A 72,089-nucleotide genomic window follows, 5' to 3' on the forward strand; every position below is an offset into this window, starting at 1 on the left:
AATCTAGCGGATTAAAATCCCTAGAACTTAATCTCAAATCGCATTTAGCATTTGATCTTTTAATTACAAAAATAGAAAAAGTTCATGTCGAATTTATTCTAGATTTGTAATAATTGATTTGAGATTAATCCCTTGTAACCGATACCGTAGTTGTAACACCTTTCAAGTTTAATAAAAGTTTTATTTAACTTGAATTTTGTTTCACAATTTTATTCCGCATTTTATTCGACTAAACGGTATTGTTTGCATTCAACCCCCCCTTCTACAAACAAATTGGGACCTAACAATTGGTATCAGAGCCTTCTGATTAACGTACAAATCTAGATCCTAGACTTTTGTGTTTCTTTCACTTCTTGAATTTTTTATTCACTCAAAAAAATTCATAATGACTACACAAAAAGTTGGAACCGTTAAAATTCCACTTTTCGATAAAGAAAATTATGTTATGTGGAAGAAGAAGATGCTACTGTTTTTACAGGTTGCTAATCCCAAATATTTGCAAGTGTTGAAGAAGGGTCCAAAAATTCCTATGGTTATGGAACCAGAGGTAATAGAAAATGATTGTGGTGATCACCAAAGCGAGAACTTATGTGAAGGATCCTGAGGACTTCTCTCCTGCTGAAATAGAAGAAGCTTCCCTGGATGCTAGCCTTCAATTAATCTTAGTAGATTCCCTTAATCCCCTGAATGAATAGACATGTGATGAATTGTAAAGATTCCAAACATATCTGGGAAACTATTGAGATTATTAATGAAGGCACAGAGGAAGTTAGGGAGAACAAACTAGAAATCCTAACCTCTGAATATGAATATTTCAAATCAAATCCAGGAGAAGGAATCACTGAAGTGTTTGAGAGGTACAATGCATTGATCAACAACCTGAATATTAATGGTAAATACTATTCCATCAGGGAGGTCAACAAAAAGTTCCTTTTAACACTGCCAACTCATCTCGAACATAGAATCACTGCCATAAGAGAAGCAAGAGATATGAGTGAGATTTCTTTGGAAAGGCTCTATGGTGTGTTAAAGACTTATGAGCTGGAGCAGATTCAGCAGAAGGAAGTTTACGGGAAAGGAAGAGTGGTCAGCACGTCTACTGCTCTAGTAGCTGATGAACAACAACAACAACCACAATATCAACAACAATCTCAACAGTCAGATAGAATGGTACAGTCTTCCAAGGTTGAAGATAATGTGATAGTAGCAGAATTTGATTCTCCTACTACAAATCAATCAGGAGATGATTATTATTCCTTGGAAGAACTGGAGCAATTGGAGGATGAGTCAATGGCCCTGATTGTCAAGAGATTCTCAAATGTCAGATTCAAAAGGAATCCCAAGTTCAAGTACAAGTCCAACTACAACAGATTCCAGAAAGGTGGATCTTCATCCTCTAACACCAGCAGTGGTGGGTATAAAACAGGGATGGTTGATCGAAGCACCATTCGATGCTTCAACTGTAATGAGTTGGGACACTTTGCCACAGAATGCAGGAAGCCAAAACAAGCTAGGAAGAACTCTTACGATTCTAATCAGAAGAGTAAATCTGAAAGGGCGTACCTGGCAAAGGGAAGAAGCTGGGATGATACTGACAGTGAAGATGAAGAAGTTGGGAATCTTGCTCTCATGGCTAGTAATGCAAGCACCTCATCGTCAAGAAAAGAGGTAAAACTTTCTGATGCTGAAATGGTTTATCATCTAAGAGGTAACTTAGATTGTGCTCGTCGTGATAATGAATTGTTAAATCAACAAATCAAAGACCTTGAGAAAGAGGTCAATGAATTAAGACTTGTGCACATTAATCAAGATAAACTAAAAGAACAAGTATCTTTTCTAGAGAATAGAGTTGACTGTTATAGACAACTCGAAACTATTCTCAAAGACAAGATCACCGGTCTTGAGGCTAAGGTTAAAGCTTACTTTAATTCTTGTTCGAAGTCCAAAGAGTTTTACAATAAGCAAGCTGTTAATCAAACACATGGAATAGGTTATGATTACAATGCTGCTATTGGAAAATTAGGCATAAACTCCCCTCCTCATGTATGTGCTAAAGGCAGGGAAGTACCACATGTGCTTAAGGGTGTTGATGAACCCCTCTATAAAGAATCAATTGCTGAACCATTTGATGAGACCTCTTTTATTATTCAAGAAGAAATCCGTGCTGAAGATAATGCTAATGGGAAAGCTGTCTCCAAGTCAAGTGTGTCAAAAGTTCCAGTCAAGGTTGTGAAAGCAACTGAGACTAACTCAGACACACATGAGTTGGATAACACAAATGCCATGTCTACCATGCATAAGTTGCCTATTGTTAATCCTTCTCATAAAGCATGTGGTGTTCCTGATTGTATGTCTTGTGCTTTTAATCTGTTGTTTGCTTATTTTAATGGTAAGCATGTTTCTAATGATAAGACTACTCCTCGTCAGCATGTGAATAATAGAAAGCATGATAGGTCTAAGACTGCTAGTCCTCCTAAAGCTAGAAAGGAGACATTTGTGCCTAAGCCTAAACAGAAATTTGATAAGGCTGTTTTAAAGGTCAAATGTTCAGTCATTGAGAATGTTGAGAATAGTGAAATTAAGAATGTTGTTTTGCCTGATAAAGGCCAATTTTACAAGTATGCCGGACCCAGCCAAGCTTGGGTTCCGAAGAAGTTCTAATCCATTTGTATTGCAGGGCATTAAACAGGTACAACCGGTAGTGTGGATTCTTGACAGCGGATCGTCAAGACATATGACCGGAGATAGAGCCCTGCTATCAAATGTGGTTGAGAAAGCTGGCCCAGTGGTTACCTTTGGAGATAACAGCAAAGGTTTAACGGAGGGATATGGCTGTTTGCAAGCTGGAAATGTTATCATTGAAAATGTATATGTTGTGCAAGGACTTGAACACAATCTGCTTAGCATTAGTCAGTTCTGTGACAACGGCTACAATGTTTTATTCGACAAGCTGAAGTGTCAGATTCTGCACAAGAAAAGTGAAAAACCCTCCTTAATGGGAATCCGGAAAGGAAATCTGTTCGTAGCTGACATGAACTCTGGAAGCAATCTTGAAGTCAATTGTTTCTATGCAAAGGCATCGTCAGATGAGAGTTGGCTATGGCACAAGAGACTTTCCCATCTCAATTTTCAAAACAATGAATTCTCTTGTCAAAAGAGAATTGGTAAGAGGTCTGCCTCAGCTGGAATTCTCTCCAGAAGGACTATGTGAGGCTTGCCAGAAAGGAAAGTCAAAGAAAGCAAGTCACAAAGGCACTGACACATCTTCCATAACTGGTGTTATGCAATTATTGCACATGGATTTATTTGGTCCAGTTAATATCCTTTCTATGTCAAAGAAGTGTTACTGTCTTGTGATAGTTGATGACTATTCCAAGTATACGTGGGTTTTATTTCTTCACTCTAAGGATGAAACACCACAAGTTGTGATTGATCATATCAAGATGATTGAGTTAGATTCTAACGTCCCTGTTAGAGCAATAAGGTCAGATAATGGGACAGAATTCAAGAATACACTTCTTAATGGATTCTGTACAGACAAAGGGATTACCAGACAATTTTCAGCTCCTAGAACCCCTCAGCAAAATGGAGTGGTAGAAAGGAAGAATCGTACATTGATTGAAGCTGCAAGAACGATGTTAAATGAATCAGGTCTTCCAATGTACTTTTAGGCTGAAGCTGTCAATACTGCATGTTATACTCAGAATCGAACTCTAATCAACAAAGACTTCATGAAAACTCCTTATGAGATTTTGAATGAACGGAAACCTTTATCAAATACTTTCATGTATTTGGTGCCAGATGCTTCGTGCTCAAGGATGGAGATGATCGTCGTGGTAAGTTCGAGGCAAAGGCATATGAGGGTATTTTTGTTGGATATGGAAGAAGATCATATAGAGTGTATATCATTGATCAACATAAAGTAACTGAAAGTGTCAATGTTACATTTGATGACACTAAACTCCCTAGTATCCAAACTGAAGATCCTTCTGAGAAACTGAAGTTTGATGATACGTCAGATTCAGAATCAGAACATGGTCAAGAACCTGAGGTTGTTGCTGGTGAAGAACCTGTTAATCCTGATGATACTCAAGGTAATAGTGATGGAAACTTTGGCAACAATGGAGATACCACTGCTACTGACGGAGAATCTTCAAGTCAACATGGCAACAACTCAGGGGGAGATGCTGAAGGATCATCTAGTAGGACACAACATCACAATGAATTTCAAGGCGAATCATCAAGATCAAATCTTCCAAGACAGATTGTCTGGAATAAAGCTCACCCTTTTGAGTTGATTATTGGTGATCCAGATGTTGGAGTCAGAACTAGACGTGCTACTCAAAATGAGTGTCTGTTCTCAGGATTTCTTTCTGAGATGGAACCTAAGAAAATTGAAGAAGCACTGTCTGATCCAGATTGGGTGATTGCTATGCAAGATGAACTCAATCAGTTTGAAAGTCAACAAGTCTGGAAACTGGTACTCTAGGCCTGTACACAAGAAAGCTGTTGGTACTAGGTGGGTATTCAGGAATAAACTAGATGAAGATGGTGTGGTTACAAGAAACAAGGCAAGACTGGTAGCTAAAGGGTATTCTCAAGCTGAAGGCATTGATTATGATGAAACCTATGCTCCAGTGGCTAGACTTGAGGCCATCAGGAATATTTCTGGCATTCGCAGCATTTTCAAACTTTAAAGTTTATCAAATGGATGTCAAGAGCGCCTTTCTGAATGGAAAGCTGGATGAAGAGGTATATGTAGAGCAACCTCCTGGTTTTGAAGATCCAGATCATTTGGATTTTGTCTTCTTTCTTTTCAAGGCTATCTATGGGCTAAAACAGTCTCCAAGAAAATGGTATGACACTCTCTCTGAATTTCTTATTGAAAATAGCTTTATTAGAGGTGTCATAGACAAAACTCTCTTTTCTAAAAAACATAAGAATGATACTATATTAGTCCAAGTCTATGTGGATGATATAATATTTGGGTCTACTAATGATAATCTCTGTAAGAGATTTGCTAAGTTAATGCACAGCAAGTTTGAAATGAGCATGATGGGAGAGCTGAAGTTCTTTCTTGGATTACAAGTAAATCAAAGGTTAGATGGAACATTTATTTGTCAATCCAAGTATCTCAAGGAACTCCTCAAAAAGTACAATCTAGAGGATTCTGCATCAGCAAGGACTCCATCAACTACAGCTGTCAAGCTTGGACCATGTGAAAACTCCATTAAGGTAGATGTCACAAGCTACAGAGGTATGATTGGCTCGTTACTCTATCTTACTGCAAGTAGACCAGATATTATGTATGCTACATGTTTATGTGCAAGGTTCCAAGCGGATCCTAGAGATATTCATCTCGTTGCTGTTAAACGAATCTTAAGATATCTTAAGGGAACACCAAATCTAGGTATTTGGTACCCTAAAGAATCTGGTTTTAACCTTGTCGGATATACAGATTCAGATTATGCAGGAAGTGTTGTTGATAGGAAAAGCACCTCAGGAAGTTGTCAATTCCTAGGAAGCAGGCTAGTCTCATGGTACAGCAAGAAACAGCAAACAGTTTCCAACTCAACGGCCGAGGCTGAATATATTGCTGCTGGAAGCTGCTGTGCTCAGATCTTGTGGATTAGGAACCAACTACGAGACTATGGCTCTGTATTGAACAAGATTCCTATTTTATGTGACAACACAAGTGCAATAGCCATCACCAACAACCCTGTGCAGCACTCGAGGACAAAGCACATTGACATCAGGTATCATTTTATTAGAGAGCACGTCATGAATGGTACTGTTGAACTATTTTTTGTTCCAACAGAAGAACAAATAGCAGATATTTTCACTAAACCACTTGACGAATCCACATTTACCAGATTAGTTGGTAAATTGGGCATGTTGAATAGTTTTAGTGATTAATTTAGTTAATATCTGGGATCTGTTCTTGAATGAATTTACAAATGAATTTTTCATAAATGAAAAATTCATTTGCAAATTTATTTTATCATTTTATCATATTTCTTGCTTATTTCTATGTAATATATATTATCTTATCTATTTTTATTTTCCCTTCTTGTTAATTTAAAATACCTCAGAATATTCTATTTCCTCTAAAAATATTTTTCTATGAATTTTATTTGCTAAAATTCAATAGAAATCTATTTTTGGAATAAAAATAATAAATTCTGATATATTGTCTTTGTTTCTGTAAATATTATAAGTTTTTATTTCAGTTTTACTATTTTGTTAATATAGTTTCTGTACATATTTGAGTGTCTTTCTACTGAAATGACAATCGGCAAGACAATTGAAATTGTCTTGCTGAAAATCATTTCAGTACTTATATATATATATACTTATTTTCATATTAATTCTGTGTGAAATCCTTTTATTTCCAGAATGACAATCGGCAAGACAATTGAAATTGTCTTGCTGAAAGTCATTTGCGAATATAATTGTCATTTCAGTGTTTTTCAGTATAGTTTTATACTGGCAAGACAATCGGTATGACTATTGATTGTCTTGCCAGTTATAAACATTATATATATCTATTTTATTTTATTTTGCCTGGTATGACAATCGGTATGACTATCAGATTGTCATACCAGTTATAATTTTAGTATTTATTCTTTTATTTGTTTTCTTTCTTTTTGCCTGGTATGACAATCGGTATGACAATCCCGGATTGTCATACCAGCTGTAATATAAAGCGTGTGTGTGTATTGTATTAAAACCATTTCAACAGTTAATCACTTCTTAAAAAAAATTCGAACAGTTTTTTTCTCTCTTAACTTTCTCTCTTCTCTCTCTTCGAACCAAATCAATAGAACTGCTCTTTCCTTGCTCGAGTTTTTACTCAGCAAACTGATTCATCACTTTGTGATATATACATACAAGTATATATATACAGAGGTGCTGTTGAATTTTTATTAAATTATTATAAAAACTCAAAATCAAATAAAAATCAGTTTGCCCCTTCAAATTCAATTTGTGTTTGTTGATTTTGAACTTTCTTATTTTTAATTTTCAATTTCTGATTTGTGTCTTTTGGTTTGTCAAAACTGTGTTTGTGAGTTAGGAATTTTAACGAGATACATTTCTGTCTAAATTTTTCGATTATAATTAATTTAATTCGAATTATTAAATTAGTTTAATTAATTCGAATTTTCTTAATATTATTCTTAAAATTCTGAAAAGCGTGTGTCTTATTATTATTTTAAATGGCTCTCAATTTCCAAATTGTCGCGCATAATCAGGTTGGTTATTTTAATCCGGAAAAATGTGATGTTGAAAAATTTAAGCCATGGATTAGATTTTTAAATCACCATTCGATTGTTAGCTCTGCTATTAAATCAAATGTGATTTTAAACGTCGATCTACTTAGACTGATTTGCACAACTTCTACTGTGGCCGATGATTCAAAATCTCTTTCATTCACCGTCGCAAACACACAGTATGTAGTTGATGAAACAGTCGTCAATCGTGCGTTAAATTTTCCACTAGACAATTTCTGTAATTTACCCTCTGAAAATGATATCACAAATTTTTTCAATGCTATTCACTATCAGGGGGTGATCAATTTAACCAAACTTTCTAAATCAAATTTGGTGTCTGAATGGGATATTTTCTTCGATACACTTTCCAAAGTGTTTGCCAACTGCACAAAATCCAATTTTCATAACATCACTTCCACTCTGCAGTATATTGGTCTTGCGGTTGTTTTCAATCAAAGGATCAATTTTGGCAAACTACTTTTTCCCATTCTCTTGAGACGTCTAACTTCTGCTTTACGTGATCATTCTACAAATCGTAGGGTATCATGTTACTATGCTCGTTTTCTCATGCTTATAGCAGATCATCTACTCACCCCTGAACACAAAGCACTTTTTGCTAACTCTGCGGTAACCGAACCCCCTCCAGTTAGCAAAAAGATTTATACTCGCCAAGACACAACCTTCAAATTCATGCAAGTTCCAGTACTTGTATCTGCTTTCATGGCCACTTATATTCCTTTACCTATTTTCAATCTTCCTGGCCATGAACAGTAACCTCAACCTCCAGTGGTTCAAGCCACCCAGGCTCTTCCATTACAGGTAGTAATTCCTCACTCTCACTCTCTTCCTACTTCTGTTGAAAGACCCCCAGTGGTTGATAGGGCTGACCATGAAGTTGTAGAACCACAGCTTCAATCCCAGGTCATAGAGCCAAACACAGAGTCTCATTCTATCTCAACCTCTCCCCCACTGTCTAAAATGTTACCCAGAAGATTACTAGGAAGTAGTACATTGTTAAATATGAGTGAACCCTCAGCTCTGCCTCCTCCTAAGAAAAGAAGAACATATTCTGAGGCATCTGAAAGCCCATCCTTGTCCTCCCAACAGGACATGGACTTTAAAATGGCCAATGAACAGTTACTAGAGGCATTCTCTCAACAGGATGCATCTATTGAAATTCGCCATAGGGCCATGACATCTTGTACTGAGTCAAGCACAATTCCATTACTCACAATGGAACCATACACTTCCCCAGATCATACTCAGGACACACAGCGAGGAGTGCACGTAGAGTCGGTTACAGTGCCTGCCATAGTTACGGCAGAAGAGCAGACACATGCTTCAGAGGGAAAATCTGACTCTCCACCATCTTTAATAGAGTCATTTTCTCCCCTCCCAGATCCAACACCTCTGGCTCCCTTATGGGATTCTCCACTCGCAGATTTATCTGGAGAAAGTGGAGGGCAACTCGGTCAATCTATCCCTGAAGCAATTCAGACATCTATTCCAAAAGATTTGATAGGTTTGACTGAGGATCGGGACTCGCGAATTCCCATTGCACCACCACTGACCTCTCTTGAAGAGGCTAGGGTGATTTTTAATGCAGGTACACAAGAACAGCAACTGGAAGACTCCTCACGAGCAATTATATTGAGAGAAACACATGCACGTGAGATGAGTGAACCAAACACGAGTGAAATTCAGGTGAGAGCACACACAGACACTGATACTGTAAACCTGTTAGCTCAGATTGCTGCCCTAAAAGAAGAACTTGCTAAAAGCCAAGCTGAAGCTCAAGCATTCAAAGCACAAGTGGTTGAACGGTCTTCTTCTTCCACCTCTGTCAACAATCAGCTTGCAATCATAAGGAATGACATCTCAGATCTAAAGACCACTGTAATACCAAAGCTCAATTCTATTCAGGACACTCCAAATTTATCAGCTGATGACATATCCAACTTCTGCTCTCTACATACAAGAATGACTTCTCTTGAAGACCTCGTTGAGATGAATCATTCACTGGACTCCTCAAGATTTCTAAAGATAGAGACGGGCATGGAACATCTCAATGAAGGGATGAAGCACCTATATTACATGATCAAGAATTCTCATTGCCCTAATGAAGAACAAAGAGCTTATTTTGAAGGACCGTCTGGTGGAGGATCAGGCTCTGGAGGTGATGGAAGTTTCAAAGGAAAGTCAGTAGAGGATCCCTCAACTAAGGGGGAGAAGAAAGGGAGTAGTGCCAAAGGGAAAGAAAAAGATACCTCTGCTGGAAACACAGGAAAGGCTGATGATGTCTACTACAGTGGAGAACAGGATGACTTTGATATTTTTGACATTCCCACTGAACCAGTTCAGGAAGATAAAGATGGGTTATTTGAAGCTGAAGAGGAAAGTGATTTTGAAGATTGGGAAGAAGAAGATACAGTGGATCCTATGTTTGAGAAAGAATTTCAGAAAGAGCAGTCAGAGATGCTAAGAAAAGAAGCTGAACTTAAGAAGGTCTCTCAGATCATTGACAGGAGGAAAGACATACAAAGAACAGAAACTCTTCAAAAGCAACGTCTTCATGACATTAAGGCTCAAGAAAGGAGAAGAGATGTCAGACTAAAGATTGGTGAAAAATGGGATGAAGCTAGGAGAGTACTCGATATGCCTCAGCTAAGCACTAACAATGATAGGCAGTTCTTACATCTTCTTGACAAGCTGGAAATCTCAAATCCTAACAATGACATGTACATGAATGCTATCAAGACTGAAGTCTCAAGGATCACAGCTGCTTTTGATAGATCCCTAAATGAGATGAGCATTTTTGTATATTGTCAGAGTGAAGGATCATTCAAGGTGTCACTTCATCTATTTGAGAATCGTTCTTTGTCAGAGATTTGGGTTTTTTTAAACAAAGTCAAAAGAAGCTCAGAATTGAATGAAGTTCTTCGAGAAAGGCTTAAAGAGTTTGCCAGCAGGGCTAGTCCTCAAGTGGTCAACAATCCTCATCAGGTGAGATTCTTTAAGTCTGATTGTCTTCAAATCTGTCAGCTAGATGTACAATCTCTTAAAGACTACTCAGCTAAGCATCTGGTCTGGATGGAACATCATTTGAGAACTGCTGGATATTCATCCATGTTGAAGACTCAAGCTGCTGACTTGATTCAAGCTTATTGTGAAAAGAATGTTAAAAGGTACAATCAACTCAAGAATAAGCTGAAGTCAGTTGGAGTTCAACCAGTCAGACCAGCAAGCTTCACTTCAGAAAAGGATCGAATCTTTGACAAGGAATTGCTTCAAGATTTAGAAGAAGGTGAAGTCAGAAGAGAAGACAACTGAAGTCAATTAGCTCAAAACTCAATGTAATATGATTAGAGCTTTATGAATCAAGATAGTCTAATGTAGTTATATGTTCAGGCTAGAGGAACATCTATCTTGTATTCACTTGTAAATTTCATTTGGAATCTGGAAAATGTTAAATATAATCCAGAACTTTTCTGCTATTTACTTTACATTACTGTTTATATCTTTTTCTTATTTGTTAGTTGAGTTATCCTCTAGATATTTGTTGTTATTGTCTAACAAGCAAATAGGGGGAGATTGAAAGGCATATGTCATAGCCTACTCGTTTATTCGAGTATTTAACTCAACTCAAATAAGAATGTAATAAGTAAATAGTGGATCTATCATCAGAGAGATCTCACAAAGTAACATCTGTCAAAGAATAAAGAAACATTGTTCATCTGCAGACTTGAAGATTCACTGGAAGAAGTTCAAGAATTTGATCATGCCTCAGTGATATAAATCAAGATCGTGGATTTAATCAAGTGACAGAGATCTCGTCAGGGTATCATTTATTACAAGGATTCAATCAGAACAACAAAGTCAAGACATGAAGAAACGTCACGAAAGTTAGTCACTCATGAACCAGACAGTACATCGAGTGTCAGCATTGAAGTGGCGGAATTGATTCATAAGTCTCAGTGACTTTCAGAAGATTGTCAGAAGAATGGATGCTGCTCAGGGTTAGTATTAATTCTCTATTAATTAATTAAGTCATATAATTTAATTATGAAAATAAATTATATCTGCAAAGATTAATTTATTTGATTAATTAAATTAATTGATTAATTAATTCTGAATTAATATTAAGGTTTTTCAGAATTTTAATTGGTTAAAATCTGTTTTAATTCTAAAAAGACAACTGATTGTACTAGTATGACAATCGGTATGACAATTGATAGTCATACCGAATGTCATGCTAATTCAGTTGATTGTCTTGATAGAATTATTATTTAGATTAAAATCACTTATTAATTCAGTAAAACAATTTCATTTGAACTAATATGACAATCGGTATGACAATCAATAGTCATACCGAAAGTCTTGCTAGTTCATTTTAATTGTCTTGCTAGCTCTAAAAGATTGTCACACCGAAAGTATTATTGGACAAAGGATTGTCTTACCAGTTCATTGATCTCGGCTGTGTTGATTAAAAAGAAGCAGAAGCATCCAATTTACTTACTTACACAGAAAAGCAATCAAACAGAAGCCAAGAACAAAACAGAGAACAAGCAGCCAAATATTTCATCTTATCTGCTAATTCAAGATTACAATTTCTAGCTTGTAAAGTTAAATCCAATCAACTAGAAATCACTCTCTTGTTCTTGTGTATCAATCTAGCGGATTAAAATCCCTAGAACTTAATCTCAAATCGCATTTAGCATTTGATCTTTTAATTACAAAAATAGAAAAAGTTCATGTCAAATTTATTCTAGATTTGTAATAATTGATTTGAGATTAATCCCTTGTAACCGATACCGTAGTTGTAACACCTTTCAAGTTTAATAAAAGTTTTATTTAACTTGAATTTTGTTTCACAATTTTATTCCGCATTTTATTCGACTAAACGGTATTGTTTGCATTCAACCCCCCCTTTTACAAACAAATTGGGACCTAACAGGTTTTCAAAATCAAATATGAATAGTGTTGTCCCTTGTGTTGAGATGTTTTTTAACACTTTGGATGAAACCGAAAAGTCCTATAGAGATTATGGTAGAAGTGTTGGATTTGAGATTATTATTAGGAGTAATGGTGTATTTTCGCACTTGTATATTTGTCGTAAGGGTGGAAGATTAGGTTCTACAAAAAAGGATGTTGAAGATGCGAGAATGGAAAAGGGAGGATTAGAGATATAATTTCAAGAACAAATTATAATGCCCGAATATATGTCACTCATAGGGTTAAAAATGATAAATGAGAAGTAACTTACAAATATTTGTGCTCTATCATCTTTCTTGGTTCAACTGAAGCATGATCATGACATGGCAGTTCCGGATAAAGTACAATTCATGCAAAGGTCAAAAATATAGATTCAGCGATCCGGGCATTGATTGAGTTATTTAATAAATCGGGGATTGAAATCGCTCAAGTGATGAGATTTCCTGGTGAAACGTGGGGTGGTGTGGAAAAACTTGGTTTTTCAAATCAAGATGTTCGTAATGGCATTCTAATATAAGAACACCGGTGTTTGATTCCGGTGATACGGATAGTAGGATGACCTTGCTATGACAATTGCAAGAAACAAGTTTTGGAAATTTTTTCTATCGAGTTGATTTGGATGAAGAAAATATATTTAGAGGTTTGGTTTGGGTTGATGATCGATCATTGAATGCGTACTCGAATTTTGGAGATGTTATTTCATTTGACTCAACCTATATGACCAATAGGTATTTTATGCCGTTTATACCAATTACGGGGTTCAACCACCACTACCCAAATATATTGTTCGATTTTGCACTAATGAGGGATAAAAAAGAGACTTCCTACAAATGGGTTTTAAAAACACTATTGAAAGCCGTTGAGAACAAACCTCCTCAAACAATCATTACAGATCAAGATATAATGTTGGAAAATGCTATTGCCAAGATTTTGCCACATACCAAACATACATTATATTCGTGGCACATAAGTAGTAAGTTTTTCGAGAAATTGTCGGTTTTGTACACACAATATCTGTATTTTTAGGCAGATTTCAATGATTGTTCATACAAGGTGTTATCACCCACGAAATTCGTTGGCAAGTGAGATATTTTAGTTGAGAAGTATGGACTCAAGGATCATGTCTAGCTAAACGAGATGTATTTTATAAAAGATCAATGGATTCGCTCTTACACAAAATAACATTTCGCCGCCGATATGACCACCAACTCACGAAACGAATCCATGAATTCATTTTTTGACAAGTATGTGAAATCTTCTACCAGGTTAAAAGAATTCATTAAGAATTTACAAAGGGTTTTGGAAACTCAATACCTTAACGAGGTTAAAGCCGATTACGAGACCGAATACAAGCAAAATAGATTATTATTTAATTCCTGGTTAAAAAATCATGCTTCGTCTATTTACACAAAAGAAATATTTCGGCAATTTCAAGAAAAGTTTAGAAAAAGCGCATCTTATGTTGTAAGGAGTTGTAAAGAAGGTTGCAATTACATGTGGGAGTTGTATTTAATGGAGAAGTATAATATTCCGGAGAATTGTATAATAATTTATCGGGCGAGGGTTAACCGTATGGATGGAAATATTGATTGTGCTTGTAAAAAATTTGAACACTCCGGAATTATTTGCAAACATATCCTCTGCTATTTTGACAAGAAACAAAAAATTACAATACAAACAAATTTTGTCAAATTGAGATGGACAAAGAACGCAAATAAAAATGAGGGGTTTTCACGTTATTACCCTCCCGTTCATGTTGAGGTTGGTGATTCAACAACGGCAAGGTACAATTCTTTGTGTAAATTTTTCCAAAGTTTGAGTGTCATTGGAAGTTGTTCGAAACCACGATAAAATTATGTCATGGATTTGATTGAGAAAGGAAGATCTTATGTGATTGAAAAATTTCGGGAAGAGGAAAATAATTCAAGAACGAAGTTGTTCGAAACCACGATACAATTATGTCATGGATTTGATTGAGAAAGGAAGATCTTATGTGATTGAAAATTTTCGGGAAGAGGAAAATAATTCAAGAACGGAGGTGTCATTCCATAATTACGGCGAACAAGATCTGATATTCAATCCTCCAATGTCACAAACTAAGGGAAGACCGAAGACGAAAATGTATAAAAGCGGTGGTGAGACGTCAACTTCAAAAATTAATTTGCGCCAAGTGCGATGTTTGTGGTTTATTTGGTCATGATATGAGAAAAAGCCCAAAAAATGCCAAATATTTAGAAAATTTGAATTAGGAATGTAATATTTGAACATATTTTGCTAATGTTAATTGGTTTATATTTAAGTTTTGATTTTGTTTTAATTTTCAATATTAGATAAATACATGTTTTAAACAAAATTGAAGCTGAAAAAAATAGGGGAGAAGTAAATAAAGCAAGCAAACCGCTAAAAACTAACTAATTTTAGCACTAAAAAATTCATAAAAAATTAAAATTTAAGTAATTTAGTAAAATAAAATGTAGATTATTTTCTCAAAATTTTCTGATTTTTAACAATCCTGGAATTTTTAAAAATTACAAATTATTTTTTCATTTTTTAATTATTTAATTCGGATTCCGCAATGAATCATTGCAAAAGGTCCCCTGTTTCTGCACAGCTTCGATTTTTTCAAAATTTTAACACTAAAAAAATTGTAAAAATTGAAAATTTATGTAATTTGGTAAAAAATCATTAATTATTTTCTTAAAATTTTTGTTTTTTAACATTTTTTTATTTTTTTTAAAATTATAAATTATTTTTTCTTTTTTAATTATTTAAATCAGTTTCCACAACGAATCATTGTAGAAGGTCCCTCTTTCTCCCTGTTTTTGCCCAGCTTCGAATTTTACAAAATTTTAACATTAAAAAATTTAAAAAATTGAAAATTTAAGTAATTTAGTAAAAAAAATTACATTAATTTCTCAAAATTTCTAATTTTTAACATTTTTTCTGGAATTTTCAAATATTATAAATTATTTTTCTTTTTTAATTATTTAATTCAGTTTCCGTAATAAAACATAGCAGAAGGTCCATGTTTCTTCCCTCTTTCTCCCCAGCTTCAAATTTTTCAAAATTTTAGCACTAAAAAAATTGAAAATTTGAGTAATTTAGTAAAAAAAAATTACAGTAATTATTTTCTCAAACTTTCTGATTTTTAACATTTTTTCTAGATTTTTTATAAATTAAAAATTATTTTTTCTTTTTTAATTATTTAATTCGACTTCCACAAGTTTCTCCCCTATTTTTGCACAGCTTCGAATTTTTCAAAATTTTAACACTAAAAAAATTCAAAAAATAAAATAAAAATCTAAGTAATTTGGCAAAAAAAAAAGTAAAGTAATTATTTTCTTAAAATTTCTGATTTTTAACATTTTTTCTGAAATTTTTAAAAATTATAAGTTATTTTTTCTTTTTGTAGGTGGTGGACATACAAGTGATGCGGTGACAAGAAAAAATTTACAGATCCGTTTTGCAGTTTCGTATAAAAATCCACAGGTCACCTGACATGTGACAACAGGTCACCTGACATGTGACAAGTTGAGGTGCGGTTTGGCTTGGCACGATTATGAATCGACTCGCCAAAAACTCGTATAACTCGGCCCGTGACGTGCCGGTTCAGAATTCGGCACAACCCGTATATTCAAACGAGCCGAGCACGGATTCAGTTTCTGTGAACCGGAACCGGCCTGGAACTAGCACGTCAACTCGCCAACGGCACGAACCGGCCCGTGAACCGCCTGGCCCGTGTTAATTATCAACTAACTAAATTAAATCATCACTACTTAAATATCAGCAAGACAGCAACAGTCTAAAGCATCACATGATTCATTGTGCTTTTTGATTAAAATAATTAATTGTAAATATTATTATATTGAAGTGGTGGCTGATGGACTGAATTGTGTGGACAGAAAATGGAAATTGGTAAATATAAAATAATGATGCAGCTCGCCTCGGCTCGCCAACTCGGCACGGCCCGGGCTGCTGCTTAAAAGCATGCAACTAGTACAATTCTATAACTCGTTTGACTCGTCTAAACCGCGAGCCATTCACGAGCTCTCATTTCTTGAATCGGCCCGAGCCCGACACGGTTCGTCCAGTTAAGCGTGCCGTTCACGAGTCCTGCATTAGCTGAATCGGCCCGCCTAAAATTCGGCACGGCTCGTTCGGACCACTCGTCTGGCCACCTCACTGACAAGTGATATAAAAACTTGGAACTTCCACTCTGATCAAAGCCCAAACTCAAAAGCAAGACACCAGAGGGATGCTCGGCACCATATTTGCCAATTTACCAGAAAAGAAACAAAAGAAACATACATGTACCTGTAGGAAACAACATTTGGCCACCAAGGCAATTAGTTGTGTTGGCATAGCAAATGATATATTTGAAAAAATCACATCTAAAACATAACATGTATGTATGCTAGAAGATATTATGCATGTGTGATCTCTAACATTTGGTCTTGAGCCTTCTCCAAGATTTTGCATAATTTGAATTATCATACATAAATATGGATTACGGCCCACAATGCAAATAGGAAAACTTAATCTTCTATCAGATATATATAGCCTATAGGTTCCAAGAAAGGGATGGATGGATTCTGAAGGTGGCATCTAACAGCTAGATACCAAAAAAAAATTTCGCAAGCGTGATACTAAATTTAAAATTCAACATTAGTGTTATTTTTTCATGATATTAGCTTAGTGCCAAAACATGCATCAGCAGGACGACACTACCACCATTTAAGTATATATTAAATGATTAATGTTCTATATGATATAAAAGATGGCAGATCACCACCAAATATATATCAAAAACTAATGGACCAATTAGTCATGTAGCTACACAAATTGGTAGTTCATATTGTACAAACAGATAATAGCACATAATCAAGCTGCATTATCTGAGGGAAGGTCTGATTGAGTAACCCATATAAATCCAGATACGAGATCACAGTAGTGATGCTAACAAATACTAGTAGGCATACTTACATGTTATAGCTGTATCCGGAGGAGCCTCGGGAATGGCACTTGATACCAACTCTAACTCATCATCTCCTCAAGTTCATTTTTTCCGCTGCATTTTGTTAACAAGTATGCAAAACAAGGGAATTTCAGTTCACATGGAATCAAGTAAATGTCAATGCCTAGCAACTGCAACTAGTGAACTGATGTTTAACTCATTTTACATTTGGGCATACTTTAGTTTCTAACAGGTTCTTATCTGCATTGTCTCTACAAGTGGTTCTACGGTTAATTAGAAATGATTACAACTTTACACTTGTCAGAAGAAAAATCAACACACACACACACACACGAGTACACAACTAAAAAGAATTACCTTTGAGGAAACGAGGGCCATATTTGTTGAACTAATTGAATAATTACAGAGCCATGACCATCCTTATCACAGTAACTTTTTTCTTTTTGAACTGCAGAAGATATAAATTAATAAAAAATCTGAATGTTAGAAGGGAATATAAAAATCATGCAAAAATGATATATAAACTTCATTTGTATCAATCATCCACTCCTGCAGGTAACTACCAATCAAATAACCTTCAAATGAGTTTCAACAAATATCAACACTTTGTCCTATTTAACCTTGCCCAAAGTGTTAAGTTAGTCCTGCCAAAAATATATCATGTCGATAAGGGAAAAGCAAGGATTTTTAATGCATTCACTCTATAATAATTAAGCCACTTTGAGTGCTAATTTAACTCGTCAGCAAAATCAAATCAGTAGATGACCATTCAGTTTTAAACAATACATAGTTATTGATATTAGTATCATCTAGAAAGTAACTTGGTGCACAGTTCTATTATTACAAAAATTAAATAAATTTTGTAAACTGAATTTCTAAAGAACTTTATGTAAATCTGAAAAGCTATGGTGGACCAAGCAGCTCCAAGGCGGAAAGTACAAATCAATTAACCTGGATTCCTCTAAATATCTCAGCATACATAATCATGTATAATGACAAAGTCCACACTGAATGTCTACTTCATAGGGCCACTCATGTAATAAGTTTTGCAGAGCCCAACTTCTAGTTATTTACCATTACCACTGATGATATGACATATAAATGACGTTCCTAGAACCGGGGTGGAGACAAAAAGAAAGCGTGAATTTATTTTGTTATTCTTCTCGGGGTAGGATGACAGTACAACTAATAGACGGTAATTGTTTGCTGGACTACTTTCTACAAATGAAACAACAAAAGTACATTTAAAACTGTAATTTTTTCATGTCAGTTGAAGTCATTGCCTCCATGAGGAGCTTATCTTGTTCAAGTCACAGTTATGGTAATGGTAGCAGGCAACAGATCCTGATTTTTTCAGTGTTAATCTAGTTGTTTAAATATGAAACTTTGAGAGAGAGAGAGAGGGAGGGAGGGAGGGAGGGAGGGAGAGAGAGCGAGGAAGGGGGGGAGGGGGAGAGAGAGAGAGAGAGAGAGTGTGTGTGTATAACTTTACAGTCTTATTGGTTGGCGGGAATCCCAAACATAAAACAATGTAAGCTTATTATAATTTATGCTCTCAGAAAATGTTCTTTTTTACTTCCGTAATTATCCCAGCCCTATAAATGGCACAAAGATATAACAAGAGTAAGAGTATACAAAAAAGAGAATTAAAGTGATCATACAACGTAGTACACGTTTATTAAGCATATATGAAGTTAAAGTAAAAATGAGGGTCGAGTACCTTGGTCCTCGTTCTGCTTAGCTTCACCGCATCTGAGATATGCTACATCATCTAAATCTAATGGAAAACCTTCAATTTGTGCAAATTCTTCCATTAAACGCCCAATGAGACAATAAGCAAACAAACTAGTCTCGTCGCTTGCTCCTTGAATGGCCAGGTATGGCTTTTTATTTATTATTTTCTTATCACTTATATCCCTACAAGAGATGTTAGATTCTATATAATTAATAGGCTCTTTTTTCATGACAGAATGCCCATTAAATGAATGAGGTGAAACGCAGGCACTTTCGGTTTTTGCCTTCTCCGTGTTCAGAGTAGACAAGGAGAAAGCACCTGATGAATCTTCTGTATTGATACAGGTCAACTGCATAGAATCTACTTCAGCTTTATAAGTTCTGTTTTGTGTATGAGGAGAACAGAAATCTTGAGCATTATGAGGCTCTATGGTGAAATTAGCTGAAATGCTCTCTGTAACACTTTCTGATGGGTCGTGCCGCTCACCAGAACGAAACCTGCTATTATCTGAAGGTTCATTTTTCATATAATTAACATAGTATTCATCATCATCGCTGTCTTCCGAATCTTCCATATATGAATCCGCAAAATCATAGTCAAACTCATGTTCATTAGATAAATCCCACACGATCTGTTTCATGTGAGCACCCACACTCAATATGCATTCAACTTCCTTTTCTATATCCTCCTTTGAGAAGTACTTTAGAGAAACAGTACGAAATTTCTGATTAATAACAGCGAGAACTTCCAGTAACCCTCCCGGAATACTGTCCATGTCACTGCATTCAAACAGATATTCAGTTAACAACTTTCTTATAGCACTCCGCGAACTCCTTTTTGATAATTTAGACCCTGGATCTAGCAAAAGTTGCAGTTTCTTCAGTTCCGGAAACCTCACCCTCCTGTTAAGGAACCAAATAGCCTTCGCGATATCCATTTGCACAACTTGTATATCTGGTGAAAACTCTCTCAAGTCTGTCACATACTGATTGCCTAGAATTAGCCTTAAAGCCAAGACTGCAACCCCCATTGCTTTACTTAATAATTCCCGCGATTCATCACCTTCACCAGCTGACAACATCTCAACACAAGTTTTTCTCAATAAACTGACTAATCTATCACGTTTCCATCCATTTTTTGGGGGTTTTACCTGGGGAATGTATCCCCTGATACCTCTGACCTTTCTGTGCATTGCAAGAAGGGCGCAAGTAGGTAATTCATCAAGCCCGTCCAATACATTCAGAACAGCATCTTGGTATGATTGAGATGAAGAATCTAAGAATTTTACAGGAGATCTACGAAAACTACGTGGGTCCTTGAGAAGCGGGGATAGCTTTTCAAAGAAGTCGTCATTAGGGCTTGAAATCATTTTTCGAAGATAATCTTTAATAACCTTTATCATCTTCCACCGGATTTTTTCAAAGTCGACTGAGCCATGTGTCAGTATGTCAGCAACACTGCAAAGACATTTGTTTGTCATATAATCAAGCAGAGACGATAGATATCGTACATTATTAGGCAGATTTAAGGGCAGCATATATTTGCTAAATGCTGCTTGTTCCTTCTCTTCTTTATATCCATTAACTCCTCTTTGAACAAATAATTTGACGGTCTCATAGAATACCTGAAACATACGGGAATTCATTACATCTAATAAAAGAAGAGTAAAAAACCAGAGGATGGAAACACAAGGTTAAATCTTCCCTTTTTCACTATATACATATTATATCATATCCAATTATATTTTCATTTGACAAGTAAAAGGACAGTTCACCTGCTAGTTGCCAGAAAATAATTGACGAAAAAAGTGAATAAAGCACAATAAACATAAGTAACCATGAGCATGATGGTAATGATTAAGAATTCAAGGTATAATATATGAAGTGACAAGTGCACCTAGAGTAAAATTTTTATATCACTCCCGAATCATTTAGCACAGCAATTTTTCTAAGTTTGTAAAATACTTACATCATCCTCCCTAAGCAAAGACTCTGGTAAAGTCCTGCACAAGCAGAAAAAGGAATTAAAGAATCCACGGCAAGAAAGAGCACATTATGAGTGAATTAGTGATATGAACAAAGAGCAGAATTAATTAGTGAGTTGAGAAAATGGAATTAAGAATAAGTAAAGAACCTGTTAGGTGTAGAGGTTATAAGTTGTTTTTCCTTTCTGGATATAGAAAGTCCAGCTAGCCACCTGCCAAACCTCATCAATTTGTTATTCAAGCCAAGCCTTTATGATAACTGATAAGTAACTTACAAGCAAAATAAAAAAAGAAAGAATACCTTCGTTTGATTCTGAGGCGATTCTCTTGATGAGTGAATTGTGACATAAGCCATTTTACATCTTCTGATGCATAAAAATCCATCCCTTCCTTCCTTACTTCTTCTTCTATTACATAAATATATTAGTATACTCTAGATAACTGATTGTGTGGCATTGAAATGCCAAGCAGCCTTGCAGGGAAAAAAAGAAGATCAAATACCATATACCTAGGGCAAGAAGTCAAACTACAAAATCAACAGACACACAATTAACTCTTGAAAATTTTGCAGCAATAAAGGTCAGTTTCATTTCTCAGTATCCTAGTTCAGATGACAAATTTAGTACTCTCAGTCTCTCACATCACATGGTATTCTGAAGAAGCACTCAAAGTATCTAACATCTCACTAATATAATTCTTAACTAGTTTGCCATTCTGCATCTAATTCTTAACTACTCACATTGATTGTTGTTATATTTCATATGTACTGAATCTGCAGAATGTCAATTTGGGTATGGAGTTCCTAAAATAGAACAATACATTATTCACCAATATATTCAACCCCTGTGATCTAAATTCTAAATATGATGTCAAATTGTCATCGCCAAATAAAAGTAAAAAAAAACAAGAACCACCTTGGACAAAGACACTATATACAGACTGTCACTTCACAACCAAATTAAGAATGCACATTGCAGCAAGCTAAGGCTGTCAGATATCTTTCACTTGTGTAGCTAAACAAGTGAACTTGCTTTGCTTCTGTTCCTGTATTCTACTTGTATACAGGTATAGTTTGAAATCTTTCCATTCAGCAATCCACAAATTTATGAAATAAAATTTATAGTCTATGTTTCAGCTGAAAACTATATACTCACTTATAAATAGTCTAAATTTATTAGATCACCAAAATTTCAGCATACGAAATGAAAATAATAGTTTTACAGAGAAAATAGGTGTGAAGCAAACATTTACTTAGGAAATAATTTAACAAGTTGACACAAAAATCAGCATCCATACAAAAATGCCCAACCTACTTGATCAAAAAACAGTAACATCTAATCTGGGCTTGTCGGAACCAGCAGTGACCAGATTCGCATATGCTTAAACAAATTTCAAAATTCTTGCAATCAAGGAACAATCATGAAAAATGCTAAGATAACAATAACATGTGTGTCTGCGGAGTCTTGCATTGAACATGATCCATTTTTAAATGTACTGCGGAAATATCATGCATTACAATTTAAAAAATAGAGACAGATAAACATTCAACCATGATAGCAAGAGTACAAGTTACTCTGTGTTTCAGGAATACATCATCATCATCATCATCATCATCTAATTAACTGTAAGTTAGTAGAAGATTAGGATTTAGGCCCCAAAGCAGAGAATGGGGGTATGTATTAAGAGGAGATATACACTACTAATCTTAGGTAATTACAATAGTTACTTTCTCACAGGCAATTGGTCGAACAGGTGGGAAACTACTCAAACAATATACACACATTATTCTCTACTCCATATGTTTGAATGAATGGATAGCAGGAAAATTTCAATTAACATATCTGTAAATTGGTTTGTGTGCGCATGTAAGACTGGGGGAGGAGGAGACACTGTGAGAGAAAGAAATACATAGAGACAGAGAGAGAGTAGATAAATATGTACCTTGAGATGTTAACTTCGGAGATACCGAGATAGGCAATAATTTGAACTAGACAGACACAAACGCAAGCCGCCTTTTTCCGGTGTTTTGCAAATAACAACTCGGTTTTATTCGCACTATACAATCCGGCCGGAGACTAATCGGAACAAATGTTCCAATCAGTTATTGTATTAAATTTAACTAGCTCTAAAATCCGTGCAAGGCACGGGTACGCTAGTAAATCGTATTGGTTTATGAATTTATTTAATTATTATTTAAACATGCCTGCGACTAAAATGGTAATACCCAAAAAACTTATGTAATAAAAAAAATTAACTAAAAAACATATTAAGTCTAATATATATTATGCCTGTGACATTTTATTATAATGTACTGACAGTTAAACATAAAAAAAGAAAATGGACAGAACACTTGCTTCTATTCAAAAGTCAAAACCTTCCGCAACCCTAGAATCCTAGATTCGTAGTTACCAAAACAATCCCATAAATGAAACACGGTAGAGTTGAACTAGACCCGAAATGGAACAAATAAGAATCAAAGAATGAAATAAGAACTCAATTAAGGAAGTCAAATTTAGAACTCACATAAGATATGATTGAGAGAAGATGTGAAGGGTTGATTGGATGTAAAAAATGAGTGGGTTTAGATATAGCAGGAATTAAGTATGGGATAATTCGATCCTATCACTTCTAAGAAATGCTATTTGATATCCGAAAATTTATAGTTGGTATGGATAATTATTATTCCAGATTCTTCATGAATTAAAATGCAAGCTACCAGATAACAAGATACCTCCTCCAACAATTTTATCGAAGATATATAAAAGACACCTTTAGGGAAAAGATTTCTCTTTAAGTTAATGAACCAACTACTATATACCATTGCATTTTGACTTTCTCAAATACCCAACCCCGAGGATATATTAGTACAATGAATACATAATATTTCTATATAAACAGTTATAGGATTAAGAATCCAAATATTAAAGCCATAATGTAATACTATTATAATTCTTAGGGAAATAGCAAAGCGAAATCCGGCATATAATTTATTGCACAAAAAAGGTAGTCTTAATAAATTAGAGTGAATTGCATGTTCCATCCCTAGTATTAGTAAATATTGACATGGGTAAACCAGTTATGAAAATGATGCAGTTTGCTGACAACCTCAAAATCCGATGCACCATCCGATTACTAAAATGATGCATGTTCCACAGAGTTTTTTTTTTGTTTTGCTAATTGAATTGCTTTCATACTTTATTGGAGATCTTTTTAAGAAGTTTCAAACTTACGGATTTGGTTTTTAATAAGTATTTGTTGCTGTGTTTAGGTTTCTATTAGAGTGTTGATGAAGTTTTAGAACCTATAAACTTGTTGGATCTTCAATTAATTTTATTGGAGATTAAACCAAGTCATGATTTTATATCCGAAAGATATACCCAAATCAGAAGTACCTCTTAATTTAGATGTGAAACTGTCTGAGAAATCTAAAGTGCATTAGTATTAAAACTAACCTGACCAAAGTGGATTACTTAAAAACTGTGTGTGACAATGGCCCTGAGGATGCAAAATGCATTTCAGTTTTCTCGTCAACTTGTTCGAGTTAGCTAGTCAAAAAGTTTTAATTTAAGAGAATCCGGTAGTACCTGGGTGGGGTGGTGACAAAGGTGTTCATAGTGCTAAAATAGGTCTTGAGTTTCATTGTTACCTCCCATTTCCTATACTAAATAGTATACCACTATACCAACTATCTAGGAAAGATAGTGGTTTCAAGTGTGTGGTAAAGCAGACTGTTAAATTGTTTACATATATACTCCGTAAATCAAATTAAGTAGGCGGTGTACCGTTCTCACTGTTAGATCAATCATCTTCTAACTTGTACTTCTTACGGTACATATCTTGTTTAAAGAAATAAAGAGCACTGCAGATATCTAATTTCATTTCAATACACAATATCACATTCACTTGAGTGGTAAAATACAGTAAATATTCAAATAATTTGAACTCTAGAACTTAAATAATCCAAATGAAATATTCAAAAACCAAGTACAAACATAAAAATTGATACTAGAAAGGTAAGGATTATACCTCCACGAAGCTTTTAAGCTACAATCCAATCAACGAAACAACAAAACAAGATTTCCCCAAACTCAGAACCCTAGATTCTAATCTTCCAAGAAACTCCACAAAAACTTTATTTTGTAACTTATAGCTGATGATTTTCTACTCCCTTTCCTTCTACAAGCCTTAATTCGATCTTCCAATCGTATCTGATGATGTGTTTGATTAAGAGAGATATTAATAATAAAATCAAATTAGTAATTACGTGCACACAGAGAGTCTCGTTCTGATATATAATATAGTAAAAGGAGTCTATGTAAATTGTTTAATTAAGAAACGGAATTTAGTCATCATTATTTATTCATTTAGATATAAATAATGATCTTTGCAAGATGTAATCATCAAAGATATGAATTTTTAATATTATTAACTTAAAACCGTGCGATACAATTTTTTTTAATATTATATAAATTTCTTAAAAAATATTCTGAATTGATATCTTCAATTTATTCATTATTTTTATTTTTATTTTAAATGATAAAACTTCATAATAATTATATTTATACATTCATATGTTTATAATTTTTTTAAAAAAAATTTAAACCTATATAAGATTATAGTCTTAGTACCGGGGAAAATAATATTATTATAGCGATTTTATAGTTTTTAGGGTAAAAATACAATGTCTTCATTATATTGGAACCTTAACAAAAATATTATTTTAAAGAGGTTATTATTTGATTGATAAACTATGAGATCTATTTGAAAAAGACAATAGTACTCATTGAACGATATAATTTATTAATCATTTTATATGTGTTTTAAAAATAATAATATTATGTTTAGTTAAAAGTTAATTTTTGTGTCTCCATAATGTTGAAACCTTTACAAAAATATTATTTTAGATAGGTTATTACTTAATCGATTAACCATAAAAACTATTTAAAAAAGACAATATTAGTGATTGAAAGATATAATTTTATTGATTATTTTTTGTGCATTTTAAAAAGTAATAATTATTATGTTAATTATTATGTTTAGTTAAAAGTTAATTTTTGGTTCATATCAATATGATATGAATTATACTTAGTTATCAAATTGATTTATCATATATAATTTGTTTACATTATTTTATTTTAGACCGAGGTCCATTACTACGTCTAAATCCAACTAATTATTTTAGGTTTAATTATAATTGTTTTTTTCCGAATCAGTATATATGATTTTGTTTTAGTTGGTCGAATTATATTTTTATTATAATTTTGTGTTAACTTGGATCATTTGTATAACATTTTTTTTCGATGAGTAATATATATTATTTTGTCTATCTTAATTCAATAGTATAATTTTTTTAGCCGAATCAGTTGAATTTTTTATTTTGTCTTTTATCTTTGATTTCTCAAACTGTCTTCCTCTTGACTTGTTTGACTTGTGTTTTCCCTTTTTCTGAACTTGCTTTTATCACTTGCAGAGAACTTATTAAAGCCACCATTTCTTTGTGACTTCTTGAATCTCATCTTCCTGAAACCTTTCACCAATATTGCTTCCATTTGAATCATTTGAGGATCATCAAGCTTTATGTCAGAATCATCATCAGTATTTATGTCAATATCTGATGAGTCGTCAGTATCTGACTCCAGAGCAATAGTTTTCTCCTTAAGTTTTTTTGAGTTTATAAGTTTCAGCATTCAAGGCAACAGACTTCACCTACTTTCCTTTCTTTTCTTTCTCTGCTGAATCTCCAAGTCATGAGTTTTTAACATCCCATAGATCTCTTCCGGTGAGTGTAAATCAAGATGATTGATGTCAGTGTATCCCATTTTTCAGGAAGAGCTCTTAGAAACTTGGTGTTGGTTCAAGAGTTAAATTCTCAAGGAATTCTCTTTGCATATTCTCTCTTTTTAATATATTTTACGAGGCTTATATCTCATTTACCCAAAAAAAAACTTGGTGTTGGAATCTTCCCTGTCATATTCCCTTCCAACCAATGACAGATCATTCAACAGTATTAGAAATCTGTCATAAGTATCATTAGCAGTTTCATCAGACTTTACTTCAAATTGTTCATATTCTTGAATGAGAACATATCTTCAATTCTTTTTAATTTCTAGGGTTCCTTGACATTGAGTTTTCAGTGCATCACATATTTCATTTACATTTTTGCAGGCAATCACCCTATTTGACATAACAGTATCCCAACTGTTATGAAAAATAATCTTGACCTTTGTATTTTTAAGCATTGCAGCTTTTTCTACATCAGACCATTCTGATTTTTCCTTTCTCACACAGTGTTCGGGAACAGTTGGGATCATTGGAACAACCTTCTCAGGATAGGGTGGTTCATCAATCATTAATTATGTCAATATAGTTACAATCAATAGATTCAAGAAACATCAGCATCTTCACCTTCTATGTTGAATAGTCAGCCTTTCTCAGATTTGGGATCTTCACGCTTTCATACTTACTTCCTGATATCTTTTGATCTTTTCTGATTAAAATTAAATCAGACCGCTCTGATACTGCTTGTTACCCCGTAACGATATAATTTATTAAGGGTAGTTGGATATAATTATACCAGTAAATCAAAATCAAGATGTAAGATCAAAAAGAGTTTATTAAATATGATAAAACTGTTACAAAACTTTCTCAAGAAATTCTGATATTTTTTAGAGATGTTAGATTACAATAATTCTTGAGATAAAGTTAATCAAAATGATAACATATTATGTGTTTATATACTACACAACTACTCTATCAATTACAAGATATGTTATAAAGATATTTATCACGTTTCTATACATTTCTCAATTAACAGCTACGTTCCTATAAATCAGGAACCGACAAATAAACATCTCCTCAAATACTGGGACTGTATAAATCAGTAGATACTGATTTATTCTGTTATCCTGACAACCAGACATATCATTATGTATGTCGACATCCTGACGCAATGCTGATCCTGACCTATGGCAAATCCTGATGCCTTGTATCTTCCCAGCAGATCCTGATGTTTACTTAGAGCGTTCTCACCCAACACCCCAACCTGTGGTGTCATAGAGTATACATCTTAGCAGCTGACTGAGACTGTGATTTTTCAGCAGTCAAGCAAATAGGTACCGTGTTTATCTTAGCATCCACCGAGTAATAAAGCCATCTTTCATTTTTTCCACTCCTTTGACTTCCTTTGTTGCAGAGTTTAAGATTACACAAGTTTCAGGATAAAACATTACATCACATCCATTATCTTTGGCTAATTTGTGTATGAACATTAGATTATGATGAAATTGTGGCATATAGAAGACATTTTCCATCTCCAAGCCATTCTGCAAATACACATCTCCAATGTACGTTATTTGAGCAGTGTCTCCAATAGGTAGATTAATTGATAGCTTTCCTAGATTACTTCTGATGGTTACAAGGTTCTTCATTGATGCAGTTATATGGTCTGAAGCTCCCGAGTCCATGATCCATTCATGCTACAGTGTCCTCATTTTGATGGTATTTATCATTCCTGGGAAGGGAGAGTCCAGTTCTTCTTCAATTTCAGTGTTTTTACCAGAGTTATCAGGCACTAATTGTAACAGTTGTGATAGCTGCTGTGCTGTGAGCCTCACAACTTGATGGCCCATGGACCCTTTCACAACAGTATATGCCATCCTAGCACCCCCAGGTCTGTTGCCACTTCAGTTGCCACCAGTTGATTGATTTCTTCTAGTTGGTTTTTGTATTTATGGTGCCACTTTGATAACCTACCACTGATCAACATTTTTCATTACTATGCCCTCTTCAATCACAAGTTGAGCAAACAAGTGATTTTTCTGCCTTGTGGCTGAAATATCCCCTGTCTGTATCATGACATGATGGAGAATCTCTCTTTGTGGCTCTTCCTGTTGAAGATCAGAGCAAGCCATTTCCACATTAGGCAATGGAGTCACCATCAAGAGTTGACTCATTTGAGCCCCATATATATCATCAATTCCGTTTAAGAACTAAAATAGTTTAGACTCCTCTTTAAGAGTGACAATAGCTTTTAACAAAGCAACCACATCCTCAGATTTTGAAGTAACAGTAGGCAATACATTCATGGCATCTATTTCTTCCCACAACATACTTAAAGTAGTGAAATATTCAAGAAAAACTTAAACCATTTTGTTCAAGGCAAAAAGGTCTCTATTTAATTTGTATTTCTTAGAGCCGTTAGTTAACATGAATCTTTTCTCGAGTTGTTTTCATATTTCACTTGCAGAGCTAAGGAACAAAATAGATTTCTTCATAGATTCACAAAAACTGTTATGGAGCCAAGAAATTACCAGGTTATTACATATATCTCATTGCATGCCTTCAGATTCATCAGTGGTGCTTTTTTTGACAATGCCAATAATAAACCCCGATTTTCTTTTTGAAGCCAAATGGATTTCGAGTGATCTTTTCCATGACCTGTAGTCACCAGATCCTTGCAGTTTTGTCACGCTAATAGATGTAGGCCCATCTAAAGGATGGATAAACATAGGGTTTTGCATATCAGTATAAAAGAACTTAGCGCTAACTGCCATTGAAAGTGAGTTTCAACAGCAAAAAAATTTGAATCAAGTATGTGTGTTGTGTTTAACAGATCTCACTTATTCACTCTTGTTGCAAAAACAAACAGTTGTTCATTCACTAGCTCTGATACCATATTGACAAAATAACAAGCAAATGAAGAGTTGTGCAAATATGTTTTAAGAGGAGGAAAGAACTGTTTGATTCAAGTCGGTGAATAACACCCAAAAGGTTGTTACATACAGCAACTTAGTACGTCCTTTTTATTGACCCTACTAGACAATGATCTTAATTGCAACATTCCAAATATAACAACTAACTACTACCAAATACCTAAGAGATGTCCGTGAGGAATACTGTAGATAAACATTACTACAATAAAGCTTAATGCTCATCTAGAATGTCACCTTCAATCTTCATCGGTATAAGATACTCAACTGATAGTTGGGTATTTCATATATGTGATACTCCACTAACAATCCACTAACAATTAGCTATCTCGTATAAATTGAATAATACACTCACAGTTGGGTATTCTATCGACTAAAGTTGACCACTTTTCAGAAATTGATCATTTTTGTTAATTTTATTTAAAAATAGGTTAAACTTGTCCTTCACCCCATATTCATTTGGGTTCTCTATCATAAACAGCTTTACTTCCCAAATCGATTTTGCAATTATCGAGTCAAAAAAGGAGTACTTAAAAAATTGTCAATATTTGATGAAATCAGTCTTTAATTGGTTGAAGAAATTAATAAGTTAAAAAGCGATTTTTAAAAAATTGTATCCGTTAACTTTCCCGAATGTGCAAAATTTGCATTGCTCCAGCCTAATATTCCTTTTAGGCTATGTTCTAAAAATTCTGATTTTTGCTTCTAAAAAAAATCGATTAATTATTGTTTGTTAGCTTTTCAAATCAATTTTGCGATATTTCAAGAATTGGTGAAACCGATCAATAGTTAATCAAAATATTAAGACGGTACATTTGAAGCTGGAGTCATTTAAAGTCGATTTAAAATCATTAACTTTATCTGATAAATTTATCAAGTTCTCAGTGTATCAGGAAATAGGAATCAGTCAATCTTCATCTAAAGTGTGTTGTGTTTCTTCCAAGTCTTTTCTAGTAATCCTAAATTATGTCTAACTCGTAACATATGATGACTTAAAGTAAAACGTACTTCCCAAATCCTTACACTTCACTTTGTGCACAAACATACAAAATGAATGAAGCACGTATAGCACAGTTGCTTCATTAAAACCCCGTGCACTCTAGAAATATACTTGTGCTACAACTTACTGGGCACAAGTTTATCATAAATTAGTACCTTTATATATGGAAAAACAGAATCATATCAGCCATTTATACAGTTTAAAGATTCAAAGTTATATTACAGAGGTGCCACTATTTCCTACCTTGCTTCCATTGCAGAAATGGAGAGACCATTCACCGAAATTTTTTCTGATAAGTTGTTCTCTTGTAATTCATTCCCACGTGCCCTGCTTCCGCTATAAAATCGCGGTTTCTTGGAAAATGGTAGAACTGCAGTGTCATTGCCTAACATGGAGATAACATCGACCATTGTAGGCCGATCAACATCATTATTTTCGACGCACAAAAGACCCAAGTGAACACATCTCAGAAATTTTTGTTGAATACATGAATCACTTATAGATGGATCAACAAGTTCAAATGCAGTATCTCTGTTCCATAACTCCCGAGCCTTGCACCATTGATAAAACAAAGTAATTTGTTAGTGTCAAATGTAATGCAGTTTCAGAGATTGAGCAAGAGATAGTGAGAGAGAGAGAGAGAATGAGAGAGAGAGAGAGAACATTGTAACTGAATTGTAAATCTACATCTCTTGAAATGATTCTGTTACAAGAAAAGAGTTATATAGGCTCGGAGTCATACAAGTGTGATACTACATTTCTAACTAACTTTTCCCCCATTTCTCTATTTCTATATTTCAATATTTAATAGTCTAATATCCCCCCTCAAGTTGAATGATTCTGAAACAAGTTGCAGACATTCAACTTGGAAAGAAAGAACTTGATAACAGCAGCACTTGTTGCCTTGGTGAACATATCAGCAGGCTACTGTCCTGAGGCCAAGTAAAACATCTGAATAATTCCCTTTTTGAGTTTTTCACGAACCAAGTGACAGTCGATTTCGATGTGCTTAATTCGTTCGTGAAATACTGGATTAGATGCTATATACAATGCTGACTTGTTGCCACAATAAAGAGAAGCTGGCATAGTATGATTTAGCTGAAAGTCATTAAGTAAAGCCAGGAGCCAAGTTATTTCACAGCACGTATCTTCCATGGCCCTGTATTCTGCCTCAGCAGACGAACGAGATATAGTTGGCTGCTTTTTGCTACGCCAAGAAACAAGAGAAGATCCAATGGTGATGCAGAAGCCAGTAAGGGATTGTCTGGACTCTGGACAACCAGCCCAGTCAGAGTCAGTATATGCTGTTATCGGTAAATTTCCAGTGGCAGAAATGAGCAATCCTTGTCCAGGTGCCTGTTTTAGATATCTAAGTACTCGATAAACAGCTTGTAAATGATCCGAACGAGGTTTTGAAAGGAATTGAGACAATACATGGACTGCATATGATAAGTCAGGTCGAGTGATGGTAAGATAGATCAAACGACCCACTAATCTTCTATACATTGCAGTATCAGTATCAGATAGGAAGACAGATGAGTTGTCAATAAGTTTGTGGTTTTGCTCAATTGGAATGACAGAAGGTTTAGCTCCAGATAAGCCAGTTTCCTTGATAAGATCAAGAGCATATTTGCGTTGGTTGAGATAAAAGCCAGTGGTTGACCTGGCAACTTCAATGCCCAAGAAATACCTGAGAGAACCCAAGTCCTTGATCTTGAATTTGGTCTTGAGAAATGCTTTCATAGCATTAATATGTTTAAAAGATGAGCCAGTAACCAATATATCATCTACAGCCATGAATATGGAATTACTAGTGAAGGTGAATAAGTTGTTATCACTTTGAGACTGTTTAAATCCATAACTCTGTAGAGCTGTAGAAAGTTTCAGATACCAACACCTAGGAGCCTGCTTCAAGCCATATAGTGATTTCCTTAATTTGCACACAAACTGAGATGAAACAGATTGATGTGCTGTAGATAGAACTCTGTATCCAGGAGGTAGTTTCATATATACTGTTTCATTTAGATCTTCATGGAGAAATACATTAGTAACATCCATTTGAGTGACATTCCAGGCCTTTTTAGCAGCAACAGCCAAGAACACTCTCATAGTGACCATCTTTGCAACAGGTACAAAGGTATCAAAATAATCAACTCTAAATTCTTGAGTGAATCCTTTGGCTACTAACCTAGCATTGTATCTTTCTACTGAACCATCTGGATTATATTTTACTTTAAACAACCATTTGCAGTCAATGACATGTTGATTTGGTGGTAAAGTAACCAACTCCCAAGTTTGATTTGATTCCAAAGCGTGAAATTCAGTTTTCATTGTAGCACACCCGTTAGGATCTATAACAGCTTGCTTAAAAGAATAAGGCACTTGAATCTGAGATGTCTTGGTTACATAAGCTTTGTATGAAGAAGATATATTCTCATAAGATATGTACTGATGAAGAGGATAAAGACAAGTAGACGCAGAATAGGTGGAGCAGGCTGTAGCAGATGGTAAACCAACATAATCCTTGAATTTTGATGGAACAGTTTTATTCCTTACTAGTCTAGCAAGAACTTGAGGTTCAATGTTAAGAATTTGTTCTGAATTATCAGAGTCTAACACTTGAGATGGAGAGTCTAATACTTGAGATTCTAAGATATGACCAACAGGTGAATCAATGGATGATTGCTCAGCATTAACATCAACAGGATTAATATCCTCAAGAGTACTCTCACAGATAGTGAATAAAGGAGTAGAAGCATGAGATTTATTTAAAAAAGGAAACACTGTTTCAACAAATCTGACATCTCTAGATATAAAGCATTTTTTAGTTGATAAATCAAGAATTCTGTAACCCTTTTTGGCATAAGGGTATCCTAAGAAAATACCTTTAATAGCTCTAGAACTTAGTTTGTCAGTGTCAGTAACATTTGTTGCATAGCAAAGACAACCAAACACCTTAAGATGATCATAATCTGGCAATTTTTTATATAGTAATTCAAAAGGTGTTTTATATTGAAGTAATTTGACAGGTAACAAGTTGATAATATGAGCAGCAGTCAAAATAAAATCTCCCCAGAATGAATTAGGAAGATGGGATTGAAACTTAAGGGCTCTAGCAATGTTAATGAGTTGTTGATGTTTTCTTTCAACCCTCCCATTTTGCTGAGGTGTATGAGCACAACTCATTTGGTGAATGATACCTTGAGACTGAAGAAGTTCAGTAACAACATGATTGGTAAACTAAGTACCATTAACAGACCTGAGGATTTTGACAGAAGTGAATTGATTCTTTGCATACTCAAGAAAATTTTTGATCAGATTTGGAACTTGAGTTTTATGCCGAAATAAGAATATCCAGGTAGCTCTGGAATGATCATCCACTATGGTTAAAAAATAAGAACATTTATTATGAGTAACCTGTTTGTAAGGACCCCATACATCAATATGGATCATATCAAACACATTGCTACTATAGGAATTACTGGAATCAAAAGATAGCCTGTGTTGTTTTGAAAAATGACAGATATCACATGAAGAAAAATCACAGTGTTTTACATGTACATCAGGAAGTTTAGTTAAGACATCAACATAAGGATGTCCTAACCTATTGTGCCACAAATTGACAGAATTAGAATTGGAAGTACAAGCACTATGATCAAAAGAATTACAAGTTTGAGAATGATCTGATGAGACTAAAGCAGATGAAGTTGAGGCTTGAAAGAGATCAGGGAGTTGTAATTTGTATAGAACATCTTGCAAGTTACCAATCTCTTTCTCCCTCTTCAAGATAAGGTCCTGCAAAATACATGTCTGTTCAGTAAAAATAACATGACATGATAGATGTTTTGTGAGTTGTGATGTTGAAATGAGATTGCAATGAAAGGAAGGCACACATAGGACTTCAAAAAGAGTGAAAGAAGATGTCAGCTTAACATTTCCTATGTGAGTGATAGGAACAATTGTATTATTTGGCAAGTGCAATACTGATTTCACAGATTTAGAATTACTCAAGACTGTGTAGTCAAATGTTATGTGATTAGTAGCTCCTGAGTCTATTATCCAGTCATATACAGCTAGAGGATTACTCATACCAGTAGTATTAGCACTAACTGTTGTAGAAAATACTGCAGATGAGAAGATCATACCAGACATATGAGCATTTGAGGAACCAGATGTCTGGCATTGAGATTGCTTAATTGATTCTTGAATCATTTTAGCAAGTTGTTGGCATTGAGTATCAGAGAAGGCATTGAGAGTAGCATTTGAGTTGTGTTCTTTGTGAGAAGTATCAGTTTTGTCTTCATTAAGACTCACATGAGCAACAACTACAGATTTGTTTCCTGCATTTTGCTTTCTTGGTTTAGGCTTAGGTTTGCCATACATTTTGTGCCACTCTGGATAGCCATGGAGACAGAAGCATTTGTCTCTGGAGTGTTCTGTCATTTGATAGTAATCACAAGTAAAAGCAGAATTACCTGTTTTCCTTTGACCAGCATTGTTTATCCCTTTAGTTCTGAAATTGGGGTTAAATTTCACATTCATTGCCATGTTTTCTGTCACAGGAGTATTAGAGATAGAAGCAAAATCTCTTTGAGATTCTTCTTGGAGAAGCAAGGAGAATGCCTGATTGAGTGATGGTATTGGTTTCATTAGAAGCAGCTGTCCCCTAATTTCAGTAAATGCATCATTCAGTCCCATAAGAAACTGACTTAGTTTCAGTATTTCTTCATACTAATTCAATTTTTGAGCACTCTGACATGAACAGTTGGTTGTTACACAGGTACATTTTGGAATAGGTGCTAGATTATCAATTTCAGCAACAAGTGTTTTGAACTTAGTAAAGTAAGATGTAACAGAGAGATTGCCTTGTTGTAGAGAAGACAACTCTTTGCGAAGTTGAAATGTCCTAGGCATGTTGCTCTGAGAGAATCTAGTAGCCAAATCTTCCCAGATTTGTTGAGCAGTAGAGATATAAGCCACACTATTTCTTATTTCAGTGGATATTGAATTCAACAACCAAGACACAACCATATCATTGCAGCGATTCCACATTGCAATTTGAGTGTTATTATCAGTTGGCTTGCTAACAGAGCCATCAATAAATCCTAGCTTAAGTTTAGCAGATAAGGCTATAGACACAGATCGACTCCATTGACGATAATTTTGCTCAGTTAAGAGCATTGTAACCAAAGGTGTGCCAGGATTATCAGAACTTTATAGAAAATAAGGATGATTAGTATCAATTGATACAGTATTAGATGATGTACCAGCAGTTGCAGTAGCATATGATCGAGTCATGATCAAAACACAATTAGATGCACACAATAAGTAGATAACAGATGCTATACAATATGTATAACAATTGTACGTATGATCAGAACAACAAGATTACAGTCCTGAACAAAGATTGATAACAAATGAGTATGAGAAAGACTTAGAGTTTGTAGAGATTACAATCGCAGAGATCACAAACTTTGCAAATCATATGGAGAGATCACAGATCGCTCTCGAAGAGATCACAGATTGATAGCGGAAGTAAATATTGTGTTCAGCAGTCGATTTCTTGCTCTGATACCATGTCAAATGTAATGCAGTTTCAGAGATTTAGCAAGAATCATTTCAAGAGATGTAGATTTACAATTCAGTTACAATGCTCTCTTTCTCTCTCATTCTCTCTCATTCTCTCTCTCTCACTATCTCGATTTCTTGCTCTGATACCATGTCAAATGTAATGCAGTTTCAGAGATTTAGCAAGAGATAGTGAGAGAGAGAGAATGAGAGAGAATGAGAGAGAAAGAGAGCATTATAACTGAATTGTAAATCTACATCTCTTGAAATGATTCTGTTACAAGAAAAGAGTTATACAGGCTTGTAGTCATACAAGTGTGATACTACATTTCTAACTAACTTTCCCCCCATTTCTCTATTTCTATATTTCAATATTTAATAGTCTAATAGTTAGTTATCAAGGTAAAATTTACTTTATTAATTATCATAGTAGTAATATGTGATATTACTTACCATTGCCACTAGGTTGGATGGACCATCAACATGATTGAAGCTGTTAATTTTTCGACCACTTAAAATTTCAAGAATCAGAACTCCGAAACTAAAAACATCCGATTTCATGGAGAATATGCCCTCCATCACATAGTGAGGAGCCATGTAACCACTACCATGATCAAAATGCAATCGATTAATGATATCTATAAATATTGGAAACTGATCTGTTACAAAAGTATTGGCCGCTATCTTAATTACTTACTATGTACCAACAACTCTGGTTGTATTTGTTTCCAATGAATTCAGCCTGAAAATTCTAGCCAGGCCAAAATCAGAAATCTTAGGATTCATGTTTTCATCAAGCAATATATTAGCAGCTTTAAGATCTCTGTGGATTATTTTCAATCTTGAGTACGTGTGAAGGTAGAGTAGTCCTTGAGCAATTCCCTCTATGATGCTAAAACGTCTCTCCCAAGTTAACTGTACCCTCTTATTTTCATCTGTCTCGAAAAAAGTATCAAAATTCAAACTCTTTAAACTTATAATATACAGCAAAATTGCAACTCAGCATGTAAATATAGTACTACTTACTAAAAAGAAAAGAATCCAAACTTCTGTTAGGCATGTACTCGTAGATTAACAACTTCTCCTGTCTATGAATGCAACAACCAAGAAGCCTGACAAGGTTTGTGTGTTGGAGTTTGGCTATGAGGATGAGCTCATTTTTTAACTCAGTCAATCCCTGTTTCGACTTTCTTGAAAGTCTCTTCACTGCTATTTCTTGTCCTTCTGAAAGTTGTCCCTGTGATTTTTCAAAGTTAGATGTGTTATTTTTCAAAGTTAGATGTCTTATGTTAAGTTGCTCAATGCAATGTCTTGCTTATTTTGTAGACAAACAAATTGATGTATATCTCTGGAGTTCAAAATCAAAAATATTTCACCTTGTAAACAGGTCCAAATCCACCCTCTCCTAGCTTATTGTCTAACGAAAAATTTCTCGTAGCAGCTATGATGCTTGTAAAGCTAAAGAATCTAAGATCACTTCCACCGTCATTTCCTAGTTCATTAATTGTGTCTGTGTATCCCTTTAGTGTCAAAACAGCTCTTGTATTTCAGTCTTCTTGGCTATCAAAGTTAAAAAGACAATGTATATGAACTGATATAATATTTTGAACAAGCTATATATTGAGTGCATATTCATGGGCCAGCTACTTTGTTTCTACCTTGTTTGATTTTTTTTCTCCGATAGTATAAAAGACCAGAGAGAAGCAGTAGAATAAGGGAGAATACCACAACAATGACAATAATCAACATCGACTTCTTCCTTTCTGCATTGAAAAGGAAGCACTGCTTTATTAGTTAGAACTCTTTAATTAGCTATACATTCTAGCTTTTCCAAGAAGAACCACATTTTTTTGTCTTCGAATTTCATATATATAGCTCGAAAGAAAGACTTGTGAACTTACTTTTTGAAAGATTGGCAGGAGACAGAACGTATACTTTTGGAAAATTACCACTGCTATGAAACTGAAACTTCGGATTGTTTCCCCTATAGAAAGTACATCCAGTATCACCATTATTCTTAAAGCCAAAACAATAGCAATCTTTCCAACACTTGGCTTTGCAGTCACTATAACCAATATTACCATCGTTATCATACGAAACATTGTAATATTCAAAGTATCCTGTTTGGATTTCATACTTCTGGAGGTGATTCCTACACTTAGGCTGCTCCCACAGCTCACATCCTGCATACAAAGGCTGGGATGCTCCTGTGTTGTATCCATAACAATTATCAACATATGCAATCTGTGGCCTATCTTCATCAAATATATTTCCCTGGTAGTCCAACCTCCAACCTGATACCAATTTTCGAGACAAAGGTGTCAAAAAAGGGTCAATCATAAGTGAATAAGAGAAGAACTCCTCGTATTTATTTGTAACATTTTTGAATATGTAATTGAGGTTGATGGCCTCAACCATAGGTCTGATGTTCTCAAAGTCTTTATTAATCAACTTCCCGCTAGTCCAGAAAATCTTTCCTCGATATTTGATCACCAAGATTCTTTTCTTGTGATCCCATTCCAGAGTGAAAGCTCCAGAGGATGGATCAGTTACACCCAACCAAGAAGTTAATGACCACGTGCGGTTAGTCTTGTGGTTGATCCCAAGTTTCATACCTGGTAAAAGTGCATCAGTGGGATGATCAAAGCTTTGCCAAAGAGCAACTTTCCCTTCTTTAAGTACTAAATTTCCATTATTTAACAGTGTTACCATTCTGTTTGAGCCTCGGCCAGAATATAAAATGATAGGATTATGGACATTATTGTGGCTGATGATAAGACTGCCTGATGTGTCTACAGAGAGCATGCCCGTATTGTTACGAATAGGTGTGTCTCTATTAGCAACCCAAGCTGGATGCTCAATAGTAAGTCCTTCACTGGAATTGGTGTAAGTGTACCATATGCCTAACTGAGATCGGAATCTTTTATATGAAAGAACCCCATGGAAAAAAGGCTATTGGAAGAAACTAATGTGGTTGAAGAATCAAAGAATTCACCTTGTTTTAGAGTGTTCTTCTGATTTGTAACAACTATTATTTCAAGAATAATGAGAAAAATCAACATTATGGAAAATACCATTATTCTCAGTGCTCACTTAGCTTGGATGCTGATTATTTTTGGAATCAACTAGCTACCTATAACTAATGTGCAAGTCAACTCATGTCAAGTCTGTGGTTATTTGTTTATGGTTTAGTCTAACCATGGCTAAATTTGATCTGATCTTATTTGTTTGACCCTTTCATGTTGGCAAATATGCTATACAGATGGTCTAAATACTTGTTCAAGGGTGTGCTTTTCATCAAAATATAAATATAAATCATTTTCTATTTCACTGTCTGTGTTGACTCATATATTGTTTGATTCAGGAAAGAAGTGTATTACATGATTTTATAATTTTACATCATTTTAGCGAGTTAAACAAGTACCATCAGGAGCAGTATGTATCTTAGAAGGAAAAATTGTAATACCCAAAATGGATCAGTTTATGTAATTTGTAGTTTGTACAATTCAGATATAATCTTCAGATACAAGTAATTTGGCACCAGTATTTTACCAAGTATTAGTCCTTTATAAAGAAACAAATTTATAGTACTGAGACAAGCTTCACTAATTTCTATCTTGCTTCCATCACAGAAATAGAAAGACCATTCAGTGATATGTTTTTTGATGGCATGGTCTCATGTGATTGTTTCTCACATGCCCTGCTTCCGGTACAGAATGCTGGCCTCATAGGCAGCGGTAAAATTGCAGTGTCATTTCCTAACATGGAAATCAGATTAATCATTGTAGGCCGATCAAGAGCATTTTCTTCAACACACAAAAGGCCCAGATGAACACATCTCAGAAATTGGTGTTCAATGCATGAATTGCTTATTGATGGATCCATAAGCTCAAATGCAGCATCTCTGTTCCACAATTCCCAAGCCTTGTTGATAATATAATCAAATAATGTGTTAGTTATAAGGTTTAATTAACTTGTAAATGATAATCCTTGTGAAAATAGATAAGTATATGTAATATAACTTACGAATGCCACTAGATTTAAAGGACCTTCAACGTGATTGAAGCTGTTGATTTTTCGGCCACTTAGGATTTCAAGGATCAGAACTCCAAAGCTATAAACATCAGATTTTATTGAGAATATGCCCTCCATCAGATACTCGGGAGCCATGTAGCCACTATCATTTATATTATTGAAATTTATTAATCATATGTAATGTATATGCATAGGCAATGTCTTAATTACAAACTGATAAATACTAGCAAGTAGTAAGCCAACTTACTGTGTGCCAACGACTCTGCTTGTATTTGTCTCTGACGAGCTCAGCTTGAAAATTCTAGCCAAACCAAAATCTGAAATCTTAGGATTCATGTTCTGATCAAGCAATATATTAGCTGCTTTCAGATCTCTGTGGATTATTTTCAATCTTGAGTACATGTGAAGGTAAAGTAGTCCTTGAGCAATTCCCTCTATGATGCTAAAACGTCTCTCCCACGTTAAATGCTCCCTCTTACTTTCATCTGTCTCAAACAAGTGACAATTTTGGAGCAAACTCCATTAGTTAAACATATAATAGTATTGCATTTTGCAAGTCAACAAGTGAATAGATCAATAGAGTATGACTTACTAAACAGAAAAGAATCTAAGCTTTTATTAGGCATATATTCATAGATTAACATCTTTTCCTGTCTATGAATGCAACAACCAAGCAGCCTGACTAGATTTGTATGTTGGAGTTTGGCTATAAGAATGAGCTCAGTTTTCAACTCTGTCAATCCCTGTGTCGACTTTCTTGAAAGTCTCTTCACTGCTATTTCTTGCCCTTCTGAAAACTCTCCCTGTGAATTGTAATTATTCAAAGTTATTAGTGATGTGTTGCGTACATTACAGTAAATTCTTATTTGTAGACAAACACACATGTTCCTCAGAATTCAGGAAGAGTTATAATGAACCTTGTGAACAGGTCCAAATCCGCCCTCTCCTAGCTTATTGTCTGACGAGAAATTTCTGGTAGCAGCTACGATACTTGTAAAGCTAAAGAATTTAAGATCATATCTGCCATCATCCCCTAGAGCATTAATTGTGTCTGTGTACCCCTTCAGTGTCAACAGATCTTTTATTTCTGTCTTCTTTGCTATCAAGGTCAACAACATAGGAGAAATAGTAGATTCAGATATTGTGAGACAACAAAACCATGTTGTGCATATTTCTAAGACATTAACTGTGTTAAATACCTTGTTTGTTTTTTCTCCTCCGATAGTATAAAAGACTGGAGAGAAGCACTAGAAATAAGGAAAGTACAACAACAATGATGAAAATTAATACTTGCTTCTTCCTTTCTGCATTAAAATGAAATCACTAATTTATTAGTTAGACTAATCTTAAATTAACTGACTCTATATACTCGACTTTGCTAAGGGAAAAACAAGTCAATATGTATAGCTAAATAACATATCCATCTTTGTTATGTAAAGCTAAAAGAGAAAAACGACTTGTGAACTTACTTTCTGAAGGATTGGCAGGAGGCAGAACATATATTTTAGGATAATTACCACTGCTATGAAACGTCAAATTACTTCCCCTATAGAAAGTGCATCCAGTATCACCATTATTCATAAAACCGAAACAATTGCAATCTTCCCAACACTTAACTTTGCAGTCACTGTAACTAAGGCTTGTGTTATTATCATCAATTAGAGAAACATTGTTGTTTTCAAAATAACCTGTTTGGATTTCATACTGAAGGGGATCCCTACACATAGGCTGCTCCCACAACTTACATCCTGCATAGAAAGTGTGTGGTGGTGATGATCTTGTGTTGTATCCATAACAATTGTCAACACCTGCAATTTGTGGACGATCTTCATCAAATATATTTCCCTGGTAATCCAAGTGCCAACCTGATAAAAGTTTTCGAGACTCAGGTGTGAAAACTGGATCGACCATAAGTGTATAATAGAAGTACTCTTGCTCCTCATTTGAAATTATTTTGAATTTGTAATTGAGGTTAATGAACTCAACCATAGGTCTGATGTACTCAAAATTTTGGTTGATCAATTTTCCACTAGTCCAATAAATCTTCCCTCGAAATTTAACTACCAAAATTCTTTCTCTGTAATCCCATTCTAGAGTGAAAGCTCCAGAGGCTGGATTGCTTTTACCTATCCAAGAAGTTAATGCCCACGTCCAGTTAGTCTTGTGGTTTATCCCAAGTTTCATTCCTGGTAAAAGTGCATCCGTGGGATAATCAAAGCTTTGCCATAGAACTATATTCCCTTCTTTAAGTACAAAATTCCCATTATCCAAGAGCTGCACCCTTCTGTTTAAGCCTCTACCAGAATATAAGACAATAGGATTTTCCGCATCACTGTGACTGATAATTAAATTGCCTGCTACGGAGTCTACTGTGAGCACACCTGTACTCTCATGAATAGGTGTGTCTCTATTAGCAATCCATGCCGGATGCTTAATGTTAAGTCCTTCGCTGGAGTTGGTGTACCATATTCCCAAGTAAGTCAGATTGGAACCCGTCAAAGTAAAGAATCCCAAGGTAAAGAGCTGATTCGTTGAAACTAATGTGGTAGTGGAATTGATGGACTCGCCCTGTCTCAGAAAGTGCTGCTCCGCTGCAACAAGAAATTCTACAAAAATTATCAACCATAACAACATTTTCGGAAATACAACCATTCTTAAATTTTGAAATTCTGTCAGCTAGAAAGCTATGATGCTTATTGTTTCTGGAAACAAGCTGGCTATAACTACTGTTTAAGTCGACTCATAACAAGTCGTTGGTTTTTTGGCAAATTGTGGCTACATACAGTAGATGCTGGTGAATATTCAGTCTCAAAGTGTGATTACCATCCACGATTGAAGAGTCAAGAAAGTACAGTGATTAAAGAACATATCATTGTCTTTTTAAATTGCATGAAATCTCTTTACTAATGTATTGTTTGTCTGTTTCCCTGTGGACTCGCATATTGTTAGATTAAGCTAGATTTCAAAACTTAAACATCACAATACCTTAAATGAGTAATGTGCAAAGTGACGTCTGTCATGGAAGAATAAATCAACAATGCAGTTGATAAATTACTACTGATTACTGAATGTCTCTTCAGGGAAAGGTAATCTGTAAGACGGATCAAATTATATAGCTTGTAAATGGTACGAGACAGGGATTATTTTGTTTATTACAAAAAGAATACAGATTGATATAAGCAAAGCTGCTGTCGAAATTGTAATGAAAAGTACATCTTTACAGTGTCTTGTTTATACTAGGACATAATGTATGAGGTTGGGACTTAGGCTGAGGCTGTCTGATCCGGATTTTCGTAGTCCATTTCAGTGTGCTCACTCACATTCCCAGCAGCAACAGCTCCTTCAAAGTTACTAATGTTAGAAAATATCAATGCAAGGATCCCAAATATGGAAGCACAAAATGCAACCCCAAATGGCCTTGCAATTGTCCCAGCACCAGCTGTTGCAAGCGTGAAACCTACACATGTTCCAAGAGCTCTTACCCATGAAAACCACACTGCGAATGCACCTTCTTTTCCAGATGGAGAACAATCTAACAACAAATTTCTTCCAAAAGCATGTAATACACCAGAAGCAGTGCCTTGAACTGCGGTAAAGAGCAAAACATGTTGGCTCTGCCAGTTCTTGTGGCGATAGTATAGCCCAAACCCGGTGATCATTGTTGAAAGAAAAAAGCCCAGCAACTGCATTTTCACCGCATCTGCCCTAATAAATTGCTGGAGTGGATGTAGTAGTGGTAAAGACAATAAAGGGACCGCAAAATATGTTATCCATATAAACAAAATGGTCTTTGGCTCTAAACAAAGCTGTCCTACAAGAAAAAGTACACCTCCAGTGAATATGGACATTGTAGTCATGGAAGAAAGAAAAACGCTAGCAAGACTACCAGCTGCATGTGGATAGCTAAAAACTGAAACAATGTGTGTTTTGGGAACAGAGCTAGGAGAAATTGTTGAATTCCCGCTAGGCCTGTTAGCAGTGAAGATATGTATTACTCCTGTGAGCCACATTAACCCACTGAAAATAGCAACAATCCATAAGCTTGTGAATTCATCTGGACCACGAAGCATGTGGTATGTGAAGGTGGAGAAAATGACAGAACCTAAAAAGCCAGCAGAAGTGGCATAAAGGGAAAGCCGACTTGCAATCCCTTGCCTTGATGTGAATTCGTTTTTGTGAATGCTGGAGCCAACAAATCCGCGAACCATAAGACCAAGGGAACGCGTGTGGGAGGCAGTGCCAACAGTTGCAGCTACAACAATGGCAGCAATGTATGGTGGGAAGATCCAATGTGTTTTGAAAAATCCAGCAGGAAGGCAGAATATGGCTCCAAGAGCTGTCACTGCTCCCGCTAGAAGTTGAGGCTGTGTACCATAGTCAAGGTTGATTGAGATGATGCCAAGAACTGGTGCTGACAGGATTATCCCTATAAACCAAGAAATTGATGTCCACTCTAATGCTGAGAAACTCGCGTTGCTAACATTAATTAATTTTGATGTTAATCCTTGGTACCTGCGGTGCATGAGAAATGCAAGTAAAGGTGCATATTACATTTCGTCAAACTTAACATATCAACTCCCACCATTTTAAACACTAAATTTTGCATCAAAACTTGTTTTTTAAACCTTGTAGTTACTAGTTACCCTACAGAATTACTTGTGTGAATAGCACAATTTACTTACACTTGCATGTCCTTTTTAGTACAATTCAATCCCTCAAAGCTTTTCTCCCACCCCTGCGATGTCTCTGGTGCTTTGAAAATATGGCTTATAATAAGTGGGAACAAGATAGGAATAAGAACAGTGTGAAGAAAATATGAACACAGGCCATAGAAACACCAAAGTATAACTTCACCCTTGTTAGGTTTATCTTGAATTCCCCCATATTCTCTATAGACTTCTTTAGCTCTCTCTAGCTTCATACTCACACTATGCACATCTGGTGTCTCCACATCTGTCACCTGACTCACCTCCTCTTCTAGCACTCTGGAACGTCGCGCTTGTTCAACACCTTCAACATTGGTTGGTTCTGCCATTAACTATAAGAGAAACCTTGTTGGTTTTGAGCAAATTTAAGATTAATATGGCAGTGTGAATATGGTTAGACATATAATTAGTAGAACCTTCACAGCTGGTTGTTAAAGCCTAGGCCTTGATTATTAGTATATTGTAGTACTGGCGTCTTTTGTGATCATTTGGAGTATAATAGAAATGACAGTTATGCATCTCTCAGGCAAAAAGATGATAGAAATGTGGGAAATAGTTTATAATATAGTAGCCTTGTTTGTCAATAACTATGAGAAACATTGTAGAGACCCCATGGCTATTGGCTCGTGACCAGAAAAAGAGACATATTCCTGAATGTTAATGTGCTTGCTTTGTGTGATCGTTTTGCTTGGAATAAACCTAATAACTAGTTGGTAAATCCTTAAGTTGCCGTTTGCATAACTTGAATAAACCTAATAATTAGCAACTATAATAAACCTAATAATTTGTAATTTGAATAAGAATTGAAAAAGAAATCGAAATCGAAATCCTTTTTGGCTTGAAAAATGTTCATTAAAGTCTGATGCAACTGTGTTACAGAAACTTCACTTTACACCGTATGAATTGTTAGATTCAAAACTATTAACATCTGATGCAACTGTATATTATAGGGTTTGGGGTTAACAGTTTTAGCCTATTTTTAAAGCTTAAGCTTTTTCAACTTTTGTTTTCCATGTTATAACTTCAGAATTTATAGTAGATGCCGGAAGAAAGCAAAAATAGGAGAAACATATATTATTAGAGTTGCATATACTAATACATAGCTGTAAATATACTTGTCCATTACATGCATCATATGAAAAGTCATAAGATTTAAAACTAATTAATTTTTAATTTTTTTCGGATTTTTGCTGGCTCGACCCTGAGTTTTGTGATTTCTTCAGGGAGGAGCTTGTTATCGGTTGAAGTTGGTGGTGAATTTCTGATAGGTCTCAACCCTAAGTTTTTGTGATGTTTTCAAGGAGAAGCTTTTGTTGTAGGTTGGTCGAAGTTGGTGAATTCTTGCATGGTTTAGTTGAGTCCTTTGAAGGAGCAAGTGATGTTGGCTTTTGCCGAGTCCTTCAAGCTGCTCAGCCACATTTCCCACCATGGAAATTACATAAACTATTTGAACTTGGTCAAATAGTTTTGCTCATGGTTCACATGCACAACTACAATTACATAAACAAATTTCAGCCTTTTCGGATTGTGTACAATAAGCGGTTGTATATACCAAAAGCACCACTTGTTTTACATGAATTAACTATTGGTAAAAAGCTTTAAATTTTTCCACCATTGATAAACATAGTTATATGTTGGAACACAAGGAAATAATAAATTTAACAACAAAATGTAAAATGTGAGATTAAGCTATAGTATTTAATAACTGGGGTGTGGAGTCTGCAAGTTTTACAGATCATTTATTGACAATAATAATTTCAAATATTGACCCAAAGCAGTGGCAACACATATCTGCAGCTGTAGCCTTCTGCAGCTACTACTACTAAAGATGCTTTAAATCATAAAAGATGAACAAGGACCGGAGTATACATTTTCCAAACACAATATGCCATCCCATGTGGACAATAACTCAGTTTGAAGAAACAATAACAAATCATTTTTATCTCGACTTGGAAAATCAAGTTATGGCAGGAATTATCCTGCAACTAAAAAGAACAAAAACATTCTCCATTACCTTGCCTCACCAGTTCTGTTATCTAAAACTAGAGTACAGCCACCTAAATACTCCTTTAAATCCATGTTGGCAATACCAGATTACTCGAATTCAGGCGCCAAAATTTAGCTTTTTCATTACTGTTGCATAAGCCGCCGGAACAATGCCAGGTTGTCTGAGTCTACGTTTGGATTTCTTTGACTGTAGTGAGCAACGGAGACTGAGTTAATTCCTCACTTAAGATACACAGTTTAGGATCACCTTCACGAAAATCTCATAAAAGGATGAAAACAAAACATGGCCCACCACAAATTATTTCATTTTCCAATATTAAAATACAGTTACTAGGAATTGGTGGCAACAGACACATGGTTCCAGAAAAAAAGTTAACTGTTGCTTTCTACACAATTAAACTTGAGAAAAGGAAAAATAAAATGAAAAGGAATCATCACTGCATTTATGTTTTTCTTTTGCTCCTATCTGAAAATTATAGGGTCAGCGCCCCAAATTTTAAGCAATAACTTAAAAAACTTTTTCTACAATCACTTGACAAAAAAACAAGCTAATCCAGGATTATAAGTTGATGTAGTTACCTAGACGCAATATTCGTACGTAACTGATAAGTCATAACAATACGCGAAACACTTTCATTTACCAACTTATTGTTAATATTAGTGGCAGAGTAGCAGCAATAGTTATCCACTAATCCCAATGCCTATTACCGGTAAGGGGGAAAGGCATACCCCAACCCCTGTACTACGCGTACACTATGCTTACTGGCTACTGGTACTATAATAATATGTTCTAGCTTAAATTATAGATAGCGATGACAAGATTTATTAAGCAATGAATTATACAAATCCCAAGAGTAATTAATTAATATTATTCCCAAGAAAAATGTGTAATCAAATCTTAGTAATAATGTGGGGAATAACATCAGTACATCACTTATATAGACTATGAAACCCTAGTATTAAACCTAATGGACTAAGGCACGTGAACAATTGGGCTTTATTGTAAATAAACTACTTGATGCGGGACAAGATTGTAGAAACAATGATTTATTAAACAAAAAACGATAATATGATAATAAGCAATGAATTATACAATCCCTAGTAATAATGTGGGGAATAACATCACTTATATAGACCATTAAACCCTAGTATTAAACCTAATGGACTAAGGCACGTGAACAATTGGAGTTTATCGTAAATAACTTGATGCGGGACAAGATTGTAGAAACAATAATTTACTAAACAAAAAAGCAGAATATGATAATAAGCAATGAATTATACGATCCCAAGAATAAAATCGATATTATTCTCAATGAAGTGTATAATCAAAGCTCCGTAATAATGTGGGGATTACAATACTTATATAGGAACAGAAACCCTAATACATAGCCTAATGGACCGAGGCCCGTAACAATTGGGCTTTATTATAAATAACATATTTAATTAATAAACTACTAGCCCCGCATATAAAACACAAAAAAATAATTTTAATCCTATCTAATCTAAATACATATAAACTCATAAATAACATATATAAACATTCTCCACTCCCGTTCATCATCAATACTTGTAAGTGCGCATCTAACTACTATTGGTAATTGTATTAGTTAATAGCTATAATTAAGTATGAGGTCGATTTCAATACACAAGTGTTGTGATTGTAATCACCTCACTCGCAATAAGATTCCATTTATTATATGGCTAGGCTAGGATTAACTACATTCAGTTTCAACGGTAACTAAAGCTCATTGGTAGATATACATGATACCAGAAAATCAGTGACGAAATCATACTAAAGGTAATCCATGATACAACTTGCAATTAATTTATCTGTAAAAACTTGATCTGCATCACACTTCATCGCAAAGTTATTATATTCATGATCATGATCTGCCTCTTAAAACTAGATTAAGTGGAGTCACTAGACACTACTATCCAAATTTAGCATTGCACCAATAAATAAAATAGATGATCTTTTTTTTGTCAATTCCATTTAAAAACACAAGTTCCTTTACTACAATATTTTTAACAAAGCCTTTTAAATGGTGTAAACTGAAAGTTCTGCAAATACTTCATCTATAAGATTTGATGAACTGAAAATAAAAAATTACAGGTATATCTATTTCATTGTAGAAGAAAGTGAAGTAATACCTTCAAATGTGCATTGTGCCTTTTCCCCTCCTTCCAACGTCTAATCAGACCGTCATTCATAACCCTAAATCTTCCTTTGTATGACCTAAAAATACAATCCGATGCATGTAATTACTCCATCTCTTTTACACATAAAACAATCATACATTCAAAGACACAAATAAAAGAAGATTGAGGACATACGAATAAGATTTCATTTTGACTTTCTTGACCTTCGAGACAATTGGGGTAGCTGGTCTCCTAAGCTTCAATGTTCTTTTCCTTTGTTTCAGAGTCCAATGCCTCACTTGTATCAACTGATACACAAATTCCCACAAGAAGAAAAATAACAATCAACTCAACGCAAAATATCTTTGTACTCTACACACATGAGTATTGTAATGTCTTTTACATATAATACTCTCAAAAAAGAGTAATTGTACAGATTGCACAGTAAATAACTGAAATCGCAAACAATAACTACAAGGGTCTTGCTATTTCTCTGCAATTCCTAGAAACCCAATAACATAAAATAAATGGGTCTTTCATAGACTACACTTCCAAGAAAGGGCAATTGACACATTCTATTTTTTCCCCCACCTCTTCCCATTTTATCGCAATTTCTCAAATATCAATTATATATAAATGAATCTTCCACAAAGTAAACTTTCAAAAAAAAGTGATCGACATATTGTACAATCATAAATAAGTCAATTTGAAACAATTTAATTAGAAGTTTCACATTCTGCATCGACTTCTCAACAACCAATCACAAATTAAATTAAACGGTTCTTACCGAATTATATTTCAAAAAAAAACTAATCCACAAATTGTACACTCATAAAAGTGTGAATTCACTAAAATTAGCAAGGGCCTTGCTACTTTGTCTCTCAAAACTAATAAAACATGGGTCTTTCGTAGATTACATCCTCAGAAAAAATAATAATCATGCTATAAATTCATAAATGAGTAAACTTGCAACAACATTTACAAGGGCATTTTCATTTCCTCTCCAATTTCAAGAAGCCAATCAAAACCCCTAAAAGGGAACTTACAAAATCACAGATACTTGCAGCTAAATTACATGTAAAACCATAAATTAATAAACTTGCAACAATATCACAAGGGCCTTATCATTTCCTCTCCAATCTCACAAAACCAATCAAAACCCCTAAAAGGGCACTTACAAAATCACATAAACTTACATTACATGTAAATCCATAAATTAATAAACTTGCAACAATATCATAAAGGACCTTATCATTTCCTCTCCAATTTCACAAACGAATCAAAACCACGAAAAGAGCACTTGCACATATACTTACGGAGCTACATTACATGTAAAACCATAAATTAACAAACTTGCAACAATATAATCAAGGGCCTTATCATTTCCTCTTCAATTTCACAAACCCAATCAAAACCCCGAAAAGGGTACTTATAAAATCACATATACTTACAGATACACACATGTAAAACCATAAATTAGCAAACTTGAAACAACAATCACAAAGGCCTTATCATTTCCCGACCAATTCCAGAAAACCAATCAAGAAACCAAAAAGGGCAGTCATAACATGACATATACTTACAGATACATTACATGGAGAAGCATGATTAAAGAGTGAGAAGCTTGTTCTTGAAGGGGCAACAAAAAGAGGGTTTAAATTAGAAGAAACAAAGAGGGGTTTGTGAGTAAAATGATTAGAAGTAGAAGAAGAGTGAAGAAGACGATGGGAGTGTATGAGAGGAGGAGTGGTGGTGGTGCGGTGGTTGACGGCGGCGGCGGCGAGTGATCGGAGCTTGGAGCACCATCGTTGCATCTTTGTTTGTTTGGATCGGAAAGGGGGTTTTGGCAAATGAAATGATTTTGGGTTTTTAGTTTCTGGGCGGGTCAGATTTTCCCTGGGGGACTCGGAATTTTAGCTTTTTTTGGTTAAGGGGACTTATAATTAACACATCTTTAATACACAAATATAAAATTAACAATTTTCTAAAATGTGGGTAAAAATATCGGTTTGATTATGTATTTTAAAGTTGGGTACCCTTATTATGTATTAAAATCTATTATTATATATAATAGAGCAATTAGGGAGTTCAATGAGACAATTTAATAATTTGAAATTACTTAAGTACCTCTCATGAATATGTATTAATAACTATTAAATTTAATAACATATATTAATTACATCTAGCTCATTAATTATTAATAATTATATATTTATTACTACTCCATTATTATATATTAATGACTTATACTTATAATTACATATGTATTTATAAGTATAAATTAAAATTCTAATATTATTATAATTTTATATATTTATTATTATCACATTTAATATATTGTATGTAATATTTTACTTATTCGAAACTCTATTTCGAACGAGCAAATATCGTACTCTTATTTAGATACGTATAATACTTGGATTATAATTTAGATTATAAGTTCACAATAATACATACATGCATACATACATACATACATACATATATATACATACATACATATATACATACATACATCCATCTATCCATCCATTCATCCATCCATATATACATACATACTTGCATCCATACATGCATACATACATGCATACATATATACATACATACATATATACATATATATATATACACATATATACATACATACATACATACAAACAAACATACATATATATACACATACATATAAGATATAAGAAATTAAGGTAACTAACACAAATGAACTTAATATTTTTATAATCGATTAACATGATATTGTCAAATAATAAATTTTCATGTTATACGGTAACAATTATGAAATTTAAAAGATTTAAACACTTTTAAATACATCTCTTATGAAAATACAAAATTAAAATAATAATAATAATAATAATACCAACAATAATGATAGTGAAATATAAATCGTACAGATGTGTATTAATAGTTTATTTTTTATTTTATATAATTTAGTATATATTTCATTGTATTGAAGAATGATGTTAAATTGATAACAAATTAGAATATATGAGTATGTATCCACGTATTTATGCGTATATGTGTTGAACTTATGTGTGTGTATATGTGTGCATGCATGCATGCATATATTAATTTATATATATATATATTATTTGTATGGATGCATGTATGTATGTATTAATGTATGCATGCACATATTAATTGTATAATAATTAATAATTTTTAATAAATGATGATGGGGTGAAATAAATATTATATATGTATTTCAATTCTATAACATGTATACATTTTATTAATATATGAGTTTTGAAAATGACTGTGTCTCATATCGGCTATAAAATAAAAAGGTCGAAAAAACTCATCATTACATCAAAGACTGTACACAAATGAAAATAACTTCTTATAACATGAATTATATATTATTTCATAAGCACATATACAAATTTTATAATATTGATGTTAGATCATGCTCGTGCCTCGCACGGGATATAGAGCTAGTTTGGGTAATAAAGTAATACGTAACTCTATTTAAGTATTAGATAATATTTCAATTTAATGAAAAAATAGACACCTATTTGGCAATGGGGTAACAAAAAAAAGGGAAGTATAGGTTGAGTAACGGATAATTTGTAAAACAAATTTGGTTAACATGAATACAGAATAATTTTTTTTTGTTAAACCCAATATATTAATATCATGAAACCAGTACAGACTACATATGAACTGGACCAGCAGCAACAAGCCTATCATACTACACCAATCCAGCAGCACACCCTAGAAAAGAACATAACAAAGCGGGCTAATAATAACGCACCTAACAGACTCGATAATGGGCTAAGCCCTGTACTTGAACTTAAAACGAAGACATAAGAACACAGAAAATAAAGACCAACTAGACAACACATAAAAGCACCCAGGTAACAGAGCTCCATGCCATGCAATTCCTTTACTTCATCCCCCTTAGCAACTCAAGCGGCTCATACATAACAAACTCCAGCAACACTTCATCAACCTCCATAAGCTCCAAATCTGGAATCTTATCACTCTCAGCTTTCCAAGCATCATTTATACTATTAATCCTTAAGTCACCCTGTTAGGTCCCGAATTATCGTAGAAGGGGGGTTGAATACGATAATTACTAAATTAAAAATTCTTTCGAATCTTTAGCGGATAAAATATTTAGTGCTCGGTTAGTATTTCGTGTTCTTGAGAGAAATATTGTTTGAAACGATAAAAACGAGGAACACAAGATATTCGGGAAAATATATATTCGAATATAAATCCTCGATGGGTGTTGCTACACTCCGGTAAATAAATTAACCAGCTACAATCTATGAACAACAAAGTTCCTAGCTACTACAAAGATTTACAAATCAAAATCCTATACAATAATCTAGCTTTTATTTGTACTATGATTTAATTACCGGGCAACGATTATAATGCCCCTAAGAATATACAAGAATTAAATCGGGCATTATAACGTTACTCCGGTGAGAAGTTAAACGGATATTCAAGTAGCTTGAACTCCTCTGTAAATCTCCGCTTCTTGTTTTATCAGCTCTCTTTTTGTTGGAGAAGAAGATAAACAATTCTCATTCAGATCAGCTGCAAAGTGTAGACTTTATACACAATAAAATTGTGTGGCTGAGGATTGAGGAGCTCTGTGACGACAACTTTATTACTCTGAGTTATATGGCGATTGGTATGTGTGGCAACACCTTGGAAACATCCTGTGGCGACAAAAGGGGGGAAGGGGGAATTTCCTGTTTATTATTCTAACTCCCATGTGGTGACCACAGGGGGTTACAAGTACAATTTTTGTACTTAACAAAAAAACTAACCTTAACCTACCACCCGTGGCGACATGTGTCACCTGTGGTTTCTTATACTTATTTTTTTGTTTTCTTTTTGTTTTCTTTTTCTTTTCCCTTTTTTTCTTTCTCTTTTTTTTGTTTTGTTTTGTTTTTGTTTTTGTTTTCTCTTTTTCTTTTGTTTCTTTTCTTTTTCTCTTTTCTCTTTTTTTTGTTTCTTTTCTTTTTCTTTTAAGTTTAAATTGTAATTAAATTAATTTATAAAATAAACTTAAATATAACTTATATTAATAAACTAATTTAGATTTATAAAATAAACTTATTTAAAGTTTATAAGATAAATCAATTTAAGTTTATTAAATAAATTATATCGAAGTCCTTTAAATAAATTTATTTAATTTTCCAATTAAACTTTAAACTTCGCCAGTCCCCTGAGCTGTTGAGCCGTATATCCCGCGCACCTCTTCTCGTACTTTAACATATAAACATTCAATCCAAGTACGTTCCTCAACTTAACAATCCTTCTATAAATAATACTCAGATTCCTTTTACGAGCTGTTGACGCCTAGTGCAATTGGTCTGGTTCACAGACGACTAACCCCGATTCAGGTCTTCGTATTATAGCCTTGATTACATTGTTAAGCTTGCCTCAACTTTATTGCTTCGAACACTGACTATCAATAAACAACTGCACTTTCACTGGAATCCTTTCTGGTACTTTAGACAACGTCTTTATTAACCTCTGTTTATACCCTGTCTTTAATTCTTCAGATTCCTATGCTTCGAACACTGTCTATCTTCAATCAATGCCAGTACACTAAAAACTTCCGGTAGCACTTGTATACTGAATCTTCAACCTTTCTGAAACCCTGAAAATCTTTAACCTTTGTTCTTCACTGAGGCATGATCATATTAATGACTTCTTTCAGTGACCTGTAGACAGACTTCAGGCTTTCTTCTAATCTTCTGATTCTTTGTATTTACCTTGTCTTCATTCTTCCTGAATTCTTGTGTAGACGTAGTATTATTAACATGTCATGTTCTAGTGTTGTTATTGTGTTGAGTTATCATGTAACTGTTCATACAGCTACGCAGTCTCACCAACAATCTCCCTCTATTTGATTGTTAAACTTAACAAACAAATTAAATAGAGAGGATAACTCAACTAACAACTAGAAAAAGTAATGTACCAGGACTTGTAAATAATGCTACTGGTTTTCTGGATCAAATACTGCATTTCCAAATTTTTTGAGTAACTGAAATGAAAGATGCTTGTTCCTCTAGCACTGAAATGATCTTCAAGTAGTTTCATCTTCATTTCCTTGGTTCTTCAAATCTCTGCCATATAATACTTCTTAGTCTTGAAATAATTATCAGCAGCTTCTTTTGTACAACCACATTTCCTGTTGAGAAGCACATATATCTCTTGTTTCTCCCCCTATGAGAATCAACTGCTTAAAGGAGATCACCTTCGTTTACCACATCTCCCGTACAATAGGATCCGCAGATAAGAACTAATGGTACTCCCCTTTTGGAAAACAGCTTCTCCCCTTATGAAGAATAGTGATGAACCAAACCACTTCTTCTGATGTTATGTGATGTACATATGCTTTACCTTTTTCCTTCCTCCCTGCTATTTCTCCCCCTTAGTTGAGGAATCCTCCAAACTATTATATAATCTTTTATCTCCCCCTTAGATAAGGAATGTATGCTGTTGTCCGAAGGAGTTCTCATATGTTACTTGGCTGGAAAAGAAATAACAAGTCATAGTCTGATCAACCATGTCCATTTAAATGCTGCAAGAATGACTTCACTGTTGATCATCATGTTCACCTATCTTCCCAACTCCTTATACCTCCCTAATGTGAGATCACCAATTATTACCAATTGTTAGCTCCCAAAGGTCCCGAAGTATTCTAATCTAATCTGTAAATGTTAGGTCCCTAAGAGTTAGGTTTCAATCATAAAGAGATTCGAGGGTCCCTAAGAGTTAGGTTTCAATCATAAAGAGATTCGAGACCAGAAGTATCAAGAACCATGTTTAGGGATAGGGAAGGGGATATGGTGTTTCTGTCTTTCTTCCTCACTGTGAGTGTGTGATTCTGTTTCGTGTACCTCACAAGTATTTCACTCTTCTCTCCACTCGTGTTTACACTCATTCTTACAAGTGTATCACTCCTCTCATAGCTCCAAAATCTAGCTGTACCTGTAAGGAAAATCACTTTAGCCATCCTTAGGGAGGTCACAGGTGGTGCAATGGGAGTTCGCAAATCCCTATCCTTGTTAGACTCGTCAGATGAATCTGAGTCATAATCTACAAGTTGCTAGTTTCCCTTTTAGGGTTCCAGATTTGAACTCTGGGAAGGTAAACAATGATCCAAAGAATTTAGCATAAAGATCAAAGTTCCCTTCTAATGTCTGTGAAGACATTTCCTTGTGACTCATCAGGTAATATCTGAATCATTGTCAACAAGTTGCTGATCTGCACCTATGTCAGATCCACTATCCGCAGATGCATCCAGGTTTATTAGTCCTGGGGAGGTAGACACTGACCACTGACATATGGCTATTGGATCAGTATCCTCTCCTAACACCTGTAAAGGCAATTGGTCCATGAAAGAACCTTGAACAATCGAATCTGACCTTAAAATGGTCGAAACTCTTATTTCCGTCAACTCATCCTTTATGTGTGTAACCTTTCCTTGTGCATCAAGAATTGTTTATATTTAAGGTAGTGACACTACATCGGATACCTTGGCCGACAAGCGAATTTTAATAGACGCACCCTGTTAAGAGGATGAATCTAGTAACTGTTTTGTGCCTTTTCAGCCATTACATCTTTTTGAGAAGATGTATGGGGGCTAGCAGTTGCCTCAATTTAAATACTACTCATCTTTGTAGGAGACAGAGCTGTTGGGTTGACTTCAGAACCTTCCTTATGTGGTGCACTAAGGCACTTTCTCCCTCACGCTCATTCATACTTCATTTTAGTGGCAAGAGAGTGTTAGTTGGTTCTGTTTCTGTGTTTGTCTTTACAATCTGGGATAGAAGTTGTGGGTTTTCAACCTCATGACTATCAATGAAAGAATGCCATTGGAGGTTGAACCTGCATCACATAGCATATGGCAATATAGAGATAAAATGCACTTAAGATCTATAATGAATGAATATTATGCATTTAATCTTTTGAGAGAAATGATGTACAATAGTGATTTTAAAAGATTTTAATGAAATAAGCAATCACTAAAGTAGAAATAAGCAAGTCTGTTTTTATGCTTAAAAAGATAAATGATTTGATAAGACACAGACTGATGACCTAGCAGTATTAAGAAGAGAAAGAAAGATTTTGTCTTTCAATATGAATGAGTTGTTGTAAAAGCATTGATCACTTAGGGTAAAGTCTAAGCAATTCTCATTCATATCAAAAGCTCCATAATCTATCTTTATAAAATTATAATCAACAACATTGTGTATTGATAAATAATCTTAATAAGACTGACTATGCTGCTAATTTTAAATTGTAGTGAATCTGTTAGATGTAACAACTCATATAAATCCACTAGAACTTAAAATCTCACAATTATCTGCAACAAAATATTAACAATATATCATTGTCCGATACTTGTCAAGTACTTTCGATACCAATAATTATGTTGCATCCTATTTTAAATATTAAAATAAGATATCAATGAATTAAATACCAATTATCTATAAAAAAGACATCAGCATTCAATTTCATATATCATACACTTGTTAACTCCTAACAACTGTAATATCTAAAACAATATTGGTTCGATAAATAAAACAACATTAACCAACATTGACTTGTTTGCAATCTTAGAAAAATATTCTAAGTTCCATATACTTTGATCCATTGAGTATTGCATCTAATATCAAAGTGTTTAGGAATTTACAAATAAGTATAAAAATTATTCTAGGTGAACAACATATGGTTACTTCTAATAAAGCAAAATCTTCATTGATCATAGTTGTACTTCAAGAGATATTTTTACACTTTTTATATCAGTATAAGTGACCGAGGATAAACATTGATTACTTAGAGAAGTTCTAAGTAATGTCACAAATACTAATACTTCACAATTAGTTCATAGTTAAACTCTTAACTAAGTATCATTGATTGATATGAGTCAAGAATTTGCACACAACTAATCATGCTACAATCATGATTCTGATTTCAGTGAATTCTTGAGATATAAGCATTGCTAAATTCACTAAAACCAAAATCTCATAATTAACTTATAACACATAAGTTACAATCAATATACTAGATATCAATTATTGCCAGATTTAGTTATAATCAATCATGCTGCTTATTTATTTTAAGTTAGTTTGAATTATGGAGCAAATAAAATCATTGAATTGCCTCAATTTCTATAATCCAAACTACCCAAAATAAATATTAAATAAATAAATACTAAATATCTATGAGTTAGATACTAGCACCTAAATATTTATAATTATCCTTGAATAATCACTAAAAGGATATATGACTTATATACATGGCAATCACCCTCTGGATAATTAGTAACTTTAGAAATACTTTCTAAGCATATAAAATATTGAGAGTTTTATACACATCACTTAGAAAATACTTCAACTTTCAATATCAGTGATTTTTAGAAATAAGCATTGAAAACTTAGAACAAAAATTCTAAATAATATCACTAATACTAAAAGTATCACAATTATTCGTACATGATACAAATAACTATGTTGCATACTATTTTAATATAATTTAAGTTATGAGACTGATATAGAATGGAATTGTCTACAGACATAATTTAAATCAATTAAAATAATATTCAAACTTAATGCTATAATACTTAACTACCACAAATGTATATTACATTGTAATCATGATAATCAAGATAGTAGCACTAAGTACGAGGTACTGGATTACTGATAAATTCACAAGTCCTTCAAATATTGAAGATTTAATACTTGTGAACTTATATTAAGAATTTCTTACAGATGGGATTTCCAACTAATATGCAATGAATGATATCCCACACTTACAAACCAGTCTTGAAAAATTAACTTTAACAAGTGATTTAGTAAATGTTTCTGCAAGTAATTCTTTAACTAGAAGACATGCACTCGAATTAAATGATACCTGGTGTGAAGGTGCCTTGTCATAGAGTGTTCACAGAGTTGTTGGATTTGAGGTTGTTTCTCATCATAACAAGAAATCAATCTTCGTCCATAAAGTTGACAGCTTCCTGAGATGCTTCTCCTGTCACTTGAGTTGACAGCTTTATAAATGCTTATCCTGTCTTTCTTACAACCTGTGTAATCTATATCTATATAGCCAAACATGTTAAGCACAATATCTTTAAGGTACTTTACTCCAGGAGTCGGTAGTTCCTTAAGATATCTAATAATCTTGTTAATATCTATTAAGATTGGATTCTCTAGGATCCACTTGGAACCTTGCACATTGACATCTTGAGAATATTACATGTTGTCTATTATCATTTAAGTAAAAAAGTGAGCTCGTCATACCTCTATAGCTTGTCATTATACATGAGTTGCACTGATCAAGCTTTAGTGATTTCTGTTGGTAAATAGTCTTGGCATGTTCAGAATCTTCCAAATTTTGCATCTTCAAAAGATCCTTAACTTACTTGTATTGCCATCATTCTTTTGGTTTACTTGTGCTCCTAAAAGAATTGTTCTTTTGGCTAGCTTGAGCTCTTAAAAGAATTATTCTAATGGCTTGCTTGAAGTAATTCTAAAAAGAATTGTAACCTTTCCAACATGCTCCTCCATACCTACTCTGCAATTACTTAGCAAATAATCTTGCACAAGTCTTTGTTAGTAGACCAACATATAACATTATCATTATATCACTGCACATATAAAACAATATATTTGTGCCTAGTGATATGAGAGTTATTAATATGACGACTTTACTATTTCATATTTAACTACAACTTCAGTTAGAGTGCCATACCATGTCCTTGACGATTGCTTGAGTAGTATACTAGTTCATACCAACCTGAAGTGAGCTTGTGAAGAAGAGATATACCGAGTCCAATTGATCTGCTATTGCAAAGTCCATGAACTGTGGTGCATTGACTTCCTCTTTTGACTCACCAACCAGGAGTGCACTTGTACACATCTACTAGAGTCTAATTCCAAGTGTAATGTGCATCAGGTGCCTGATATGTCATAATATCCTCAAGTCTCGTCACTGGTGCTATCTGTTAAATACTGCTTTTTGATAATAACCTAGCATCCAGTTTGGCCTTGTCTCTCGTAACAATGCCATTGTCATCCAGTTTGACTTCTGGTTATCCTTGTACCAATTACAAAGTTGTCATTTGGTTTGGATACCAACTTCCCTTCAATCTGCTTGCTGACTTATTGAGTTCATCTTGCTTTGCAATCACCCAATCAATCCGGATCTATCAGAGCTTCTATAACTTTCTCAGTTTCTTTTTTCAGATAGAAAACTAGAGAAATAATCATTCGCACTCAGTAGCCCTGCTAATCATTACTCCACCATCTGGATCACTTAAGAACTAGACTCTGGGAATAGACTTGACATCAAACCCTTTATCTCAGCAGATATGTTCTTGTTGTGTCCTCTGAATTTTCAATGTGGTGTTGTGTCTGACTAGTTGATCTTTATTTTCCTCCCCCTAAGCTGTTGCTGGGATTTTCTGAAAATCCTTACCCTTATTGACTGGCTTCATTGAAATAATGAGTTATTTTATACATTGTCATTCCACTGCTTGGATATGAATCATCAATACCATCAATTTCTCCTTTAACAGCTTGGAGCATGGAGTTGTTGAACTGTGCACTTAGACTTTCAATCATCTTCTGTTGATCAACCACAAATGCCCTGTAGGTTTTAGACTCCATTGAGTAGCCATGGAAAATATCATAACTGTAGAACATTTTCTCCAAACACTTTGAGATTATCCAGTGTTTGCTCTTGTTGGCTATTAACTCATTTGTGGTCTTCATGTATATAACCTGATCAAAGCCTGATCTTACTTGTAGCAACCTGTATTGACTACTCCAGCCCTTTGGTATTTAGAAGATCGTGATTAGCTTGATATTACCCTTGTAGCTTTAATCAAGTTTCGGTTCTTCCTTTGTACCACTCCATTCTGACACGGAGCTCCCAGTGCTAAATATGTCTCTACAGTTGCTCCCGGTTTGATCTCCTGATATGATCAATCACCATCTGTGATGTCTTGTCTTGAGAATGCACGAATAATAACTTTGTTTCACAAGAGTAGTCAACCACCATCACTAAGGTATGTCTTTACTTGATGTGATGTTGTCTTTGACTTCTCTTTCTGACATGCCTCATATTTATCATCCTTCTGAATTCCAGATGAGGCAGTCCTCTCACTAACCCCTTTTCACAAAAGAGTTCCTTGAGTTGATATTCAAGGGTGAGAGCTTCTAATGCCATAGCTAAACTTTTGTCAGATGAAGCTTTACAGTAGAAACCATTGACTTCACCTTTCCCGAGATTCCAGTCTAGCCACAAGCATTTCCTTTCCTTACTCTAAGAAGAGCAAGCTTCTCAATCTTCCTGCTTCAGATGAGACACTAATCCTTCATTGAATTGACATTTTGTCCTTTGATGTAGAACTGTCTGATAAGAGGATTTGTGCCTTGATTCTCCAGCAAGGAAGTTGCTTCAATTGTTATCAATGACTCCAATAATTAGTTGTTATCAGTGATAGCAATTATCGGATCCATGATGACATCCCTTTATCTGTATAGCTTGTCCCGTAATGAAAACCTTTGTTGTCATCTCCAAAGATTATTGACGGAATAGATTTTGTCAATCACATTTGATTGTGAGGCTCTTTCTTTGATCATATGTCTTGAGTATGAATTACCAAGAATGCATATGAATCAATTGACCTGTTATGTCCTGCACTCACAAATGGATTAACAGTTCTTGGTACCCAGCTTATCAGTTAGGGTCTAGTTGGATTAGAGATTTTATTATAAACAAATATCACAACAGCTGCTACCTTATCATGCTAATTCTTATCCTTGACTGACCATTTTCTCCATTTTAATACCCTTAACATATTGTCTCTAGGCTAGGGGAAAATTGGTTCCAACCTTACAAAAGGAGGACTAGCAGTCTTTGCCCTATATCTTAATCCTAAACATGTTTTTTCTATAATTAATGCAAGTACTACGAGATGCATTCATGGCATAAAGAATAAGCAAGCATTGTATTAAGAATACATGGCATTCATTCAGAAACATTACGCATAAGAATTAAGCAAGACAGACATGATATGGAACAAACAGAATTAACAAATAAATCACTAATTCTATCTAGTACAATCCTGTTGATGAATCTCATCTATCTATCTCAATCCAATTATAAATTAACACCTTAACAAACAATTCAGATTAAAAGAATAGATCACATTGTGATAGGATACAGGAGATAAGCATAAACAAAGGACTTATATACTGGAAAATATCTATCTCACTAAAGCAATTAATCATGTTCAACAAATATTCAAACAATTATTTAAGATCATCTAATGTAATATGCACAAGTTAAACAACAATCCTAGTTACCAGAAAAATAATCTAGTGAACTAGTTCAGCATTATCTATGTGTGATGCTATCATGCTTGTGCGAATGTTAAACATTTAAACACTATGATCTTTTCATGCATTGAATATTGAGAACAAAATATTGCAGTGGTTCAAGAATTTGAAACCTAAGATATGTGAGTTGGACCATCTTCAGAGATTGCTATGAAAGCAAGTTATTCATGATTCTCATCATCTGATTCATCCTAACTCTTTCCCGTGCACTATAAGTTTTGACTGGCTGCTTCCCTAAGAAAATATTCCATCTTTGTCTCAACTCTTCAACTGAATCCCTACTCATCCTTATTTGTCAAGCTTCTTGTTCTGTTGTAGCAAACCCCTGATAGTTACTTGAAACATATTTCTTGTCATAACTGTAGCTATCAAATCTTGTATCTGTCCCATTCTCAGTCTTGTAATCACCTCTTGAACTAAATCTGTAAAAGTCTCTGCTTCGGAATAGATAGGCTTGATCCTCAGATATAGCTTATGTACTCCTTGTGAATCTGATCCGACTAAACTTCCCTGATAATTGAAACACTGCCCTGACATCCAGTCCCTCAAGTACTTCTACCTGAGCTTCTTCTGATTCAGCTATCAGTAACTCTTACATTCTGTCCCGAGGTTCCAACCTTAATGCATGTAACTGAGATGTTTGTTTGTCCCCCACTATTCTCTCTGACCTCCACAACCACTATTCTCTCTGACCTCCACAATTCCTGCCTGTATGATCTCATTGATTCCCGGATAAATATAGCATTGGTACAAACCACTGTGTGACTGTATAATCTGGAATCGTAGAGTTGTCTTAAAATCTCCGAGAAAAATTGTACCCGAAATTTCATTCATTTCCTGCGTCTGAAAACCCAGTGGTATCCTATGGAGTAAGCCTTTAAGGAAGTTCCACAAATTTTCGTCTGTAGGTCTTGAAATCAATTCTCTTGGAGTAAGAAAACCATTATTAACAATTTCCATGTTCAGGAATTTTCCGTCTGAATAGCAAATGGTCTTCGTTTTCTTCAAAAGATTAAAATCCACTTTAAAAGCCCGGAGGAATCCTGAGTCTACCAATCCTTGAGTACCCTTAATTTATTATTTAAGAAAAATTTAAATTTCCATTATTTTTAATTTTCTTAGAAAATAAATTAATCAAAAATAAATTTTTACGTAAAATTTAATTTTCAAGAATTTCGAATTTTCTTAAAAATTAAATAAAATGTAAATTATTATTTAAGAAAAATTTAAATTTAAGAATTTTAAATTTATTGAAAAAAATAAAAAAATCAGAAATAAAAAAATCATGAAGTATGGCGACAAGGAGGTGTGTCAGGAGGAGGTCGCAACAGAGTTTGAATTGCGCCGTTATTCGCCGTCATTGCGCCGACTTTGCTGTGGCGACTTGTGTGTGTGGCGACAAACGAGGTCGCAGCTGTTGCCTTAGGAGAAATAAAAACTTTTCTGTATTGCGACAAGTCACGGCTGTGGCGACAAACCTCAGCCTTTCGCCAGACTACTACACTTAGCGGTGCCACAATGTGCGTGTCCTTCAAAATCTGGAAACCACTCAGTTACTCCGCGCGTGGCTGGACGACACAGATTCGTGCATGACTTCTCGCGCGTGTAGCCAACCGCGTAGCTGCTGCAGTCTGCACCTTCGTTTTGCGCGTGACATCCAATGAATCTAGCTGTCGTTCACTCTTACCAAACTTATGGAATAAAAATGGCAACCACAAAACTTGTTTTGTTTTGTTTTGTTAGTAAACAAATGGCAGCTATATTCTGGTTCAAGCAAATCTGGCAGAAAATAATTCGAGAAGATTAATTTAAATTGAAATTTTTATTTCCTAAAATTTAATTAGTAAATTAATTTAGTTAAATTTATAATATAAATTTATTTAAATTAAGTTAATAAAATAAACTTATTTAAACTAAATTTATAAAATAAATTTGCTAAATCAAATTTATAAAATTAAAATTAAGTAAATGAAAATTAATAAAATAAATTAATTTAAGGATCCTGATTTGTGTATTAATCAGTCAGCTCTGATACCAATTGTTAGGTCCCGAATTATCGTAGAAGGGGAGGGGGTTGAATACGATAATCACTAAATTAAAAATTCTTTCGAATCTTTAGCGGATAAAATATTTAGTGCTCGGTTAGTATTTTGTGTTCTTGAGAGGAATAGTGTTTGGAACGATAAAAACGAGGAACACAAGATATTCGGGGAAATATATATTCGAATATAAATCCTCGAGGGTGTTGCTACACTCCGGTAAATAAATTAACCGGCTACAATCGAAGAATAACAAAGTTACTAGCTACTACAAAAATTTACAAATCAAATCATATACAATAATCTAGCTTTTATTTGTACTAGGATTTAATTACCAGGTAACGATTATAATGCCCCTAAGAATAGACAAGAATTAAATCGGGCATTATAACGTTACTCCGGTGAGAAGTTAAACGGATATTCAAGTAGCTTGAACTCCTCTGTAAATCTCCGCTTCTTGTTTTATCAGCTCTCTTTTTGTTGGAGAAGAAGATAAACAGTTCTCATTCAGATCTGCTGCAAAGTGTAGACTTTATACACAATAAAATTGTGTGGCTGAGGATTGAGGAGCTCTGTGGCGACATCTTTATTACTCTGAGTTCTGTGGCGATTGGTATGTGTGGCGACACCTTGGAAACATCCTGTGGCGACAAAAGGGGGGAAGGGGGAATTTCCTGTTTATTATTCTAACTCCCCTGTGGCGACCACAGGGGATTACAAGTACAATTTTTGTACTTAACAAAAAAAACTAACCTTAACCTACCACCTGTGGCGACATGTGTCACATGTAGTTTCTTATACTTATTTTTTTTTGTTTTTTTTTCTTTTCCCTTTTTTTCTTTTTCTTTTTTTTGTTTTGTTTTCTTTTTCTTTTTCTTTTCTCTTATTTTTTTCTCTTTTTCTTTTCTTTTTCTCTTTTCTCTTTTTTTTGTTTCTTTTCTTTTTCTTTTTAAGTTTAAATTGTAATTAAATTAATTTATAAAATAAACTTAAATATAACTTATATTAATAAACTAATTTAGATTTATAAAATAAACTTATTTAAAGTTTATAAGATAAATCAATTTAAGTTTATTAAATAATTTATATTGAAGTCATTTAAATAAATTTATTTAATTTACCAATTAAACTTTAAACTTCGCTAGTCCCCTGAGCTGTTGAGCCGTATACCCCGCGCACCTCTTCTCGTACTTTAACATATAAACGGTCAATCCAAGTACGTTCCTCAACTTAACAATACTTCTATAAATAATACTCAGATTCCTTTCACGAGCTGTTGACGCCTAGTGCAACTGGTCTGGTTCACAGACGACTAACCCCAATTCAGGTCTTCATATTATAGCCTTGATTACATTGTTAAGCTTACCTCAACTTTATTGCTTCGAACACTGACTGTCAATAAACAACTGCACTTTCACTGGAATCCTTTCTGGTACTTTAGACAACGTCTTCATTAACCTCTGTCTATACCCTATCTTTAGTTCTTCAGATTCCTATGCTTCGAACACTGTATATCTTCAATCAATGCCAATACACTGAAATCTTCCGGTAGCACTTGTATACTGAATCTTCAACCTTTCTGAAATCCTGAAAGTCTTTAACCTTTGTTCTTCACTGAGGCATGATCATATTAATGAACTTCTTTCAGTGACCTATAGACAGACTTCAGGCTTTCTTCTAATCTTCTGATTCTTTGTATTTGCCTTGTCTTCATTCTTCCTGATTTCTTGTGTAAACGTAGTATTATTAACCTGTCATGTTCTAGTGTTGTTATTATGTTGAGTTATCGCGTAACTATTCATACAGCTACGTAGTCTTGCCAACACACCCAAACGGGACTTGAGTGGTTTAGCACTTGCCAAGATTGAATCAAGATTCCCGACCACAGCACCTTCAAGTATGTCCTTGGAAAATATGCCTTCAAAGATTTCAGCATCTAAATCAACAGGTTACGTGTCAAAGAAGCTCCCACTCTCCAGAATTTGGATAGCTATCTGACTGAAAAGACCATCCTCGTTGAAAGAGTAGCCTGCGGGCACTTTCTCCTTACCTTTCTGCCTGGAAAGAGTTTGAGAGGATTGACCCACTGAGACATCTGTTATCTTGTTATGACCTAGGGCCAAAGCACTATCACCATTACTAGCATCAAGACTATTGGTCATGGAGATAGATATCCCTGCTGCTGGATTTCCAATAGCATTATCCTGAGATATTTCAATCAGCATGGGAGCAGGAACAATGGGATTACACACATCAAAGAACAACATTTGGGCATTCTTAATCAGTCACAACAGGACTATAAACATTAATGATAGGGGACCGGGGGAGCCCTCCAAAACATCACCCAAACCGAAGTTCGGAAGAATGTTCATGGGAATAGCCAATCCCTTATCTCGGTCCAGATAGTACTGCAGATTCCCAAAAGTACCAGGAGCTTCAACAAAAGGGGAGACATTCTCCATACCATAGTTTGCCATATACTCCGTTGTTCGACTCGTGGCATCTGGGATAACAGACACGCTTCTAAAAGTTTGCCCTGAGAGGAAGTTGTTAGCATGCATCGTGTTGAACTGGAGGCCAGCTCCTCTAGTTAGGGGGGGGAAGGCTACCTTTTGACAATCTAAAACATCAAATACCTCTCTACGAGTCGTCTCTAAATGAATGCCATGAAACCTTGCTTACATGCCTCAATAATACTCGTATTAGCTCCCCATAAAATAGCCTAAGACTCTACCATACCCTCCATCGGACCAACAACTCCCTATAACTTGGCTCATTTGTCATACAATATACGAATAATTAATTATATAAACATGCTCCATTACATCTCACATATATCATTTTTCTTGTATTTTATTTCATAGGAGTATATATATTTGTTGTAAAAGTTTTTTTGGTCAAAGATTTTTTATATATAAGTTTATTCACAAAAATTCTTTATTCTTGCAATGAAGAAGAACAGAAACCTTGAATCTTGCCCCGAAGGAAAACATGATGGAAAAGGTTTACACATAGGAAGAGTATACAAATGTGATTTGTGTATTAAAATGGGTATTATTAATCACTTAGAGCATACTTAAAATGGTTAGGCAAATTAGGATTATCTAAAATTTTATTGAACCTGTAAAAGCATGCACTCCAGTGGTATTAGTTATAATCATTAGTTATATTCAAAAATATTATTTTATTCCTATTTTTCATATTTATATGTATATATATAGACACCTTAAATAATAAAATAAATTTAGTTAATACTTAGTTTAATACATGAAAAAATATATAATTGCAATTTAATAATTATTACAACTGAAAATATAATAACATATAAATATAAAAAAATAACTAATAAAAAATCACTAAGATATATTGTACTATATATATTAAAATTAATTAATAAATTTTGTTAATAAGAGAACAATTTTTTTCACATTTAATATTATATAAATTAAAAATATTATAATTAAAATAATAATTTTAATATTTATGTATTAAATATTATATATATATATATATTAATGTGTAGATCTAAGTTTAAACATTGATTAAATCTGACGTGGATGATTTAGTTAACGACTACAGACTCAACAGATATAGAAGACCAGATAGAAAATATCTAAATTTTTTGCTAACAGGTGATGTGGTTGGAGTGGTGTTTTTTTAACTAATATCTATATCTGAGTGTCACGTATGCTTTTATGGCTGACAAGAGGTCATTGTTGGAGATGTTCTTATAAAGATGGGCATTCATTTCACATCGCCTTACCCCAATCTGATCCCCGCCCTGTTTGGCTCGGGTATTCAGGAGTTTTTCGGGGAAGGAGTCGGGAACGAGGAAAGTTCTATAAAATAATTCTGGGACCGTGACAGGGTCGAGATTAGCGTCTCCCCGCCCCGATTTCCCCGACCCCGATTGTATATGTCAATAATAACATATTTATATTTAATGATAAATAAATTATTAAAAATAGATATACATGATAATATTAATAAAATTTAAAATAATTTATAAAAAGGTTCGGGGATCGATATCGAACTCGAAGATCGGGGGAGGGGACCCCCGAAGTGACCCGATATACATCCCTAACCCCATCTCCCGACGATTGATAATCTCGTTTTTTGTTAACTATAAAAAAATTTATTTTATACTTTCTTTCAAAGTTGTACTGTGCTAACCGACGTCAAAAGGAGTTGTACTTACACGTAGTAAGTTACTTACTTGTTTAAAAAATATATATATGTAAACCTTCTTTTAAATCAAAATACTTATTATCAAAATTTAAAATCAAATCTTATTTTCAAATTTAAGATTTGTCAAACGGGGCACAAGGCTTTCATATATTCACATGTTAAAACATTTTTTAGTTTTTTTCCAAGCATGCATAATGAGATTAAACAAAACGTTGTATTGCTATTTGACAAGAGTCCATATTCATGGTTATTCCCTGCAATCAAAATGAGGATAAAAGTAGTGAATCACGTGGGCGATGTCAGCACCACATATGTGATCAAAATCAGGAATACATCTTTTATCATTTAACTTATTGAAGTATCGGGTGAAACTTGATTAATACTTGTATTTCATGCAAGTAACTGGAAGAACACATATACAATATGCATGAATGTAGAAGAACGCATATGCTATATGTGTGAAGCTGCTTCAACACATGCGACATATCTTTTTGGGCTCCTAATATATTCACAAATCACTCTTAACGAAAGTATAACATGTGTTAGATAATAACATATTTTTTCATATTTACTTTGTGTGCTCTTTTGAGTATTTTGATCTAAATTTGTGTCGTTAAGAATATCCCCTTATTTCTCAACAGTCCAATATTAAACTAAGACACAAGATATTATAAAATTTGATCATATTTTTTGTGAGTTTGCATCTTTCTAAATTTTATTACATAATTATTATATCTTAGCAACACATAAAATACAAATAATTTTTGGGTTTTCTCTTTAGTTTTTTATTTGCTATGAAAGAAAATTTCATCAAATATTCAAATCATCCAATAAAGCATAAAAGAGTTTTGGGCGGGCACTCCGTCTCCAAATACGATCAACTATAGAACTATCATATCTCGCTAAAAAGTGAGATACCTTGTTCATTGATTATTAAAAAAATTAACGCAACATTACGTTCTTGTAACTTAAAAGTAGACGTTTGATTATTGTTTCTACTAATTTTGTGGTTATACTACATTTCAAGTATCACAGGACGATCTTTACAAACTCTCCTCGATAATTACGAGCTAGCAGAAATATATGAATAATATGAATTCTGAATATAAAATATTGTGCACATGCCAAAATAAATTATTAAATGTTATAAATTCGTTTAATGCGTAATTGAATTATTCTAATAAAATTCATAATTTTTTATTGATAAATAAGAAAAATCCACTAAATCAAAAAAGAAATGGAATCATGGTATACAGTTTTAAACTGCATATACTCTCGTACTTTATCGTACTTAATAAGATTAATAGTTGTCACTTTATTCGATTTTAAGGAACAATTACGTATGCACCATTACCAAATTTATAAAATGAAAAGTTTTACTAAAATTTAAGGCATGTATTTTTCACTAAGCTAACACGCTACTATTATTATAAATAACACTTGTAATCTTTTATGCTATATTAAGTAATTCGATATTTTTTGTCAAGAATAATGTTACACGTAAATGAATTGTATGGGAATCAAACTAGGACACTAAGTTGTCCTTCACGGCGACACTAAACAAATAATTTTAAGAAATTATCAAATATTTATTATTATATATGATAACACTTACTTGTATATGCACTATGTTAAAAATAAAATAAATATTTTAAAATTACAATGTTAAAGTACATGCGAAAATGTATTAATATGAAATTGTAGGTCTGGTCGTACTCGTCTTTTGCTAATACATGTCAGATTACTCTCAAGATCTGTTAGGTCCCAATTTGTTTGTAGAAGGGGGGGTTGAATGCAAACAATATCGTTTAATCGAATAAAATGCGGAATAAAATTGTGAAACAAAATTCAAGTTAAATAAAACTTTTATTAAACTTGAAAGGTGTTACAACTACGGTATCGGTTACAAGGGATTAATCTCAAATCAATTATTACAAATCTAGAATAAATTCGATATGAACTTTTTCTATTTTTGTAATTAAAAGATCAAATGCTAAATGCGATTTGAGATTAAGTTCTAGGGATTTTAATCCGCTAGATTGATACACAAGAACAAGATAAGTATTTCTAGTTGATTGGATTTAACTTTACAATCTGGAAATTGATCTTGAAGTTGCAGATGAGATGTAATATTTTCTGCTCTTTTTTCTTTTTGTTCTTGAGTATGTTCTGTTTGATTGCTTTTTGTGAGTGTTTATGAATTGGATGCTTCTGCTTCTTTTAATCAACACAGCCGAGATTAATGAACTGGTATGACAATCCTTTGTCCAATAAGACTTTCGGTGTGACAATCTTTAGAGCTAGCAAGACAATTCTAGCAAGACTTTCGGTATGACAATCAATTGTCATACCGATTGTCATAGTAGTACAAATGAAATTGTCTTACTGAATTAATAAGTGATTTTAATCTAAATAATAATTCCATCAAGACAGTCAACTGAATTAGCATGACTTTCGGTATGACTATCAATTGTCATACCGATTGTCATACTAGTACAATTAGTTGTCTTTTTAGAATTAAAACAGATTTTAACCAATTAAAATTCTGTAAATCCTTAATATTAATTCTAAATTAATTAATCAATTTAATTCAATTAATCAATAAATTAATCCTTGCAGATATAATTTATTTTCTTAATTAAATTATATGACTTAATTAATTAATAGAGAATTAATACTAACCCTGAGCAGCATCCATTCTTCTGACAATCTTCTGAAAGTCACTGAGACTTATGAATCAATTCCGCCACTTCAATGCTGACACTCGATGTACTGTCTGGTTCATGAGTGACTAACTTTGGTGACGTTTCTTCATGTCTTGACTTTGATATTCTGATTGAATCCTTGTAATAAATGATACCTTGACGAGATCTCTGTCACTTGATCAAATCCACGATCTTGATTTATATCACTGAGGCATGATCAAATTCTTGAATTTCTTCCAGTGAATCTTCAAGTCTGCAGATGAACAATGTTTCTTTATTCTTTGACAGATGTTACATTGTGAGATCTCTCTGATGATTAATCCACTATTTACTTATTACATTCTTATTTGAGTTGAGTTAAATACTCGAATAAACGAGTAGGCTATGACATATGCCTTTCAATCTCCCCCTATTTGCTTGTTAGACAATAACAACAAATACCTAGAGGATAACTCAACTAACAAATAAGAAAAAGATATAAACAGTAATGTAAAGTAAATAGCAGAAAAGTTCTGGATTATATTTAACATTTTCCAGATTCCAAATGAAATTTACAAGTGAATACAAGATAGATGTTCCTCTAGCCTGAACATATAACTACATTAGACTATCTTGATTCATAAAGCTCTAATCATATTACATT

General features: G+C 34.1%; 4 protein-coding genes across 8 annotated transcripts; all 4 read right to left on the reverse strand.

Moving 5' to 3' along the window:
* Positions 1 to 16,066: 16,066 nt before the first annotated feature.
* LOC141702797 (uncharacterized) lies at positions 16,067 to 25,264 on the reverse strand. 3 transcript variants are annotated; one of them, XM_074506406.1, is made up of 8 exons: positions 24,984 to 25,262; positions 21,259 to 21,361; positions 21,107 to 21,169; positions 20,942 to 20,975; positions 18,959 to 20,597; positions 17,596 to 17,686; positions 17,247 to 17,331; positions 16,067 to 16,577 (listed from the first exon to the last, which is right to left on the reverse strand). In XM_074506406.1, exons 2-7 carry the CDS (start codon positions 21,339 to 21,341, stop codon positions 17,298 to 17,300), a joined length of 1,944 nt encoding a protein of 647 aa, XP_074362507.1. In that variant the 5' UTR covers positions 21,342 to 21,361; positions 24,984 to 25,262; the 3' UTR covers positions 16,067 to 16,577; positions 17,247 to 17,297. The 3 variants fall into 3 exon arrangements, with proteins under 3 accessions (XP_074362507.1, XP_074362506.1, XP_074362508.1); XM_074506405.1 differs by having other exon boundaries at positions 21,259 to 21,364; XM_074506407.1 differs by lacking the exons at positions 16,067 to 16,577; positions 17,247 to 17,331; positions 17,596 to 17,686 and adding an exon at positions 17,712 to 17,882 and having other exon boundaries at positions 21,259 to 21,364; positions 24,984 to 25,264.
* Positions 25,265 to 30,707: 5,443 nt separating this feature from the next.
* On the reverse strand, positions 30,708 to 42,920 carry LOC141702800 (G-type lectin S-receptor-like serine/threonine-protein kinase At1g67520). The gene is made up of 13 exons (XM_074506411.1): positions 41,738 to 42,920; positions 41,186 to 41,367; positions 40,861 to 41,071; positions 40,516 to 40,753; positions 40,326 to 40,410; positions 39,919 to 40,160; positions 38,649 to 39,111; positions 37,881 to 37,988; positions 37,610 to 37,753; positions 37,260 to 37,470; positions 36,931 to 37,168; positions 36,687 to 36,837; positions 30,708 to 31,216 (listed from the first exon to the last, which is right to left on the reverse strand). Exons 1-13 carry the CDS (start codon positions 42,918 to 42,920, stop codon positions 30,905 to 30,907), a joined length of 3,768 nt encoding a protein of 1,255 aa, XP_074362512.1. The 3' UTR covers positions 30,708 to 30,904.
* Positions 42,921 to 43,378: 458 nt separating this feature from the next.
* On the reverse strand, positions 43,379 to 45,667 carry LOC141702798 (uncharacterized). Of its 3 annotated transcripts, none has more exons than XM_074506409.1 (3): positions 45,391 to 45,667; positions 44,951 to 45,306; positions 43,379 to 44,780 (listed from the first exon to the last, which is right to left on the reverse strand). In XM_074506409.1, the coding sequence occupies exons 2-3, from the start codon at positions 45,301 to 45,303 to the stop codon at positions 43,532 to 43,534; spliced, it is 1,602 nt and encodes a 533-aa protein (XP_074362510.1). In that variant the 5' UTR covers positions 45,304 to 45,306; positions 45,391 to 45,667; the 3' UTR covers positions 43,379 to 43,531. The 3 variants fall into 3 exon arrangements, with proteins under 3 accessions (XP_074362510.1, XP_074362511.1, XP_074362509.1); XM_074506410.1 differs by having other exon boundaries at positions 43,379 to 44,079; positions 44,155 to 44,780; positions 44,951 to 45,667; XM_074506408.1 differs by having other exon boundaries at positions 44,951 to 45,667.
* A 979-nt stretch (positions 45,668 to 46,646) lies between these two features.
* On the reverse strand, positions 46,647 to 51,038 carry LOC141702801 (uncharacterized). The gene is made up of 4 exons (XM_074506412.1): positions 50,704 to 51,038; positions 49,316 to 49,428; positions 49,133 to 49,217; positions 46,647 to 47,168 (listed from the first exon to the last, which is right to left on the reverse strand). The coding sequence occupies exons 1-4, from the start codon at positions 50,932 to 50,934 to the stop codon at positions 47,079 to 47,081; spliced, it is 519 nt and encodes a 172-aa protein (XP_074362513.1). The 5' UTR covers positions 50,935 to 51,038; the 3' UTR covers positions 46,647 to 47,078.
* Between the last annotated feature and the right edge of the window lie 21,051 nt (positions 51,039 to 72,089).

Source organism: Apium graveolens, unplaced genomic scaffold, assembly GCF_009905375.1.
Source record: "Apium graveolens cultivar Ventura unplaced genomic scaffold, ASM990537v1 ctg5753, whole genome shotgun sequence".
In the NCBI taxonomy this organism is placed as follows: domain Eukaryota; kingdom Viridiplantae; phylum Streptophyta; class Magnoliopsida; order Apiales; family Apiaceae; genus Apium; species Apium graveolens.

Excerpts from the sequence above, each read along its gene's own strand:
- LOC141702797 (XM_074506406.1), bottom strand. The coding sequence starts at position 21,341 with ATGGATTTTTATGCATCAGAAGATGTAAAATGGCTTATGTCACAATTC. Across the intron at positions 21,170-21,258 it reads CGCCTCAGAATCAAACGAAG|GTGGCTAGCTGGACTTTCTA; the intron begins GTATTCTTTCTT and ends GAGGTTTGGCAG. Across the intron at positions 20,598-20,941 it reads CTTTGCTTAGGGAGGATGAT|GTATTCTATGAGACCGTCAA; the intron begins GTAAGTATTTTA and ends CGTATGTTTCAG.
- LOC141702800 (XM_074506411.1), bottom strand. The coding sequence starts at position 42,920 with ATGGTTGTATTTCCGAAAATGTTGTTATGGTTGATAATTTTTGTAGAA. Across the intron at positions 37,989-38,648 it reads TTGAGAACATCAGACCTATG|AAGTCGATGTTGATTATTGT; the intron begins GTTGAGGCCATC and ends GCAGAAAGGAAG. Across the intron at positions 36,838-36,930 it reads ACCAGAGTTGTTGGTACATA|TGGTTACATGGCTCCTCACT; the intron begins GTAAGTAATTAA and ends TGATCATGGTAG.
- LOC141702798 (XM_074506409.1), bottom strand. The coding sequence starts at position 45,303 with ATGGCAGAACCAACCAATGTTGAAGGTGTTGAACAAGCGCGACGTTCC. Across the intron at positions 44,781-44,950 it reads ACTAAAAAGGACATGCAAGT|GTACCAAGGATTAACATCAA; the intron begins GTAAGTAAATTG and ends CATGCACCGCAG.
- LOC141702801 (XM_074506412.1), bottom strand. The coding sequence starts at position 50,934 with ATGCAACGATGGTGCTCCAAGCTCCGATCACTCGCCGCCGCCGCCGTC. Across the intron at positions 49,218-49,315 it reads GTCAAAATGAAATCTTATTC|GTCATACAAAGGAAGATTTA; the intron begins GTATGTCCTCAA and ends TTGTATTTTTAG. Across the intron at positions 47,169-49,132 it reads GGCACAATGCACATTTGAAG|TCAAAGAAATCCAAACGTAG; the intron begins GTATTACTTCAC and ends TGCTCACTACAG.